Source organism: Manihot esculenta, chromosome 1, assembly GCF_001659605.2.
Source record: "Manihot esculenta cultivar AM560-2 chromosome 1, M.esculenta_v8, whole genome shotgun sequence".
Taxonomy (NCBI): Eukaryota; Viridiplantae; Streptophyta; class Magnoliopsida; order Malpighiales; family Euphorbiaceae; genus Manihot; species Manihot esculenta.
This window is the reverse complement of record NC_035161.2, coordinates 5,599,838-5,671,926: the sequence shown is the minus strand read 5'-3', so window position 1 is coordinate 5,671,926 and position 72,089 is coordinate 5,599,838. Positions and strand designations below refer to the sequence as shown.

General features: G+C 39.4%; 3 protein-coding genes across 4 annotated transcripts; 2 read left to right on the top strand and 1 right to left on the bottom strand.

The window, feature by feature from the left end:
• Window positions 1-24,643: 24,643 nt before the first annotated feature.
• Window positions 24,644-29,001, bottom strand: LOC110626444 (nuclear transport factor 2). Of its 2 annotated transcripts, none has more exons than XM_021772355.2 (9): window positions 28,839-29,001; window positions 27,769-27,950; window positions 26,803-27,103; window positions 26,453-26,724; window positions 26,226-26,373; window positions 26,005-26,126; window positions 25,849-25,914; window positions 25,220-25,271; window positions 24,644-25,043 (listed from the first exon to the last, which is right to left on the bottom strand). In XM_021772355.2, exons 2-9 carry the CDS (start codon window positions 27,946-27,948, stop codon window positions 24,772-24,774), a joined length of 1,413 nt encoding a protein of 470 aa, XP_021628047.1. In that variant the 5' UTR covers window positions 27,949-27,950; window positions 28,839-29,001; the 3' UTR covers window positions 24,644-24,771. The 2 variants fall into 2 exon arrangements, with proteins under 2 accessions (XP_021628047.1, XP_021628053.1); XM_021772361.2 differs by having other exon boundaries at window positions 26,803-27,100.
• A 7,687-nt stretch (window positions 29,002-36,688) lies between these two features.
• LOC110628598 (pre-mRNA-splicing factor ATP-dependent RNA helicase DEAH10) lies at window positions 36,689-46,635 on the top strand. Its single transcript, XM_021775356.2, has 13 exons — window positions 36,689-36,856; window positions 36,937-36,983; window positions 37,070-37,150; window positions 37,508-37,724; window positions 39,753-40,170; window positions 40,562-40,765; window positions 42,383-42,543; window positions 43,043-43,228; window positions 43,746-43,977; window positions 44,873-45,087; window positions 45,264-45,398; window positions 45,583-45,775; window positions 45,961-46,635. The coding sequence occupies exons 1-12, from the start codon at window positions 36,756-36,758 to the stop codon at window positions 45,764-45,766; spliced, it is 2,181 nt and encodes a 726-aa protein (XP_021631048.1). The 5' UTR covers window positions 36,689-36,755; the 3' UTR covers window positions 45,767-45,775; window positions 45,961-46,635.
• Window positions 46,636-49,417: 2,782 nt separating this feature from the next.
• On the top strand, window positions 49,418-52,631 carry LOC110619055 (protein SPIRAL1-like 1). The gene is made up of 3 exons (XM_021762314.2): window positions 49,418-49,568; window positions 50,554-50,847; window positions 52,317-52,631. Exons 2-3 carry the CDS (start codon window positions 50,587-50,589, stop codon window positions 52,398-52,400), a joined length of 345 nt encoding a protein of 114 aa, XP_021618006.1. The 5' UTR covers window positions 49,418-49,568; window positions 50,554-50,586; the 3' UTR covers window positions 52,401-52,631.
• The last annotated feature ends 19,458 nt before the right edge of the window (window positions 52,632-72,089 follow it).

The following is a 72,089-nucleotide window of genomic DNA, read 5'->3' as shown; positions in this document are numbered from 1 at the left end:
TCCTCCTCTAGTCGTTTTCTTGCTTTTTCTTCAAATCCTTCACGTTTTATAAGCTACATGGTTGTTTTGAAGAGTTTTAAAGCTTGGATCAAGGTTTGGAGAGCTTGGAGACTTTAAGAGTTTGGGTTCTCCACATCTCAAGCTTTGGGTCGCACCAACCCTCGATCTTCAAGAGGTAAGTGTAGATCTATGCTTCCTTTATATTTTAAAGAAGTTTTAAGCAAGTTTGAAGATGTTTTGATGGTTGAGTATGGGTAGATATGCATGTTAGGGTTTATGTGGGTTTTATGCCCAATGTATGCTTATGTGATGTGTTTGAGCTGGTTTATGCATGTGGGAGAGTGTATGCATATTTGGGAAAGAGCAAGTGAGATTTGTGGGATGTTTTGGTGGTTTTGGCCTATGTGGGTCAAAAGCTACCTATGTATGCTTTTGATGTTGTTTTTGGAGTTTAATCTAGTTGTTAAGCTCCTTTATGCATGACTAGGGTTTATGCTTGGTTTTGAGAAGTTTAGGCATGTTTTAAGAGGTTGGAGGCTTGTTTTGAGAGGTTGGGAGGCTTGTATGCAGAAGGGCTGAGTTCTGGAAGAACTCAGGTTCGGCCGCCGAAGGTGGTTTCGGCCGCCGAACCTGCCTGAGGATGCATGGTTTGGCCGCCTAACCTTGCCCCCGAAAGTTGAGTTTTGGCTTGAAAGTAGACTTTCGGCCGCCAAAGGTAATGTTCGGCCGCCGAAAGTGCCTGACTTTCGTCTCTGGAGAGAAGGTTCGGCCGCCGAAGGTGCCCCCGAACCTGCATGACTTTCGTCTCTGGAAGGGACCTTCGGCCGCCGAAAGTGCCGCCGAAAGTGCCCTGTCCAGCCTTTTCATGAGTGTTTTCTATGCATGTTTAAGTGACGCTTTAGGGGGGGTTTTTGGATAGTTGTTTATGAGTTGTTTAGAGTATGTTTGGCACCTCACTGGAGTCCACCTGTGTAGGATCGGACCCGAGGAACCGAGGTGTTTAGCAGTGTTAGCTGCTTCAAAGTTAGTCCAGAGCTAGCCAGAGGTGAGTGGAACTAACCCTTATGTTTTAAATCAAATGTTTTCAGCATGTTCAAGCATGTCCATGCATCATGAACACCATGTTATGCAATAGGTTGTTTGCATTAGAATTCACGAATATGATGCATTGCATAATACGATGATGATGATGTGGATGGATACTGGATGATCCTCTAGCCCTCAGTATGTTATGACATGATATGAAATGATATGATATGGCATGTACGATATGATATGAGATGAGAAGCCCAGGCGTGGCCGTATCGCCCCTGGCATAGAGTATGAGAAGTCCAGGCGTGGCCGTATCGCCCTGGCATAGAGTATGTGAAGTCCAGGCGTGGCCGTATCGCCCCTGGCATAGAGCATTTTGACTTGTTATGGTACGAGATTGATATGTAGAGGGCTATTGGTGACAGATTCATCCTTGAAGTGATATATTTGTGATGTGACGCATTCCATGATAGCATACGTTAAAATGAACTATTTTCTTTTGTGGTTTCCGCTCACAGGGCTTTTTAGCTCACCCCTTTCCCCTAACCCCAGGCTTGCAGGGTCAGAGGTAGTTCAGGAAGACGGCAAGATATGGTTATGGTCATGATATGTAATAGAATAGTAGTGGACATGATGTAATGTAAAGTTATGTAAGGATGTAAAAGAGTTATGTTATATGTTCAGAGTTATAGTATTGTGCTTGGCCCGAGTTGGATAATCCCTTTGTACATGAGTTTTATTTTATGTTGTTACATGTGATGGACCGAGTTTGACATAGGGTATGCTGACCCTAGGGGTTCTATGAGTTCAGTCATAGTGCATATACAGGTCAAACTGGTTAAAGGTAAAGTTTTAAATGTTTTATGAAAATGTTTGATCATGTTTGGGATTATACTAACTGTACAGGATGCTCGTTAGGCTTGCTATGGGTCCCGGCGACCTTAAGTCGATCTGGATCCTAGCACCGGTAGCGGTCCGATTCTCGGGTCGTTACATCGGGAGAGCGATGTTGCCCATCGACTTGCAGGAGAAACCTGATTCTCACATAAAACCAAAGTCAACATCCTGAAATGTAACGACCCGAAAACCGGACCGCTACCGGCGCTAGTATCCAGATCGACTTAAGGTCGCCGGGACCCGTAGCAAGCCTAACATACATCCTGTATACCTGTTAAATCCCATACATGATCATACATATACATAAAACTTTAAACTTTTTCATTCATTTACCAAGTTTAACCTGTGCATGCACAAAGTCATAAACATAAAACCCCACACTGGAGCTCTCATCAATTGCTCCAATGGGGTATCATATCATACAATAAGCTTGGTTTACATAAAACATCAATAAAACATTTTACAGATCATGTGCAAAAGGGATTAACCAACATACTAGGGTCAAATACAACTCTAAACCTCAATAAACATCATTACATTACATTACTGTACTATACTTTACATTACATTATTTTCATGTCCACATCTAGCTATTACATAAAACATGACTTCTTTACTCTTGCTGACTTCCTGATCTATTCCGTACCTACAAACTTGGGGGTTAAGGGAATGGGGTGAGCTACTAGAGCCCAGTGAGCAGAATAGTAAAACATTATATTTAAAATTCATGCTTTCATGAAATGCATCACATCACAAACAAAACACCTTAAGGATGAACTTGTCACCAATAGCCCTCTACATATCCAATAGTGCCAGAACGTAGAATGGGTCCTGGTCTTTCTCTTACATAACATATCATAACATTCCAATGTGCCAGGGACGTAGAATGGGTCTTCCTGGACTTCCGTACCGTGTCATCATCATATCATATCATACCATACGAGGGCTAATGGATCACTCAATGTTCATCCACATCAACAACATAATATGCAATGCAACATATTCGTGAATTATAATGCAAACAACCTAATATATCTCATGGCATTCATGATGCGTGAATCATGCTAAAACTTTCATTATTTGCTTTGAAACATAAAGAGTCATTCTACTCACCTCAGGCTAGCTCTGAAAAGACATTGAAGCAGCTAACTCACTGCTGGGGTCCTCGGTTCCTCGGGTCCGAACCTACACAGGTGGACTCAAATGAGGGACCAAACATACATGAACATGACTCTAAACAACTCCCCAAAACCCCCCTAAAACGCCTTAAAACAATCATAGAAAACATGCAAAAGAAGGCTGAACAGGGCACTTTCGGCGGCAGGTTCGGCGGCCGAAAGTCCCTCCAGAGCCGAAACTCACCCACTTTCGGCGGCACCTTCGGCGGCTGAAAGTCCCTTCCAGAGACAAAACTCATGCATGTTCGGCGGCACCTTCGGCGGCCGAAACTCCCCTCCAGAGCCAAAAGTCCAACTTTCGGGGGCAGGGTTCGGCAGCCAAAGGCTTACCTCCACAGGCAGGTTCGACGGCCGAAACTCCTTCGGTTGCCGAACCTGAGTTCTTCCAAAGTGGCAGAACTCAGCCTCCTCATGCACATTTTGCCTCCCAAACCATTCAAACATGCATTTAGCTATTCTACAACATGCATACACACATACATAAGCATATAGGGGTCTCAAACTAACCTAAACTCCAACACAAACACATATAGCAACTCATACAACACACATTATCCATAAACTCAATATTAACCCTAACAAAAATCAACTAACCTAAACATGCATTTCTACCCCATAACCCCTCAAAACTTGTTTAAAACATACAAGAAAGGTAGGATCTAAGCTTACCTCTTGAAGATCGAGAGGAGAGACGATCCTAACTTGGAGATGGGAGAAATCTAGCTCCTTGGATCTCCAAGCTCCAAAACTTGATCTTAGCTTCAAAAATCTTCAAAACCAAGTTAAAACTTGAAAGATTTGAGAAAAATCATCAAAACCAACCATGGGAGAGCATGGACTCACTGTTGACCGAAAATAGGGGAGAAAACTCGCCCATTTTCGACCATGGGGCCTTTTATAGGTGGCTGGCCAGACCACCTTCGGAAGCCAAAGGTGACTCCAAAACTCCACCATGTTCGGCGGCCGAACCTGGATTTTCCTCAATGGTCATTTTCATTTAAAAACTTAATTTCTTTCCTACTTAAAACCATAAAATACATGAAAACATTTTATAAAAATATGATTTTACCCTTCTAGAGGTTTCCGACATCCGAGATTCTACCGGGCGGTAGGAATTCCGATACCGGAGTCTAGCCGGGTATTACATGAAATCTCAGGAAACTCTGAAGAAATGCAGTTCAAACTGGATTAAGCCGAGTTCTTACAAGAAAAGGCTGCAATCAGAATGGTGATTTACAGGAATAAAATTTTTAGAATGTTGAATTGTAGAGTCAAGTCTTGAGCTTTTAATGTGGGGGACTTAGTCCTTGAAAGAATAAATGCAACAGGCGGTAATGTCGGGTCTAGTAAGTTGAGCAAAAACTGGAAAGAACCATTTAAGATCTCAAAAGATATTCGTCTAGGGTCTTATAAGCTGGCCAAGTTAGATGGCTATTAATAACATTTAATGATGTATTTTTTCATGTGTTGTGTTATTCAATGACAAGAGACGATGGAGTTGCTTTCTTCAAAAAGATTAAAGAGCATTCATCAAAAGCCACAAAGCGAGTATTTGCCAGGCTCTATAATTCGAGTGTTAGTCCCGCTAAATAAGGCATCTTATGCTAGGCCACAAGGTGAGTTCCACTAGGCCATAATCTAGGTATTCGTCCTGCTAAATAAGACATCTTATGCCAGGCCACAAGGGGGTTCCGTTAGACTATAATTCGGGTGTTAGTCCCACTAAACAAGATATCTTATGCCAGGCCACAAGGCAGGTTCCGTCAGGCCATAATTCGAGTGTTAGTCCCGTTAAATAAGGCTTCTTATGCTAGGCCACAAGGCGGGTTTCGTCAGGCCATAATCTGAGTATTAGTCTCGCTAAATAAGGTATTTTATGCCAAGCTATAATCTGAGAGTTAGTCTCGCTAAACAAGACATTTTACGCAAGGCCACAAGGCAGGTATCTATCAGGCCACATGACCAGGCGTTAGTCCTGCTTTATAAAAAGTTTAAAAGGCATTTTATGCCCAGGCCATAAGGTGAGTGTTAGCTAGGCCATGCGATTGGGCGTTAGTCCCGTTTCACAAAATTTTTTAAGGCATTTTATGTTCAAGGCATAATGCGAGTGTTAGCCAGACCACATGCCCAAGCCATAAGGCAAGTGTTAGCTAGGCTATAAGGCGGGTATTCGCTAGGCCATGCACCGAGTGTTAGCCCCGCTGCACAAAAGTTAAGGTATTTTATGTCAGGCCACAAGATGGGTATCTGCAAGGCCATGCGATCGGGTGTTAGTTCCACCTTATAAAAAGTTACCAATGCATTTTATGCCAAGATGCAAGGCGGGTATCCGCCAAGCCCTTATGACTAGGTGTTGGCCCCACATTTATGAGAAAATCTATAAGGCATTTCATGCCTAAGTGCGTATCTGCATGGCCACATGCCCGCGTATTGGTCCCATTCTATAAACTTTCTACGTTATTTATTTTATGGCCACGAAGAAGGCACTAGTTAGGCCAATGACAGGGTATTATGTCTTATTAGCGAGCCTAATTTAATCATTTTTTAGCAAAGGCAATATTTACCAAATTCTTTGGTTAGGTGTTAACCCCTTAGCTAGTCTTTTAAAATAATTATTTAAGTTTTGATTGGATGAGAGTCCTGAACAAGGGTCCTAAACGAGTCAGTAAAAATAATGACAAGATATGCAAAAAATATATTTTCATTACAAAAGATTATATAGGAGGAGAGATGTCTTCAGTTTCCTCCTCTCAAGCCTCTGTTACATTTTCATTCTCTACATCTATTACATCATTTGCAGAGACTCGATTGGCGGGACTATCTTCAACTTGTCCTTTCTCTTCTTGCTCATTCTCATCTCCCTCCTCTTCTTGGAAGATGTCGTCTATCCAAGTAAAGTTTTCAGAAGCAAACCATTACTAGCTTCTTCTTGACCAAGTCTTGGCTCTCAATGAACATCTCTCTTGCCCGGGCCACCGTCTCCTAAAGCTCTGCCTCTAGTTCAGCAATTTTGTTGGAGGCGACACAATTCTCCTCAACTTGAGATTGCAGCTCCTAGAATTGGCGTTGAAGCAAGGCTACTTGATTCTCAACTACTTTTCCCCGATTCTCATCGCCTGATCCAGGTCCGCCTAGAGCTTGTCCAGTGTAATACCCGGCTAGACTCCGGTATCGAAATTCCTACCGTCCGGTGGAATCTCGGATGTCGAAAACCTCTAGAAGGGTAAAACCATGTTTTCATAAAATGTTTTAATGTATTTTATGGTTTTTAGCAAGAAAGGAAATGAGTTTTGTATGAAAATAACCTTGTAGGAAGACCCAGGTTCGGCTGCCAAACCTCAAGTTTGGCTGCCGAATATGCATGCACTTCGGGAGTGCTTTAGGCCCCCGAAGGCATAAGTGAGGAAAGTCCAGGTTTGGCCGCCGAACCTTATGTTTGGTCGCCGAACATGGCATGCATGCGGAGGCACGTTAGGCCTCCGAAAGTGGCCTGGCCAGCCACCTATAAAGGGGTCCCATTGTCTGAACGAGTGAGCTTTTTTCCCCGTTTTCGGCCAAGGTGAGTCCTCCGCTGTCCCTCATCGATTTTGAGCTTCTTCCTTCGAATCTTCATGATTTTCTTATGAGTTTTCACTTGGTTTGAAGATATTTGAGCAAAAGAGCAAGTTTTGAATCTTGGAGACCAAAGAGTTGATTTCTCCCTATCTCCAAGCTAGGATCGTCTTTCCTCTCGATCTTCAAGAGGTAAGCTTAGATCCAACCTTCCTTGTATGTTTTAAACAAGTTTTATGAAGATCTATGGGGTAGAAATGTATGTTTAGGTTATTGTTGAGTTTATGGGTTTATGTTATGCTTATGAGCAATGTGGGTTGTTTGATGTGTTTTGGTTGGGGTTTAAGTTAGTTTGAGACCCCTATGTGCATGTTGGCTTGAGTTTGCATGTTGTAGACTAGGTAAATGCATGATGGAATGGATTGGGAGGTTTTTATGCATGAAAGAGGTTGAGTTCTGCCCTTGGGAAGAACTCAGGTTCGGCAGCCGAAGGCTCTTTCGGCCGACGAACCTGCCTGTGGAGGCCAACTTCTGGCTGCCGAACCCTGCCCTCGAAAGTGGACTTTCAGCTCTGGAAGGGAGTTTCAGCCGCCGAAGATGCCGCCGAACATGTATGAGTTTCGTCTCTGGAGGGAACCTTCAGCCGCCGAAAGTGCCGCCGAAGGTGCATGACTTTCGGCTCTGGAGGGACTTTCGGCCGCCGAACCTGCCGCCGAAAGTGCCCTGTTCAGCCTTCCTTTGCATGATTTATGTGATTGTTTTAAGGTGTTTTAGGGGGTTTTTGGGGAGTATTTTAGAGTCATGTTCATGGATGTTTGGTCCCTCATTTGAGTCCACCTGTATAGGTTCGGACCCGAGGAACCGAGGACCCCAGCAGTGAGACAGCTGCTTCAGTGTTTTGTCAGAGCTAACCTGAGGTGAGTAGAATAAACACTTATGATTTAAAGCAAATAAATATAGATTTGAGCATGTTCATGCATCACGAATGCCATGTGATATTCTAGGTTGTTTGCATTAGAATTCACGAATATGTTGCATTGCATAATTTGATGATGATGTGGATGGATGTTGGATGATCCTAAGTCCTCAATATGATATGATGTAATATGATACGGTATGGTATGGTATGAAAGTCTGGTTGACCCATTCTACGTCCCGGCACTATGTAAGAGAAAGACCGGTTGACCCATTCTACGTCCCGGCACGTTGGAATGTTATGATATGTTATGTTTAAGAGAAAGTCCGGTTGACCCATTCTACGTCCCGGCACCTTGGAATGTAGAGGACTATTGGTGACAATATCATCCTTGATGTGATTTTTTTGTGATGTGTTGCATATCATGAAAGCATGAAATTTAAATTGAATGTTTATTTATTCTGCTCACTGGGCTTTATAGCTCACCTCTCTCCCTTAACCCCCAGATTTGCAGGTACAGGGTAGACCAGGAGGTCAGCAAGAGTAGAGTTATGTTTTATGTAATAGATAGATGTGGACATGAATATGATGTAATGTAAAAGTATAGTATAGAAATGTAATGTATTGATGATTATGTAAGTTTAGAGTTGTGCTTGACCATAGTATGTTGTTAATCCCTTTCTAGTGCATGATCTTAAATGTTTAATGATGATTATGTAAACCAAGCTTAATGTATGTTATGATACCCCATTGGAGTATTTGATGAGGACTCCAGTGAGAGGTTTTATGTTGTGATTTGTGCATGCACAGGTTAAGCTTGGTGAAAGAAGGAATGAAAGAATGAATGAAAGAATGAATGAATGATTAAATGAGAAAGTTTTAAATTTTTATGTAATTGTTGATCATGTATGGGACTAAAAAGGTCTACAGGATGAATGTTTGGCTTGCTACGGGTCTCGGCGGCCTTAACCGATCTGGATCCTAGCGCCGGTAGCGGTCCGATTTTCGGGTCGTTACAGATTGGTATCAGAGCCCTAGGTTCATATGGTCGGACCTAGAGAGTGTCGGGCTCATAGAGGTTATAGAAGGTCAAGCATAATAGGAAAATCATGTCCACTAGGATAGGATGTAGAGTCCTGTCTTGAATGATGATGTGAAATGCCATGATTATATGCATGTGCATTAATGATATGCTATGTGTGTGATGTATGTGATGCGGGTTCATGTGTTTGCACATGAACCATTTGATGCTAATGTTTATGTGATGTGTGTTGTTTTTCAGTAAACAGGATGAGAGGAACTCGTCGATCTGCACGATTGACTGGAGTACCACCGGAGGATGAGGGCATGAGTGCCCGTCCCCCTGCATTGCCAAGGGCAATGTCTAGCAGGTCTAGCAGGGAAAGAGCAGTGAGAGACCCTAGAAGGTCTTTGGATATGAACAGAAGTGGATCAGTAAGGGGAACAGTTCAAGGAGGAATGTCAGAGGATGTGGGGGATGATATGGATGTGGATCAGAGGAGGGATGGCAATCTTGGAGTGAGTATGTCGGAAGAGGGCATAGGAGAGTCCCAATGAGGCACTCAGGCCTCAGAATTTGTTCAGCCACCCCAGTACCCACCCTTTTCTCAGAATTTCGGGTATTCGATGGGAGTTACATCGGATTACCCCAGCTTTAGCCCTTACCACTCCCACATGCCATACCCACCATACCCACAGTACCCTATGTACCCACCCCCATCCTTCTACCCAGGTACAGCAAACCCTATCCCAGGGGATGCTGCACCTACTCCACCATCAGCAGCACCTACCGTCCCAGAAACCCAAATACCTAAACCTAGCTCATCTGGAGGGAGCAAGGTCAAGATGACCGACTACATGAAGCTGGGTGCTCCCCAGTATGAAACCGGTGATGACCGGTTTGTGTATCTTGAGAGGGTCAGAATGATTACAGATGAGATAGGAGCTGATGACAGTAGAGCCATTCAGATGGCTGGGTTCACACTAAAATGCAAGAAGGCCCGATAGTGGTTTAAAAACTATGTGAACCCGAGATTGGACAGCCTATCATGGGAGGAGTTTGCAAATGGGTTTGCAGGATGGGCTTTTCCTGACAGTTCAAGGGAGTTGAAGATGATTGAATTTGAGCAGTTGAGGCAGTCAGATGAGATGAATGTGGATGAGTATATAGATAGATTCTTGGAGCTGTTGCCGTTTGCTGGGCAGAATCTGGACACAGATCAGATGAAGTCAAGGAGGTATATCATGAGGCTCCATTCCAGGTATTCCTCCTTGATTCAGTTAGCAGAGAGGGAGAGTTTCCATGCCATAGTGGATATGGCTCGGAGGATGGAGGCTAGTGCAATAATCGAAGGGAAAGTTAAGCAGTCAGTGGCATAGCCTTCTGGTTCCAAGACCCCAGGTGGGGGAAAGTTAGACCCTTCCTCTTTGAGTTCAGACAGTAAGAGGTGGGGCAACACCACCAGGAAGCCAAAGAAGAATAATTTCTGGAGCAAGATCAAGTCAGGTTTGGGATTAGGAGGTGGCTCGAGCTCAGGTGCAGATAATGCAGTATGTAGGAAGTGTGGAAAGCCGCACAAGGGTGTATGTCTAGTTGGGAAGACAGCCTGCTTCAGATGTGGGCAGGAGGGACACATGGCACGGGAGTGTCCTATGGCAGCTTTTGTGGCACAGTGCCAGCAGACAGCCTCGGGTAGTGTGGCGCAGCCAGCAGCTCCAGCCGCAACTCAGGCCAGTGGCAGAGGCAAAGGGAGAGGGGCAGCCTCTTCTTCAGCGGGTTTCAGGGGTGAAGGTCCATTAGCTCCAGCACAGATCTTCACCATGACACAGCAGGAGGCAAATGCATCAAACACCGTGGTGTCAGGTAATCTCATCATTGGTTGTTCAGATGTTTATGCCTTGATGGACTCTGGTGCTTCTCATTCTTTCATTGCTCCGAGGGCCGTCGAGAGATTGGGTTTGATGGTCTCTGGGTTAGAGTGTCCCCTATGGGTCAGTAGACCCAAGTGTGACCCGTCAGTGGCAGAGTCAGTCTGCCAGTGTAGTCCAGTTTTTGTTGAGGGAAGATGCCTTTCAGCCGACCTTGTGGTTCTAGATTTGATAGATTTTGACGTCATTCTAGGGCTGGATTGGCTATCTACCCATGGTGCTACCTTGGATTGCAGAGACAAGGTAGTCAAGTTCAGATGTCAGGATCGGTCAGAGGTTGTCTTCAGAGGAGACAAAGGGAGTACACCTAAAGGTTTGATATTATAATACCCGGCTAGACTCCGGTATCGGGATTCCTACCGTCCGGTGGAATCTTGGATGTCGGAGGCCTCTAGAAGGGTAGGAACCATGTTTTTATAAAATGTTTTAATGTGTTTTATGTTTTAAGCATGAAATAAAATGAGTTTTTGCATGAAAATAGCATTGGAGGAAAACTCAGGTTCGGCCGCCGAACCCCTAGTTCGGCCGCCAAACATGCAAGCACTTCGGGAGTGCTTTAGGCCCCCGAAGGCATAAGTGAGGGAAGTCCAGGTTCGGCCGCCGAACCTCAAGTTCGGCCGCCGAACATGGCATGCATGCGGAGGCACATTCGGCCCCCGAACGTGGCCTGGCCAGCCACTATAAAAGGGTCCCTTAGCCGAAACGGGCGAGCTTTTTCCCCATTTTCGGCCAAGGTGAGCTCTCCGCCGTCCCTCACCAATCTTTGATGTTTTTCCTCTAGATCCTTCAAGATTTTCATTTGTTTTAACTTTGTTTTGAAGATTTGAGCTTTTGAGCAAAGTTTTGGAGCTTGGAGGTTCAAGAACCCAATCTCTCTCAACTCCGAGTTTTAGGTCGTCTCTCTCTCGATCTTCAAGAGGTAAGAGCCGATCTTAAGCTCATTGCATGTTTTAAGTAAGTTTTAAGTAGATCTATGGGTTAGAATGCATGTTTAGGTTATGGTTATGTTTATGGGTATAAAAGTATGTTCATGAACAATGTGGATGCTTGATGTGTTGTAGATGGGGTTTATGATGGTTTGAGGCCCCTAGGAACATGTATGCTTGTGTTTGTGTGTTGTAGAATAGGTTTGATGCATGATTGGAAGGTTTGGAGGCGAAATGTGCAAAAGGAGCCAAGTTTCTGCCCTTTGGCAGAAACCAGGTTCGGCAGCCGAAGGACTTTCGGCCGCCGAACATGGCTGGGGAGGCAAGCCTTTCGGCTGCCGAAGCCTGCCCCCGAAAGGAGACTTTCGTCTCTGTCTGGCAGTTTCGGCCGCCGAAAGTGCCGCCGAACATGCATGAGTTTCGTCTCTGTCTGGGAGTTTCGGCCGCCGAAGGTGCCGCCGAACCTGCCTGACTTTCGGCTCTGGAGGGACTTTCGGCCGCCGAACCTGCCGCCGAAAGTGCCCTGTCCAAGCCTCCTTTGCATGTTTTTCTATGGTTGTTTCATGATGTTTTAGGGGGTTTTTGGGGAGTATTTTATAGTTATGTTCAGGTGTGTTTGGTCCCTCATTTGAGTCCACCTGTGTAGGTTCGGACCCGAGGAACCGAGGACCCCAGCAGTGAGTTCAGCTGCTTCGGTGTTGTCAGAGTCAGCTAGAGGTGAGTGGAACTAAACTTAATCTTTTAAATTGAGAAATTAAATGTTTTATCATGTTTCATGCATCATGATTATGCAATAGGATGATTGCATTAGTTTTCACGAATATGCCGCATTGCATCGATTGTTGTTGATGTGGGTGAATATTGGATGACCCAATTAGTCCATGACAGGAAGACCAGGACCCCATTCTACGGCCTGGCACAGAGTAAGGAAAGACCAGGACCCCATTCTACGGCCTGGCACGGTTATGGGACTCGAAGACCAGGAGCCCAGAGGAGGCCCTAGGGCAATGGTAAGTAATGTATGTTATGACAGGAAGACCAGGACCCCATGCTACGGCCTGGCACAGAGTTAGCTTGGACTAATTGGTGACAAGTTCACCCAACCCTTATGTGAATTGTCTGTGTTATGATGCATTTCATAGAGCATAGTGTTGATATGTTTTGTAGTTCTGCTCACTGGGCTTTTAGCTCACCCCTCACCCTTTACCCCCAGGCTTGCAGGTACAGCATAGAGCAGGAGTCCGGATAGAGTAAAGAAGTCATGGTTATGTAATAGCTAGCAATGGACATGATCAAATTGTAATGTAATGTCTTAACCAGTATAAATATGTAATGAGATGATGTTTATGGATGTTAGAGGTGTGCTTGACCATAGATTGTTGTTATCCCTTTTATTGCATGATCTTAGAGACTTTTATGATGCTTATGTAAACCAACTCAACATATGTTATGTCACCCATTGGGGGCACTGATGAGATCCCACAGAGGGATCAATGTTATGTTAATGTATATGCACAGGTTGAGTTTGGTTGATGTATTTGGAAAGAAAAGTTTTAATTTTTATGTATGTTGTTGATCATGTATGGGATTATACAGGTTTACAGGTTATATGTCAGGCTTGCTACGGGTCCCGGCGGCCTTAAGCCGATCTGGATCCTAGCGCCGGTAGCGGTCCGATTTCCGGGTCGTTACAGATATCAGCCCTTCAGCCTCGTAGGTTGCTCAGGAGGGGTTGTCAGGGTTTTTTGGCTCATGTGAGAGAGCTGAATAGTCATGTTAGAGAGCCCGCCTCAGTGCCCGTGGTCAGTGAGTTCTTAGACGTTTTCCCAGACGATTTGCCAGGTTTACCACCTGTTAGGGAGATAGAGTTCAAAATTGAGTTGATGCCTGGAACCAAACCGATCTCTATCCCTCCCTACAGGATGGCACCAGCAGAATTGAAGGAGCTTAAGGAGCAGTTGCAAGAGTTGGTAGATAGAGGCTTCATCCGACCGAGTACCTCACCTTGGGGTGCTGCAGTGCTATTTGTGAAAAAGAAGGATGGATCCCTCAGACTTTGTATCGACTACAGGTAGTTGAACAAGGTCACTACCAAGAATAAGTACCCGTTGCCAAGGATCGACGATCTATTCGACCAGCTAGCAGGAGCAGGTTGTTTCTCCAAAATAGATCTAAGATCGGGATATCATCAGCTGAGGATAAGAGAAGAGGATGTGCCGAAGACGGCGTTCAGAACCAGATATGGGCACTATGAGTTCCTTGTAATGCCGTTCGGGTTAACCAATGCCCCTGCAGCATTCATGGATCTCATGAACAGAGTATTTAGCCAGTACCTGGATCACTTTGTTATTGTCTTCATAGATGATATCTTAGTGTATTCCAGGAATGCAGAGGAGCATGCCCATCATCTGAGGTTAGTTCTGCAAACCTTGAGGGAACACAGCTTGTATGCCAAGTTCTCCAAAGTGTGAGTTCTGGTTGAGGAGCATTTCATTCTTGGGGCACGTGGTGTCAGAAAATGGAATCGAGGTAGACCCCAAGAAAGTGGAAGCTGTAGCTATCTGGCCTAGACCCACTACAGTGACGGAGATCAAGAGCTTCTTGGGTTTGGCAGGTTACTACAGGAGGTTCGTCCAGGACTTCTCTAAGATTGCAGCTCCTATGACCAGACTTACTAAGAAGAACCAGAGGTTTGTGTGGACCGACCAGTGTGAAGAAAGCTTTGAAGAGCTAAAGAAGAGGTTGACTTCAGCACCGGTGTTAGCTCTGCCAACTAGTAATGAGGACTTCACGGTCTATTGCAATGCGTCCCGTGTGGGACTGGGTTGTGTGCTAATACAGAATGAAAGGGTGATTGCTTATGCTTCTAGGCAGCTGAAGAAGCACGAGTTGAATTACCCTACACATGACCTTGAGATGGCAGCGGTAATCTTTGCACTCAAGATGTGGAGGCACTACCTTTATGGGGTAAAATGTGAGATCTTCACAGATCATAAAAGCCTACAGTACATCCTGAGTCAGAGAGAGCTGAATTTGAGGCAGAGAAGATGGGTAGAACTACTCAGTGACTATGATTGCAAGATTCAGTACCATCTGGGTAAGGCGAATGTTGTGGCAAATGCCTTAAGTCGGAAATCACTTGGCAGTTTGTCCCATATTTCAGCAGAGAGGATGCCAGTAGTGAGGGAGTTCTTCGAGCTCATCAATGAAGGTCTGCAGTTGGAGTTGTCTGGTACAGGTGCTTTGATAGCCCAGATGAGAGTAGCACCCGTGTTTCTGGAGCAGGTGGCTCAGAAACAGCATGAGGACCCAGAGTTAGTAAAGATTGCCAGGACTGTTCAGTCAGGCAAGAATGAAGAATTCAGGTTTGACAGCAAGGAGATCCTCCGCTATCGGAATAGATTGTGTGTACCAGATGATGTGGGACTGAAGGGAGACATTATGAGAGAGGCTCATAATGCCAGATACAGTGTTCACCCTGGAGCCACCAAAATGTATCAAGATCTGAAGAGGGTTTATTGGTGGCCAGCTATGAAGAGAGAAGTGGCACAGTTCGTGTCAGCCTGCGAAGCTGGAACATCAGAAGCCGGCTAGAATGCTTAACCCACTACCTATTCCAGAGTGGAAATGGGAGAATATTGCTATGGACTTCGTGGTGGGGTTACCGGCAGCGTCCAACAGACTAGACTCCATATGGGTGATTGTGGACGGACTGACCAAATCTGCTCACTTCATCCCTGTCAGGAGTGGCTACTCTGTGGACAAGTTGGCGCAGGTGTATGTTGATGAGGTTGTCAGGTTGCATGGGGTTCCTATTTCAATAGTGTCTGATAGAGGGCCCCAGTTCACCTCCAGGTTTTGGCGGAGTCTGTAGAATGCTATGGGTACCAGGTTGGATTTTAGCACTGCTTTCCATCCTCAGACGGACGGACAATCAGAGAGGACCATCCAAACAATAGAGGATATGCTCCGAATGTGTGTGCTGGATTTTGGCGGTTCTTGGAGGCAGCATCTACCTTTGGTGGAGTTTGCCTACAATAACAGCTATCATGCTAGCATTGGGATGGCTCCATATGAAGCTTTATATGGAAGGAAGTGCAGGTCGCCTGTCTGTTGGGAAGAAGTTGGAGAAGAGGCCTTGGCAGGTCCTGAGCTAGTAGAGATCACCAGCAGAGTGGTGCCCATAATCAGAGAAAGGATCAAGACTGCTGTGAGTAGGCAAAAGAGTTATGCAGATGTCCGCAGAAGGCTAGTAGAGTTTCAGAAGGGGGACTTGGTATTGCTCAAGGTGTCTCCAATAAAAGGGGTGATTCGGTTCGGAAAGAAAGGTAAGCTAGCTCCACGGTACATCGAACCCTTTGAGATCTTGCAAAAGATTGGGAATGTATCGTATAAGCTAGATTTACCTGCTTCAATGGAGAGAATCCATCCAGTTTTCCATGTTTCCATGTTAAGAAAGTTTGTGTCAGATCCGGGCAAGATTCTTAGTGAGCCTGATGTGAAGGTCCAAGAGGATCTCACTTATGTTGAACAGGCAGTACGGATTCTTGACACTCAGATCAGAAAGTTGAGAAACAAGGAGATCCCGATGGTGAAAGTCCCTTGGAATCACCACAACATTGAGGAGTGTACCTGGGAGACACGGGAATCCATGCTCCAGCAATATCCTCATCTCTTTTAAAGTAAGTGTTATGTGTTTTATGTAAATGTTTATGTTTTATGCCATGCTATGTTTGTTTGGTGAACATTCGGGGACGAATGTTCTTAAGGGGGGGAGAATGTAATACCCGGCTAGACTCCGGTATCAGAATTCCTACCGTCCGATGGAATCTCGGATGTCGAAAACCTCTAGAAGGGTAAAACCATGTTTTCATAAAATGTTTTAATGTATTTTATGGTTTTTAGCAAGAAAGGAAATGAGTTTTGTATGAAAATAACCTTGGAGGAAGACCCAGGTTCGGCCGCCGACCTCAAGTTCGGCTGCCGAACATGCATGCGCTTCGGGAGTGCTTTAGGCCCCCGAAGGCATAAGTGAGGGAAGTCCAGGTTCGGCCGCCGAACCTTATGTTCGGCCGCCGAACATGGCATACATGCGGAGGCACGTTAGGCCCCCGAAAGTGGCCTAGCCAGCCACCTATAAAGGGGTCCCCATGTCCGAACGGGTGAGCTTTTTTCCCCGTTTTCGGCCAAGATGAGTCCTCCACCATCCCTCATCGATTTTGAGCTTCTTCCTTCGAATCTTCATGATTTTCTTATGAGTTTTCACTTGGTTTGAAGATATTTGAGCAAAAGAGCAAGTTTTGAAGCTTGGAGACCAAAAAGTTGATTTCTCCCTATCTCCAAGCTAGGATCGTCTTTTCTCTCGATCTTCAAGAGGTAATCTTAGATCCAACCTTCTTTGTATGTTTTAAACAAGTTTTATGAAGATCTATGGGGTAGAAATGCATGTTTAGGTTATTGTTGAGTTTATGGGTTTATGTTATGCTTATGAGCAATGTGGGTTGTTTGATGTGTTTTGATTGGGGTTTAAGTTAGTTTGAGACCCCTATGTGCTTATTGGTTTGAGTTTGCATGTTGTAGACTAGGTAAATGCATGATGGAATGGATTGGGAGGTTTTTATGCATGAAAGAGGCTGAGTTCTGCTCTTGGGAAGAACTCAGGTTCGGCAGCCGAAGGCTCTTTCGGCCGCCGAACCTGCCTATGGAGGCCAACTTCTGGCTGCCGAACCCTGCCCTCGAAAGTGGACTTTCGGCTCTGGAAGGGAGTTTCGGCCGCCGAAGGTGCCGCCGAACATGCATGAGTTTCGTCTCTAGAGGGAACCTTCGGCCGCCGAAAGTGCCGCCGAAGGTGCATGACTTTCGGCTCTAGAGGGACTTTCAGCCGCCGAACCTGCCGCCGAAAGTGCCCTGTTCAGCCTTCCTTTACATGATTTATGTGATTGTTTTAAGGTGTTTTAGGGGGTTTTTAGGGAGTATTTTAGAGTCATGTTCATAGATGTTTGGTCTCTCATTTGAGTCCACCTGTATAGGTTCGAACTTGAGGAATCGAGAACCCCAGCAGTGAGACAGCTGCTTCAGTGTTTTGTCAGAGCTAACCTGAGGTGAGTAGAATAAACACTTATGATTTAAAGCAAATAAATATAGATTTGAGCATGTTCATGCATCACGAATGCCATGTGATATTCTAGGTTGTTTGCATTAGAATTCACGAATATGTTGCATTGCATAATTTGATGATGATGTGGATGGATGTTGGATGATCCTTAGTCCTCAATATGATACGATGTAATATGATACGGTATGGTATGGTATGGAAGTCCGGTTGACCCATTCTACGTCCCGGCACTATGTAAGAGAAAGACCGGTTGACCCATTTTACGTCCCGGCACATTGGAATGTTATGATATGTTATGTTTAAGAGAAAGTCCGGTTGACCCATTCTACGTCCCAACATCTTGGAATATAGAGGACTATTGGTGACAATACCATCCTTGATGTGATTTGTTTGTGATGTGTTGCATATCATGAAAGCATGAAATTTAAATTGAATATTTATTTATTCTGCTCACTGGGCTTTATAGCTCACCCCTCTCCCTTAACCCCCAGATTTGCAGGAGTAGAGTTATGTTTTATGTAATAGATAGATGTGGACATGAATATGATGTAATGTAAAAGTATAGTATAGAAATGTAATGTATTGATGATTATGTAAGTTTAGAGTTGTGCTTGACCATAGTATGTTGTTAATCCCTTTCTAGTGCATGATCTTAAATGTTTAATGATGATTATGTAAACCAAGCTTAATGTATGTTATGATACCCCATTGGAGTATTTGATGAGGACTCCAGTGAGAGGTTTTATGTTGTGATTTGTGCATGCACAGGTTAAGCTTGGTAAAAGAAGGAATGAAAGAATGAATGAATGAATGATTAAATGAGAAAGTTTTAAATTTTTATGTAATTGTTGATCATGTATGGGATTAAACAGGTCTACAGGATGAATGTTTGGCTTGCTACGGGTCCCGGCGGCCTTAAGCCGATTTGGATCCTAGCGCTGGTAGCGGTCCGGTTTCCGGGTCGTTACATCCAGAGACTCTAGCATCTCTTTCATGGTCCTCTCCACTTCATCAACCCGAGCCTTCAGCCTCAAGAACTCTTCTTGTAGGATACTTTTGTCCATTTTTTATGCCCCAAACTCTCGCCTTAGAGCCTTGTCTCGCTCCTTAGCCATGTATGCATACAGGGCGCTCTCCATCGCAGACTGGATGATATTATTGTAGAGATTGTCTGTGTTGACAGCATTTAGGTGACGACGATCTCTAGGTTGTAGGGCATTCTTAGTTATCAGGACAAACAACCGGGGTTCCTCGAGAAGAGAGGCTGTCTGAGTCAGTGCCAGCGCCAGGTGCTGGATGCCCCGAGGCCTTAAGACTTCCACTTCAACCTCTCCTTATGAAGTTACAGCTTTAGCAGGAACTGCTTCAGGTTCTCCTCTCGTGGAAGACTCAGGTTAAGTGTAGGTTGGTTCCTTGGCTATAGGGGGAGGAAGGGGGGAAGGAAGAGTGATAATCTCCTTGGCACGATGAGCATGCTTAGGCGGAGGCGCGATTGCTCCAGCAAAAGCCTTACCTTTCCGAGTAGTATAAGCAGCCTCTACGAATTTAGCTTTTGATCTGGCCATAACTGCACAGAATAAAAAGTGAATAAGTAAGGCAGTTTGAAATACAAAAAGGGTTGGAAAGAGAAATACCCTGCTTGTTGGCCAGAGAGGTGCTTTCCCGAAGGCAAGGAAGGCTAGGCAGGTGAGGACCCCGAACTTGGCTCACCTAGAGTTGGCTCTGCCAAGACAAAATAGGATTCCTCACCGCCTTAAGGATGTCTATCTTCTGGGACTTGGCCATCGTCTAGAGGAGGTCCAGAGCCTCTTCCTCATTCCTTCGCGGCTGGACCCTATCCTTTCTCAACTCCATATACACGTTCTAGCTGGTACGAAGGGGACCAAAACCCTCGAACATCTTATGGCGGAAGATAAAAAATTTGTTCTTCCATCGTTTTAGGGAACAAGGTATCCGGTCAAACTGTGTCTGGCGTTTCCTCCCACTGAAAAATCAGAACTCTTTGTTTTTTCGAGTGACCAACTGGTACAGTTGAGAGAAGAGGACCACACTCGGCTCGATACGTTTATTGAAACAAACGAACCGGAAGGCCACCAAAATTCTCCCGTTGTTGGGGTGCAGCCGGACAACTGAAAGCTTATGGAATTGAAAGACCTCAGTGAAAAATGGGTCCATGGGATACTGAAGATCTGCCTTCAGCTGCTCTTCGTAGACTGTGATGGTATCCTCCGCAGGGATCTGGTCATCTACACGAAGACACGAAAGATTTATTGAGAGATGTGGTATGTGTCGTGAAGACGATCTATATCTCTCTTTGTTAGAATGGAAGGGGTGTCGCTGATCATATTGCCTTCGGCTTCATGGATTGCCCTCAGGGGAACGATGGGAGCTGGAGCACGAATGGGAACATCGTAGGAGGAGCTTGAGGCATAACTCCCACCAAAAGCAGAAGAAGAAATATTCTTATTCATTGCTATGAAACTGAAAGTGAATAGGAATTACCTTAAGTGTGCGAATAAGATAAGTGGTCAAGGCTTTTCTAAAGCACAGAAGTCGTTTGTAAGTAAAAGCGATATCTAGAGGAGAAGTAGGGTTTTTATATGACGGTTTCAACTGCAGGTTTTGAATGTGGCTCAAAGAACAAGACAATTATCATTTATGGACAGAGAAGGTACAGCGACGTGAGCAGAGAAAGGCCAAGCTAAATGAGCCACATGCTCCAAATCGTGAAGACAACTATCACCTTCGAATCTGAAGAACCGAAGACCAGCGGGGGGACCTCTGATGTAACACAATAATCGCCCAAAATAAGTTATAAGCTGTCATCATAAGATAGGGTTACATGGCAATAGTCTGATAAGTCGATACACAGTCAAACCAGCGGAAAGGAAGATCTGGATACTCGCTCTCTTCTGAAAAGGACAAGTCTTTGCATAAAGTTACCTTTAGAAGGCACAATTCAATAAATTTCTATTATGCCTATATTCACGGGGTCCTCGATCAATTAGTCGGCACCAGCCGAATTTTTAGAAAATATTATAGTTAATTTCATATTTTTACAGTATAAAAATTAATGATTATAGAGATAAAGGTACGTAATTTTTACACAATTACTCTTGGATTCTAAACAATTCCTTATATTCATTCTTTTTTTCAGTTTACTGATTTAAGGATTAAAGTGGCTGCCGTAGCCACCAACCACCTCACATTCTCTTTCTTACAAATTAACCAATTGCAGCATAGTTTCATTTCTATCACGTCAATACTAATGATTTAACTAAGATTTGCTTATATATATAAATAAATTATTATCCAAAATCAATCTACCATGAATTAATATATATACATATGGATTTTATTTAATTTTTTTACAGATACTACCTGTATATATGTTGGATATTTAATAAATTGAACTTAGATAAGTTTTTCATGTATATACGTGGAATAATATCTCTTACACTTATCCAATTTGAGGTGTAATACCCGGCTAGAATCCGGCATCGGAATTCCTGTCGTCCGGTGGAATCCGGGGTGTCGGACTTTTAGCGGAGGGTAGAATTTATGTTTTACTATATGTGATGCTGTGTGTTAATAGGGTAAAGTCAAATGGATTTAAGTTTTGAGTTGAAATGACCGAAGGCTGATGAGCCAAGTTCGGCCGCCGAAGGTAAGTTCGGCCGCCGAAAGTGCTCAATGTTCGGCTGCCGTTGCATGAGTTTGCATGCGCATCGGCCGCCGAAGCTGCGTTGCTCAGCCAGCTCTTGTGCGATCCTTAGTCAGCATTTTGGACAGGTGTTGGCTCCAAACCCTGTCCAGAGGATTGGCCACGTCTCCCATACTTTATGTGCTGAGTTTGAGCAGCTCATGCAGAGTGTGTTGATCGTTCACAAGGGTTTGAGTGTTTTGAAACAAAAAGCTAAGTTTTGTGAGAGTTTGAGAGTTTGAGGAGAGTTGGTCCGTTTTCCCTTGTTCAGCGTGTTCAGCTTCCTGTGTACAGAGGTAAGGGAAGAGCTGAACCTTGTTATATGTTTTCTGAAGGTTTTATGGGGTTAAAGGAAAGAGATGCATGCTTAGGATAGTAAAGGGAGTTTTGATGATTTATGCATGTATATATATGGTTATGTGTTATGTTTGATTTGTTGTTTGGGGTTATTAGATAGTTTTGGACCCCTGTGACCATATACTTATGTATATGTGTGTTGAGGAGTTTGATTATGCATATTACTTGGTTTGCCGTCGGGCTGAGTTCTGGATGAACTCAGGTTCGGCAGCCGAAAGTTCATTCGGCCGCCGAACCTCTTGCATGGTGGCTTAGGCTGCCACAGCTTGCCCCGAGAGTTTTGCATGTTCGGCTCTGTTTAGGGGGTTCGGCCGCCGAAGGTGCCGCCGAAGGTTAGAGACTTTCGTCTCTGGAGTATGTTTTGGCCCCCGAAACTTGGCCCCGAAAGGGTTCGGCCGCCGAAGCATTAGATTCGGCCGCCGAAGGTACTTGAGTTTCGTCTCTGGAGAGGACTTTCGGCCGCCGAACCTGCCGCCGAAAGTGTTCTGTCCAGCCTTCTTTTGCATGCTTTGCATGAGGTTTAGAGAGAGGTTAAGGGGAGTCTTGGGAAGTTTAATAGAGTTGGTCAGCAGTTAGTTTGGTCCCTCATTTGCATTTATCTGTATCTGTACAGACCAGAGGAACCAGAGAGAGCAGCAGTGAGTACTGCTCCAGAGTGTACAGAACCTGCAGAGTCAGTCCAGAGCCAGAGGTGAGTGGAACTAAACTGATTACTTAATTTAATTCAGACAATAACTGCTTTTAGCATATTTCATGCATCATATTTATACCATAGGGTGATTGCATTAGAATGCACAAAGATGTTGCATTGCATAGCTTTATTATTGGTGTGGGTAAATGCTGAATGATCCAGTAGTGCCAGACAGGAAGACCAGGGCCCCATTCTACGGCCTGGCAGGTAAAGGAAGACCAGGACCCCATTCTACGGTCTGGCGGGTATAGGCAAGTAGTCTATACTGGCAAAGGGTAAGTACAGGTGTTATATACACATATACATATATGGTACAGGAAGCCCAGGACCCCAGTCTACGGCCTGGCACGGTTTACTGGGACTATGTGGTGACAGGTTTACTCTTGATGTGGCTTGTTTGTGTTATGACGCATTTCATGAGATCATGTTTTACTGAGATATTTTACTGTTCTACTCACTGGGCTAGAGAGCTCATCCCACTCCCTTAATCACAGTTTTGCAGGTTCAGTGTACAGTGTACAGGGACAGTCCAGCAGAGTACAGTAAGAGAAAGAGTAAAAGAGCTTGTAATCGTATAGAGTGGACATGTAACTTGTAAAGAGATGTTATAGTTGTGTATAACGTTAGAGTTGTGCTTGACTTAGTGATGTATGTGTTGTACATGATCTGGATATATATCTATGTCTATGTTTTTCTGTATGTTTTATAACCAGGCTTAACAGGTATGAGTTAACCCATCTAGAGCAAGCTCTAGTCAGGGGTACAGAGTACAGAGTACAGAGTACAGAGATAGTGCATGCACAGGTTAAGCCTTGGTTCAGCACAGAGTTGTTATTGTTTTACAGAAAATGTATGATCATGTATGAGTTTTACAGGTACACAGAGAGTATAGCAGGCTTGCTACGGGTTCTGGCGGTCTTAAGCCGACCTGAATCCTAGCGCCGGTGACGGTCCATTTTGGGGTCGTTACATGAGGGGTGAAAATCGGTGGTCACCCACTAGATAGTGATCATCCAACTTCACCAAGTGAATGCATAAAGGGCTCTCTCTATCACCTTCCAAGCCATGTGCATCCCACTCCTTTCTTATTTTCAAGAGGTAAAATACTATTAACAAATTAAATATTGGGAGAAAATTTTACTAATTTATTTTTTTTAAAAAAATATTTAATTAAATTATTTTTGATATTTTTTTAAAATTGAATTTTTTAAATTTTATGTCAAATAAGCTTAATCAATTTATTTTATTTTTTATAAAAAATTAAATAATATAAATATTTAAAATTAACTAAATAATATAAATAGTTTGTGATAACTAAAATAACAATTAAAAAGTGTTATTTTACAAAATAAATAATCATTTTAATTTAGTGATTTTATAATATGAGCGAATTAAATAATTTCATACAAAATTAAAAATTTGATTGCAATTTACCCTTAAATATTTAAATTAAAAGTATGAAAATAAATACACATTAGCCTTTTTCATCAATAGCATATAAGAAGTTAAATTTCAGGCTTCTGATTTTGTATTTGTGAAAAACAAATTATTAATTAAAAAAATACTAATCCAGAATTAGCCTTATAATTAACTAATTAGATTTGTCGACATAGAGAATATATCTTTAAGGTCAGTAGGAATAATGTCTTTAATTGAATTGGCAAAGGTATGATTGAATTGGCAAAGGTATAATGGAATCATACGACTGCATCATATTAAACTCCTCTATTTTTTCTCATTAACTTTTAATTTTTTTATCCCAAAAATTAATTCAAACTGTACATCAAAAATCAAAATGAAATTCATGGATTATTTGCCAGTAAGAATACGTGAGCATTCGATCAATTCGATTCAAAACCGAACCAAACTGAATAAACTAAAAACTAAAATTTTAGTATATAAAAACCAAACCGAACCAATTTTAATCAAAAACCGAATTAAATCAAACCAGTCTGATTCAATACAATTCGATTTAATCAATTTTGATTTTTAATAATTTTTTAATTTTTTACACTTTATTTTTAATATTTTAAAATTTAATTAAAATATTTTAATTTTAATTTCTCTATATTATTTGAAAAAACATATTATTATCACTAATCGGTTCGGTTCATTTTTTTTTATCAAAATCAAACCGAATCAAAATATATAAAAAATCAAATTAAATTTTTAAATCAATTCAGTTTGATCAGTTTTTCGATTTGAACCGAATACTGCTCATAGTAAGACATGTTAGAAATATTATTTATTTCTAAAATTATGCTAGGAGAAAATGCCTGCATGCTCTGTTCTGCTTTTAAATGATATGAAAATAGCTAGAATTGTGCTAGGAGAAAAATAATAATAATAATAATAATAATAAAGGCTCGCAACGTGATTGTCCAAATACTTCCCTATCTGAAAAATTGAGGTAAACAATTTATAATAAACAAAATTTCCAGCAGAAAGCAGCAAACTAGTTCTTCCCACCTGGAGATTGAGCTTGAGCTTGAGCTTGTGCTTGTGATTGAGCCTGACGGGCAACTCTTCCACCTCCATTCTGATAAACTTTCGGGTTACCTTCTGCATTTTGTCTGCCAGTACCACGATACTGACCAGATGATCCACCCTGATTGTCAGACTCATTCCTCCCATAGCCTCGACCTCCGCCAAAGTTTCCTCGGTTCCTAAAACCGTCACTTCGGAAACCACCCTTTCTAGGTGGGAATTTCCCACCTTCATTATTGGCTACAAAGGCAACCAAATAAAGTTAGGCTCATATCATAACCCAAAGGGAGTTCAGTTTAGAGGGGTTTTAGCCATAATTTAACAAGTTTTAGTTGAATTTAGCCTAATAACATACAACTTGAAAAGTGCTTCTAATAAGAAGAAGAAAGAAAAGAAAAGAATGGCATTGGACTTACCTTTTTTTTCCTCGATATGAGCCAGTCTGTCACCAATCTTGATAGAGGACACCTGAAACAAGGAACAATAAAAATTCAGATAAATGCAAGGGAAACTGTCCTTGTCAGAAGGAGTTGTTATAGTTTTGCAACAACATACCAAATTTCAATTTAAAATGAATAACTTTTAACCCTTTAAATAATATCAAATAGCAACTATGAACACAAGTATCTCCAAAAGAGAAATAAAAATTGAGTAAACCTCTATACAGCAGAACACCTGCAACTAGATATCAAAAAGAAGTCTACCACAAATGACCCAGAAAGCAGATTAGTTTTCACCTCATCTCAAAGATTTAATATGGATATTTCAGATTTGAAGAGTGCAAGGAAGGGACAACAAAACAAGAGCTTATGCAACAAGCACACACATCTCAGTTCCTCTCTGAACTAATCACAGAGAATACATGAGATTAGACCTGAATGTATGCACGAGTTAGAAAGACAATAATGCTCACAGCCATATATTACCAGACCATACAAAGGGAGGAGTACAACAAAAACAAACCAAGGTTTTTAATTGTTAAAGAAAAAAAAAACATAAACAAGATTAAGCTTAAAGCAAAGATTAAGGAAGGTATGGACAGTACCTCAAGGGCACTCTGCATAGAATTCACAGATTCAAATTCCACAAAGCCAAAACAATTCTTTTCTTGCTGGAAAAAGGAGTTCCATGCGAATGCGTGAGTCACAAAAAATTTAAACCAATGAAATTGAGATTGCAGAAAAATAAATCTGAAGAATACCTTGTAACTTCTAACTTGAACACCGTTAGGTTTAATAGGCCCAAATTTCTCAAAAGTCTCTATAAGCTGTTCAACAGTTGCATTCATGGGCAAATTGGCAACAAAAATGGAGTAACCCTTAACTGCACAGATGAATTGAAAATATGACATGACTGAAGAAAAAAGCAGTAGTCTCTAAAAGGTTTCAAGGCAAAAACCCAAATTGAAACTAAATAGTCAACCTGAATCAGTATTATTCTTTTCCACAGGTTTATTATTGACTGGTGGTGGGGACACTTCAGGCACAACAGTTGCTCGTAAATGTTCAACAGGTTTGACAGGTAAAATCCTCTGTTGGAATGGTTGCTTTTTATAATTCAATGCATTTGCCTGAGCCAACACAACAAAAGAAATTAATTATGTTTAACTATAAGGATATTTTTTACCTAATCATTGTGTATGAACGCACAACAGAAGCATATGATTTCTTAGGAAGATCCTCCTGGACATTTGAAACAGTTGCCTCAGGAACTGAGAGAGAATCACTTTGAACTGTACTACCCGTAGGGGGGGGGACATCATTCTGAATTTTACCAACTGATGGATCAGAAATAACTTCATCATCAGTAGAAATCTTTCCATTGTCCAGTGGAAGACTGGATTCCTCAGCTTGAACAGTATCCTCCTCAAAATGAGGAGCTTCATGATCCACCACAGAATGATCGGAAACCAGAGTTGGCTCTGAAATATCAAAGGAAACAATAATCTTTCTGACCATTAGAACAACAACAATCAGGTAACAAAAATACCAAAACAAACCAGGATCTGGTGTGACAGGAGCAGCAGGAGCAGTTTCATCAGCATCATTGATTTTAATGGGAACTACTGCTTCTTCATCCACATACCGGAAGATATCATTTAAAACAAAGTAAGCACGACTGTCTTGTGGAGCCAGGAAGAATAACTGTGTAAACTTGCGTCTAATATCATCCTTTCCAGTAAAGAAACCCGTCACTAAAACTATCACCCCATCTCCAAAAGACTCTTGAGCATCAGTGGTCAATATCTCAACCACACAATTCTTATAGTCAAGGGAAAGAATCATCTTGTCAATGCCCTGCTATAAAAAAACGCATGCCCATTTAATCATTAGAACCTGTAAATACTTTGCCCACATTTTTTCTTAAAAAAAGAAGCAGTGCTAGATTATAAGTAATAAAAGCATAAAACATCAATAATTGAATGCAATGAAAATAACAATATCCATTCTCAATACTCTGCAACAAAAATATACACCAGGACAGTAACAACTATCCCAAAAAAGGTACAGACCACACCAAGCAATATGACAAGCTGACACCAAGCAATATGACAAGCTGTATAAACAAACATCAATATTTTTAACTAAGAAAATGCTAGATTTGATGCATGCCTATTTCCATACAATAAGAGATAATTGGAGGGAACTGGCAAAAACAGGTTTTACATAATATATCATTCTTCATAAAAACAAAGAAAAATAAACAGAACCTACATAATAAATAATGCTTCATACAAAAAAGAACAGTGGTTTCTTTGGTGGTAGGGAAGTAATCCATAATAGCAATGCAAGACTTATCTGACACATCAGTGAAGAAGATGATGCACTGCATATGAACAAATATGTTAACACATAGCAAGTGTGATGCATTTTGAGAGATATTGAAATTATTGCTAACTGATGAAGTTGTTTAACACAATCCACAAACATCAGCTTTTAGTTCACTGATCTGCTGCAAAACTTACATCTAGTGTTGTGGCAGATGACACAAGACCATCAAAATCTGGCCGCGTAATCACACTAGAATTCTGGTAAAATTTGTGAACCACCTCTGGTGACTTGGATAGTATATTGTAATACTGCTCCACAAAGGCATTCCCCACAACTTGAGGAGCGGGCGTAGATTCTTCTCCCTGGGTTGCCATCCCTGCCAAAATATATTTATATTATTCTAGTGCCTAACGTAGGATTGAAAACAAAAAAGTATAAAACAATCATGAATTTACAGAAATCACAAACTGAAAATGAGAATCCACATGAAATCAGACACAAACCATAGACAAACATATCATTTGGTTATTCAAAGACAATTTCGTGGTGCATGGAGTCAAGATCTTAAGTGAAGGTTACACATTCGATGAAATATTTGAATATTCCAGTGGACTCGTTAGTGAGCCAGCTTCTTATCAATGTCAGTAAATTAAGAAACAACAGCAATAACGTTATATCACACCCTAAACCCAGGGTAAAAGATAAGTCTTGATGGGAAGGAATCATTCATAACATGTAGCAAAATGAAATAGAATTACTAAAAATATCAAATTATTAGCTCATTAATAAAAATTTCAAGTGCGACAAGAACTAGAAAAACCTTAGTTACAGAAATTTTGAATAGTAATCACGTTGCACTATTGCAGCTTCAAATAAAATCACAAAACGAGTTTTTATGGACAAAAAGACAATCTTTTGATCAACTTAGCAGCAAAAAGGACAAAAAAAACAACATTATTCACTACCCAAAAAGGATCAAGCAGGACAATATCTTTACTCCTAAAAAAAATAAGATAAGCATTGCCTCATGTCAAAAGAAGAGAACTCTATCAATCAAAAACTTAAAAATCAGATCCAAATTACAATACAAGCAAATCAATAAATCAAAAAACAACCCAATCAATGCGAAATCAAAGCAAACTAACTCACAGGATTAAATTCGACCAAAAAAAAGAAAAACAAATATGCTATCAACCCATTTAAACAAGGACGCAATCAATCAAAACCCAATCAAGCAATCCAGAGAAAAAGGAGCTAGGGCTACCTGGTGAAAGTGCAATCAGATTCTCTCTCTGGGCCGAGAGAGAGAGAGAGAGAGAGAGACTTAAGACAAGTATACACAGAGAGGCGGAAAGGAATAACGATCACATAGGACGGTGACTTTTATAGAGAGCTTTGGGGTTTCAGGGATTTTGGCTGCAACTCTTCTCTCCTCCCTTGTGAGTATTTTCAGAAAGTGGGGTCCACACTTCAGTATCACGTGAGAGTATTGTGGGCCCACAAAGTAAGATTTTCGCGGCTGTGATTGATTCTGATGTTCGTCACTGATATTAATCTTGATGTGGATTGACGGCGATGATCTAATTGATTTAGATGAATTCGCAGGGTCTTGAAGGTAGGTGAGAAGTATGTTGTTGCCACGCGCTTTTAAAGGAATGAGGGAGGAGTTTGTAGTGATCTACACGTGCCGTTTGAGAGCGGTGGCTTTTTTTTAATAATTATTATTATTTTGAATAATAGTTTACGAGTTTAGATACGGTGAAAAGGCTGAAATCCAGGCTATCACTAGCGGTGACGACTGACACTTACCATGAGCAAAAAGGAAACCTCAACCGCCAATAGAGAAATTACACGTCGTTAAACCACAAAACACAGAACATTGTAGGATGACTGGAGTGTGTCACTGATGAGCAAGACAGCCGAATCAAATGAAACCACAAAACACATAACATTGTAGGATGACTGGAGTATGTCACTGACGAGCAAGACAGCCGAATCAAATGAACGGTTTCGAGCGAAAAAACTAAAATAAAAAACATAATTAATTAATTAATTAATTATGGGTTGACCTTTGTAGACTTCTATAGAGTGGACACCTCTTGAATTTTCTGAATGTTACTCTAGTTTGAAGTTTGAACCTAATATGAATTTTTTTTTTTATTAAAGCTAAGAGTTCTATATACAACAAAATAAAAAAAATTAAATGTCAAAATAAATAAAATAATTAAATTCAAATCAAACCAAAGGTTAAATTAAATTTATATTTTAAAACAAAATTTTTTTATTTTTTATTTATTCAATTATTTAAATTTATATTAAAAATAATAATTCTTATAAAATGTTACGAGTTTCTATATTTTTAAAAAGTTCATAGAATAGCCTTTAATAATAAAAGTAATAGCTAAATTAAAGTAAAAAATTTTCAAAATACTGTTAAGAATTTTTATTAAATAGTTTGTATACAAAGATTTAATATAAAATTATTCATCTAAGTTGAATTAATTAATTTTACGATGAAAAAATTGTCAATTTTTTAAATTAAATAATTTAAACATTAATGAGTCGGGTCTTTTATCTCTGATGGTGAAATCGGATCCTGAATAAAAATATATACTCAAAATCTAATACACCATTCATAAATAGACCAATTCAACATTACATGTTCTAATTTAGCGATGTAAATTACATACTCTAATTTAGCGATATAAAGCAGGTCGGATTAAACATTGGTACGGATTCATCCGAAAATAATCCAACATAATTCAACCCTATGATGTGTCCAAAAAATTGATTAATGCATTTTAATATGCAGCTAATAGAATTATCCTTACCCAAAGATGTAGAACAACAAAAAAAGAAAGGATATGAGATCTGAAACCCTAAATTTAAAATCTATTCTCCCTAATAACATTTTTCATTAAAAAAAACATTAACTTATAATTTCGTTAAGTTATTCTTTTTTTTTCATCTTTTTATATATTTTTTATTCATTCTTCAATGCTATGTATTGCTTTGTAATTTCTAGTTTAGAAAGGATTTTATGAAAAAAATATATTTAATTTGTAATTTAATTCTATTAATTGCATTGAGTTACTAACCAACATTACATTTATATTCATGTACGTATAACATAGAATTTATGAAACCGCAAAAAAAAAAAAAAAAAAAAACTTTATAACTTGTGAATTTATCTTTTAATTCATTATTAGACATTAATATTTAGTTTTTCATTTAAAATTTGAAAAATATTTGAAATAAATTAATAAAAATAACTTAACTAGGTTTATAAATGGTTTTAATGTTATAATGTATATTAGTTTATTTATAAAATGTTAAAATTCAATTTCAGGTTTAAAATATTATTTTTTGAGGGAAAATACTATAATTGATATTTTATAAAAAAACATTAAATCCTGAAATCTCTTTTTTTTTTTTGTCTTTTCATATAATTACATGCAAAATAATATTAAAAATATTTATTTTTTTCAAATTGACATTTAACATAATACATGTATACAAGATATTAAAAATTAATTGTTATACTGTGTACCCTTTTATTTCATAATTATTATTATTTTAATTTTTTATATATATTAAGAAAGATAATTTTTATTGTTAATTTTTTTAATTTTATTTATTTTAAATACATTAAATTTTATTAAATATTATGAAAAATTTTAAATACTCATTTATAAAATTTAATAAATTAATAAAAACTATTTTGAAATTAAAATAAAATTAAATAAAATTATAATAGTTAGTTTATATATTATTATAATATATAATAAAAAATAGATAATAATTTTAAAATAATAAAAAAGTAATAAAATTATGAAATACAGCGAGTATTTAGCTTAAAAAATTTAAATTTAATTTAAATTTATTTTTATAGTTACTAATAAATATAATTAATATTTTTTTTATCTCATAATTTTTATTCATTTTATTTTTAATATATATTAAAAGAATTTTTTAAATTAATTTTAAATTATATTCATATTAAATATTAAGAGATATTTTAAATATCTAATAATATATAAAATACAATCAGGAATCCAAGGTCAACAACGGAAGAGATCTTAAACCCATCGGTCAAGCTAGGGTGAATATCGCACACTCTGAGGTTCGTTTAATCGTCATGATCCACTATCACTTATGATAATTTAAATAATTTTTTTATATAATAATTTAAATAATTTTTTTTTAAATTGAGATTTAGAAATCAAAGAAATAAAATTTGAAATTTGTTAAATAAAATAATTATATATATATAATAAAAAAATATTTATCTACACCCCATCTATCATGATTCAAGATAATTTTAAAGTACAAATAAATTTATTCCTCCAAAAAAAATGGTGAGACTCATTTTAATACAGTAGCAGTCCACCTAAAAATTTTAAATATATATTTAGCCTCCATTTATTTATAAAAAATAATTTATATTTAAAAAATATTTTTAATTTAGAAAATAAAATTTATATATAAATGCATTAATAAAAATTTTAAGGTGTGAAAAATAATTTATTTTTTGATAGAAAAATATTTTTTATTAACTAAATTTTTTGAATAAAAATATTTAAAAATATGAAAAATATTTTTTCTAAAAAATATTTACTTAGCATAATGCATTGATATTGAGTTGCCAATACTACATAGTATCATCGGTGTACTCAAATTATTCAGTAAATAGCATTCTTTTCCACTATGTTTAATTAGAGGCGAAAGGGAGTTAAGTAATAAGAATGCGTGATATGTATAAATTTATGGAAATAAGTCTAATTAAATTTATATATTTTTATTTAATGATCAATTAAGTTTAATTTAAAATTTTAAATTAATTAAATTTATATATTTTTATTAAGAGCAAATGAGTTTTAATATAATAAAATGTTATTTTTCAAAATAATAAAATTTAATATTTTTAATTAATATAAAAATTTTAAAAAAAATACAAAGGTATAATAAATAATTTTTAAAATTATAAAAAGAAGTTTTATTATAAAAAAATAATATTATATTAGATGAGAGCTTATTTAGTCACTGAATAACAATACAGGGACTTAATTGATCAAAAAATTTGAATTAAACTTATTTTACTCTTGAATAAAAGTACATGTTAATTTGACTTATTTTAACTTTTCCAAAAGCTTTGTATTTGGATGATCAGTACTTTGTGTGTATGCCTATTTTGGATCATGGGTTTCCTATTTTGGTGAGGATAGTGTGCTATTATTATCAAAGGCTTTTTCTGCTAATGAGGTAAAGCAGGCTTTGTTTTCCATTGATCCGAATAAGGCGTCGGGACCGGATGGCTTTCATGCAATGTTCTTTTAACAGTCTTGGGTTGTTGTTGGACCTTCTTTTACTTCAATGGTTTTGAATGTCTTGAATGGTGGTGTGGTATTGTCGGGTGTTGGTGACATTCTCATTTTTCTTATTCCTAAGGTGCTAGTTCCAGAGTTTATATCTCAGTTTCTACCAATCAGCTTATCCATTGTGGGCTTTAAAGTGATATCTAAGGTTCATGTGAATATAATGAAGTGTGTTCTCCCGCAGCTGATTTCTTTGAATCAATGCAGCTTCATTCCTGGTAGGCAAATGCATGATAATGCCATTATCCTTCAAGAGGTCATACATAAGATGCATAAAAAATCTATGAGTCCTGGGTGGATGTTGCTGAAGGTGGATTTGGAGAAGGCCTGTGATAGACTTCAGTGGGGTTTCATCTTGGATTAAGGCAAACTAATTTTCCATCCCAATGGTGTTCTATAGTAGATACTTGTTTACGTTCTGCCCGTATGCGTGTACTATGGAATAATAAGGTGTCTGATAGCTTTTTGCCAACTAGAGAGGTGCGCCAAGGTAACCCGATTTCCACTTATTTATTTGTGCTTGCTATGGAACGATTGGGATATCTAATCTTGAAATTGACCCTCACAAGGGATTGGAAGCCTTTTAGAATTTCTCAGGGTGGACCTCCCTTATCTCATTTGTTCTTTGCGGATGATCTGCTTCCCTTTGGGGAAGCCTCTGTACAACAAATGAGGTATTAAGGAGTGTTTGGAGGTGTTTGAGCTTGCATAAGGTCAACTCAATAAATCCAAGGTGTTGTTCTCTGCAAACATGAATGTAGGGTTGAAGACCCAGACTTGTGATGTTGTGGAAATGGAAGCAGTGGATTCTTTAGATCGGTATCTTGGTATTTCGATGATTTAGGGAAGGATTAACAAATTTCATTTTTCTGAGTTGTTGGAGAAACTGGATACATATATGGCTAAATGGAAGACTTCGGTCTTATCTTTTGCGGGTAGGATCTTGCTAAATTTATCCTTACTGGATTATCAAATCATCTTATGTAGTCAATTTATTTGCCTAAATCAGTAAGTAATGAATTTGACAAGAGAGTGTGATGCTTTATTTGGGGTGATCAACAAGGAGGAACTCGAGTGCACTTAGTTAGCTGGGAGCAGGTCTCCTTACCAGTTCGGCATGAAGGGTTAGGTATACAGAGCTATCGCCTAATGAAATCTTCTTTTATGGCAAAATTAGGGTCGAGAATCTTGCATGAAGAGAATGCTCTTTAGGTAAAGGTGATTAAAAGTAAATATTTTGATAGTTACTTAGGGTTTAAAGCCTTTGTTCCAAAGTTAGGGAGTTCTTTTATTTGGAGGGGATTGTGGATAGCTTTGCCTTCCCTAGGAGTGGCTGCTATAATGTTGTGTGTAATGGTATAACACTGCTTTTTGAAATGATGATTGGATTTGGCATGGTCCTTTACGTAGAAGATTTGATGGTGTCTCAATTGTGGCATGGAGGGGGTGGAATGGGATTTGATTACTCCGTTTCTTTCGGAGGAAGGATGTAGGTGGATTGAGAGTGTATCTTTTGTTCAAGATATTAATGCGATGGATCTACTTGCATGCAGAGCTTTTTCTTCTAGTATGTTTTTTAAAAGTTTTCATTTGGGTCTTATTGAAAAAGAAAATTATAACAAATATGGAACGATGTAGGAGGGGATTTACCCAATATATGAATTGGGCAACTTGTGGGGCCCTTGTTGAAGATGAGCTCCATTTGTTTTACAATTGTTGTATTGTATCAGAAGTTTAATTTGTGGTATAGGCACCTAGATGTTGTAGAAATTTCATGCGAATGTCCATTGCAGATTGTTTTAAGGATAGTTAGGTATTTGATTGTCTTCTATGCAAAGACTCTAATCCTTTGCAGGCAGTGTGTATCACGCTTTGGCGGCTTTGGCGTTGAAGAAATGAGTGGGTCTTTCATGGTACACGGATGTCATTAGAATAGGAGAGGAGAATGCTATCTCATCAGGTACATTTTAATCTATCGGCTTGGTAGAAAGTTTGTCCCGACACGGCATGAGAGATAGTCGTGTTGGGGTTAATATTTCGTGGCAAGCTCCCAAGTAGGGATGGGTCAAGTTACTTCCAAAGGGAATCCGGAGTGGAGTGGTGGAGGTGGTGTATTGCGAGATTGTAGAGGTTTGTGGATTAGTGGGTTCTTAGTTCGTTTTGGGTTTTGTTCTTCAATGAAAGCAGAGTTGTTGTGTTTCACGGTCTTCATTTGGCATGGGAGTTGCGTTTTTGACATTTAATTGTGGAACTGGCTCCCAAACTATTTTGAATATTCTCTATGTTGATGGGACTATAATATTAAGTTTGCTAATGAGTTAGCTCAACGTCAGGAGCTTATTCGGCAACCATGGCTTATACAGTTTTGTTATGTCAACGGGGAAGCAAATAGTGTTGCAGACAAATTAACAATGATGTGAACTCGTCAGTGGTATTCCAATAATTTTCTTATTATTTATGGATCTCTTCTCTTTTGTATCAAAAGAAAAAAAAAAGGTGTAAATAAAGTGTTGAATATCATTTTTTTTTAGATATAAAAGGGAAAAATGATATAATTTCTTAAAATTTGATTTATATTACTATCGTTTATCTTTTCATTAATTTATTTCTTTTCATATATGATTTTTTTATTGTAATTCTCTCCACCTTTCACATTTTCATCTTTTCTTACTTTTTTCTTAATTATATTTCCCATTAGGAGTGAGCATTCGGTCGGTTCAGTTCAAAATCGAACTAAATCGAATAAACTGAAAACTGAAATTTTAGTTTTTATAAAAACCAAACCGAACTGATTTTGGTCAGAAACCGAATCAAACCGAATCGGTCTGATTCAATTCGATTCGGTTTGGTTTAATCGGTTTTGATTTTTAATAATTTTTTAATTTTTTTACATTTTATTTTTAATATTTTAAAATTTAATTAAAATATTTTAATCTTAATATGATTTAATTTCTCTATATTATTGAAAAAATATATTATTATCATTAATCGGTTCGGTTCGGTTTTTTCAGTTTTTTTCTAATCAAAACTGAACCGAACTGAAATAACCGAAATTTCTGAAATTAAAAACTGAACCGAATCGAAATGTATAAAAAATCGAACTAAATTTTTAAATCAATTCGATTTAATCAATTTTTTCGATTTGAATCGAATACTGCTCACCTCTACTTCTCACACCTTATTATCGATCAACTGCTACAACATTTTAATTATTTTATTGTAAAATATTTTTATTGAAAAATCTTTTACATTTAAATATTTTTTTTAAATAAATAAAGGCTTAGCGTATTGTTTTTATCTCGTAAATTTGTAAGATTAATTTATAAATTCTAAAAATAAATTGACATATTTGGAATCAAGAATTTATAAATAGATTTATTTATAATTAATTTGTGAGAATAAATTGTATAAAATCATAAATTTAGTTACAATAAATTAATAGTGATATTTAAACTAATGAAAAGAATTTTCTTTTAAAGGTAATTTTCTGCAAAATAATTTAAATTAGTTTAATTGATAAAATATATATATATATATATATGATTGTTTTATGATTCTTAGTGAATCCTAAATTAATTTAAAAAAAAAAATTAAGAGCATGAGGTGGATTGGGATAGAAAAATTCCACATTAGAAGAAGTCAGGGATAGAAAAAAGCCCAAGGGCCGAACCAGAAGAAGGAGTAGACTGAACAAAACTGTGCGTTTTGTATTTGATTGAGCAGGAAAAAGGGTTTAACCGTTTTCAAGAGGGTTTCTTTCTCCCCTCTCCTCTAGGCCTCTGATCCTCGTCTCACAGAGAAGAGTAATGCCTTCAATGGCGCAGAACGGACCCAGAAGCAATCTTCAAAACCAAAAGAAGCAGTCCAACTTCCCCAATAAGTCTCGCAATTCTGATTCTTTGGCCAGGTCAACTTCTTCCCTATTTTAGGATTTTCTTTTTCAATTTTTTTTTTTGTAGAATTAACGCGAGTTTGATTCAAATGCAGGAGAGAGAGGATTAAGAGTCAGAGGTTGTCTCTACCTATAGCTTCAGGTATCGTTCTACACCTGTTTGGTTCGTAAGCTCTTGTATTTCATTCTGAATTTGTACTGATTTTTGTTCATTCACTGTTCTTTTAGTTAAGGAACGACTTATTGAGGAGGTTAAAACCCATGATATATTGATCATTGTTGGTGAAACTGGAAGTGGAAAAACAACTCGTAAGATTGTTCTTTTTTGATTTTTTGCTATTTATTTTATAATTTGGGAGAATTTTTTTTTTCCATAGAGCATATTTTGCAAGATATTTCCATTGTTTGGTAGCAATGTCATAAAAATGAATGAGATAAATTTATGTATAGAAAGTTTAGTAGCATTGGTAAGTTTTTCAAAGAAAGGAAAATGACTTATTCTAGAGGAATTCAATTTTCTAAAAGGACTTAAATTTTTTCCTTCGGTTTGGAAATTTTTTTCAATTAATTTCATGAAAATGCAAAAATATTTTTCATGAAAAATATTTTCCGCGACATCAAATGATGCCTATTAAGATTTTTTTTTTCTGCTAATTTTCTCTGTAGAATTACCTCAGTTTCTGTTCAACGCTGGGTTTTGTCGAGATGGAAAAGCTATTGGGATAACGCAACCTAGGCGTGTTGCGGCGGTCACTGTGGCAAAACGGGTGGCAGAGGAATGCGGCGTTGAGCTGGGACAAAAGGTTGGATATTCCATCAGGTTTGATGACAAAACCTCTAGCTCTACAAGGATTAAGTACATGACTGATGGATTGCTACTCAGGTAATAATCCATATCTATTGCCTCTAATATTGTCTTTTTATGTTGAAATTTGAGTGTTATTTTTTATTATTAGAGCTTTGTAAAGTAAAGATGTTTTGTTCTTTGATAAAATATATGTGAATTATTGTGATTAAGCATGTTTCTTGGGTGATTTACTGCACCGTCCTTGAATATTATCATTGTTAACAAATTGATTCCTATATTTTGAAAACTCATTAAAATGTCCCTAATTTTGGTTCATCATTTCATCTTTGTTCCAAGTATAGTCCAACATATTCCTCTAGTCAAATTTCAAATAAGTGGCTATTTAGTCTTTGAATTGTGCTACTATTAACACTTGTTCCATCTATTTTTAGAAATAATATTGGAACATCTCTTTTCTACAAGGATATTTGGACCTCTCCTTAAGCATTAACAACTATATGTATAAAAGGATGAAAATATTTAGAAGTAATGTGGGATTTTGATCCCACATTGTTAAGAAATGGAAAGTGAAAAGCGTTTATTAATAGCTAGCTCAAACTATTAAATAACTTGAGTTAACCATCTTAGACCAAGTAGAAAGTGAGTTCAAAAGTTATTTGGGTCGAGTTATTACAATTGGTACAAGAACACCTCGAGTTAGAAAAATTATGTAAAGCTAGTAGGTCTGTGGGACCAGGTAGAACTATTCGAGGTACTAGCGAACCACAATATCTAAAGGTCTAAAGGTGATCTAGCTTAGCGATATTGCAACATGGACATCGCAAAATTGAGTGGGAAAGTAATGTGAGATTCTGATCCCACATCATTAAGAAATAGAAAGTGAAAAGGGTTTATTAATAGCTAGCTCGAATTATTAAGTTATCGAATTAGTAAATAACTTAGGTTAACCATTTTAGGCTAAGTGGGATGTAAGTCCAAAAATTATTTGGGTTGGGCCGTTACAAGTTAGGAGCATGGGTTTTAAATAACTGCCGTTATGCCGTTAAACGGGTTTTGGGGGGTCTGTTACTCGTTAGCCTGTTATACAACGGCCCCCCTTGATTTGCAGGTGTAACGGCCGTTACGTAATGGTAACGACAGTTATCAGTAGTTAAAATTTTTTTATATCCTTCCTTTTTTGCTCTCTATTCTCATTTTTATTAGTTTCTATACTTTTTAGCAGCTTCAAAGGCTATATTTTTTATAGTTTTTTCTTCTCTTTTTCTTTCAAATTTCAATCTTCCCTGCATATTTCTCATATAAATTTAAATTCATCATAAACTACTCTATTTCCAAGCTTATTTCTTCGAAAAAGTTAGTTAAATTTTATCTATTTTAGTTTTTAGTCGTTGTTTTTTTCCTTTTTATTTTACTTTTTATAGATTAAAGTGTTAGTTTTGAGTTAAAGTAGTTTACTCATTTATAAAGATTATGTTGATTTTTCTTATTTTAAACTATATGATGTTTAACTTAAATTAAATAATCTATATTTTATGTATTTATGTTTATTATGCATTTGTATACATTGTTTTGAATTAAATCTAATCAATATCATTTCATTTATGAGCTTTGTAAATTTTTTTGAAAAATTTGCGTAGTACCAGGTCGTTACCGTTACGTTATGGCAATTATAAGCCTGTTTTCGTTACCCGCGACCGCGGCCGCAGTTTAAAAACCATGGTTAGGAGTGTTATAATGAATTTTTGAAAATACATGGATCAACTTATTAATAACTACATTGCCTTGGGGCATATTTGTAATTCATCCTTGATTCTTTTATATGCTGGAATTTATAATTGTAACTTGAATTATGTAGATTGATAACCCTATTCAGGAATGGAATTGGAAGTAAAAGGAACTTTTTAACCTGGAAATCTCATCTAATTTCATTTTGATGTTTATTTTATAGACATTTTCATGTGAGGTAAAGATTAATTTTTTGGTCAGATGAGTCAAATGATTCACATTATTTAGGTGCTGCATATTTATAGTATTTTTTAAAAAATTATCTAGGCTTTGACATGAATCTTTATTCAATATGAATTGATGCAAGTCTTGGTACAGGGAAGCATTACTGGATCCTTACCTCTCTAGATATTCAGTCATCATTGTTGATGAAGCTCATGAGAGAACTGTCCACACTGATGTTCTGCTGGGATTGCTAAAAAATGTACAAAATGTTAGGTCAAACTCTATGAAGGACCATGTCAATACGGATGACAAGAAGTCAAAGAACAGGACAGTGCAGGAGAAAGGAACTGGTGCTCAATGTACTAGTTTTCTCAAGCAAGGCCATGGCAGGAAATTCCCTCCACTGAAGTTAATCATAATGTCTGCCAGCTTGGATGCTCGTGTTTTTTCTGAGTATTTTGGTGGTGCCAGAGCTGTTCATATTGAAGGGCGCCAACATCATGTTGATATACTGTATGCTCTTCATCCTGTGCAAGATTATCTTGATGCGACCTTGGTTACTATATTCCAGGTTATTATGGTGTGCTCTTCTCAGGTTCTATATTGCAACTGTGCTTAATCAAGCAATCAACTATCTTCTTCCTTTACCAAAGTTTAGGTGTTTTCCCCCTGTTTGCGTTTCCTCACTTTTATTTTTTGAAACATTGTGTTTCCTCACTTGGTTGTTCATGTTCTTTGTTGTAATTCACATCACTAAATTTAGTTTCTCACTTCTATCCCAAAATAGGCTTAATGGAATTGACACAAATTAATCTTTTCTTATTATTTTTCCTCAGTTCATGTTTTCCCAAGATATTCCTCAAGAGCTTTAATTAGTGCTTATTCTCGTAAACTTTGTTTTAAATTTTATCAAATTTATCATATGGCTTCTCATGCTTCTTTTTTTGTGCAATTCTTGTTAGATTCATTTGGAGGAGGCCCCTGGTGACATACTTGTATTTCTAACTGGCCAAGAAGAGATTGAGTCCATTGAAGGACTTGTGCAGGAACAACTTCATAAATTACCTGAAGCCAATAGAAAGTTGTCAACTGTTCCTATATTTTCATCTCTTCCATCGGAGCAGCAGATGCGGGTCTTCATGCCAGCTTCACCTGGGCATCGTAAGGTAGCTTAATGATGCATGTGAGTTAGTCTCTATCAAGTGTATCAAATGGGTGGCACTTGAATTTGTTTGTGTTCTTTTGGACCTAATATCTAGATCAGGATCAAGGCTTAGATGGGTAGTTGTGTTGATCTCTGGCAGTCCCTTTCTTTTCATTCTTCAAGAATTAGAATTCTTTTTCAAGTTTGAATCTGTTCTTTGGAATATGGACTCTTCTGCTTCATTTTTGTTTATCTTTTATTATTTCCCCCTTATCTTTATTTGTTTTTTTAAAATATTTTATATTCCCGTTGTTATTCCTTAAGTCCCATACATTTAATATTGTAGAATCAATGCAATACATATTTCATGTCGCACACTGATTTTTGTTGAGGATTCTGGCGATTGTATGTCAATTTCCCCTCTAGTTCAAAATTTTTTATGTTAGGTTGTGCTGCTTTCATGGTTTTAAATTGCGGTCGCGGCCGCGGTCGTGGTTGCAGGTAATGGGAATAGACCTGTAACGGCCGTAACGTAACGGTCTGGCACTACGCAAATTTTTTAAAAAAATTTGCAAAGTTCATAAATAAAATGAGATTGATTAAATTTAATTCAGAACAATGTATACAAATGCATAATAAACATAAATATATAAAATATAGATTATTTAACTTAAGTTAAATATTATATAGTTTAAAATAAGAAAAATCAACATAATCTTTATAGATCGATTAAACTAATAATTCAAAGTATAATTTTAACTCAAAACTAACACTTTAATCCACAAAAACTTACAAAAAAAAGAAAAAAAAAAACAACAATTAAAAACTAAAATAGATAAAATTTAACTAACTTTTTAGAAGAAATAAGCTTGGAAATAGAGTAGTTTATAATAGATCTAAGTTTATACGAGAAATATGGAGGGAAGATTGAAATTTGAAAGAGAAAGGGAAGAGAAAACTTAAAAAATATAGTCTTTAAAGCCGTTGAAATGTGTAGAAACTAAAGAAAATGAGAATAGAGAGTAAAAGATAAAGGATATAAAAAAATTTTAATTATTGGTAACGGCCGTTACTGTTACGCCTGCAAATCAGGAGGGGCTGTTGTATAACGGGATAACGGGTAACAACTCCCCTAAAACCCGTTACATAACGGCCGTTACGTTACGTAATGGCCATTATTTAAAACCATGGCTGCTTTAGGCCATCAAATCATAAGTCTTGCCTTTTGGTGCTATACCTAGGGTTGGATCCACATTTTCTGCAGTGTTTCATCAGTGATTTGGATACTATAATTGGTTATGCATATATTTGCATATTTGCCCTCCCATGATGGTAGTGTTAATTTTTCACTTGTATACTGCTGATTACAATCCCTGGAGAAGAAAAATGAAGTGCAAGAATTTCTGTAATCATTATTTGAACATAATTACTGCATAAACTACATATCGATATATCCATCTCATCTATCTTAGATGCACATGGAGACAAAATACATGGATAACACACTGTGTGGATTGTTATACTTAATCTGTAATACAGTTCTTCTAGATGATTCTGGTTGTCCATAATACTTATATGTGGTACACGCTCTAGAGCTTTAATTTATTTAATATCATTCAACCATTCAATGTTCTGATAGGTAATATTGGCAACAAATATTGCTGAGACATCTGTGACAATACCTGGAATCAAATATGTTATAGACCCAGGATTTGTGAAAGCACGTTCTTATGATCCAGTCAAAGGGATGGAATCATTGATAATTATTCCAACTTCAAAAGCTCAGGCACTTCAAAGGAGGTATTTCTACTGGACTATGCCTTGAGAATACAGGGAAAATTTTCCATACATGAAGAAGTGAATCAACTAGGTTGCACAATTTTTTATGCTAGCAGATTACATGTAGTGTCGTATGTGAGTCAGTTAATAAATGAACTCATCCCTAATTGAACTCTCAGAGACAGGATTGGTTGTAGAGAAGGTGTGATTTACTGTCATCATTGTTTTGTCAACGGACTGTTTTAACTTTCTTCTCTGGTTTTTGGATTTTGTGTGATTGGATGCTTTTATGTCTTCATTCTATTTAATTAAGGTTGATTATCTAATAAGAAATAAGCTTGTTTTGCTTTGAATCATTAAGCTGAATTGTAAAAAAGAAAAACGTGTTATCTTGTTGCTGGTTATTCTCTTTTTATATCTTTATATTATTATGTTCAAAAAGATTCTGCTTGATAATTCTTGAATCTAAAGTATGCTTATGAACAAATAATTGAGAATGACTGTTAATTTCTTACTGCAGTGGACGTGCAGGTCGCGAAGGACCTGGAAAGTGCTTTCGTCTGTATCCAGAGCATGAATTTGAGAAACTTGAGGATTCGACGAAGCCAGAGATCAAGCGGTGCAACCTCTCAAATGTCATCTTGCAGCTGAAGGCTCTGGGTGTCGACGATATCATTGGGTTTGATTTCATGGAAAAGCCATCTAGGTAATTTTATATGCTTTTTCATAGTCTTTCTTGATTTTGTGTGTGACATTCTATCTTGCATTTTTATATGCATATAGATACCATCTTTTAACATTAGCATAAGTACCTTAATGATTCTTGATTGATTAAATGTTTGCTCACTAAGGTCATGCCTTTTGCCCTTGGATATGGTTCATCCATTTTTACATCACTTCAATGTTCTCTTAGTCTTCTCATTGTCCTTGTGATGTCTCCAATTATCTTTTCCTTGAATCATTTTTTCTGTTGTAGCCCGAGATCAAGTTACCTATTCATTTATGTTAAACAAAAAATGTTTAAAATATCATTTCTATTTGGTTTGTGTCTGTGGTAATTTGCCTGGCTTGTAAATTTTGCAGTTCTAGCATTTTTGTGCTGCTTAAGGAACGTTAACAATTATTAAGACGGAAAGTTAGTTTTATTGTTACCGACTGTATCCTCTATTATGTTTATGTCTGAGAAATATGTTAGTTCCTGAGTTCATTATGCACTTGAACAGGGCAGCTATCATCAAATCATTGGAGCATCTGTTTTTGCTTGGTGCTTTGACAGATGACTGTAAGTTGTCAGAACCTGTTGGGCATCAAATGGCTCGGCTTCCTTTAGATCCTATTTATTCCAAAGCTCTCATCTTAGCTAGTCAGTTCAACTGCTTGGAAGAAATGCTGATAACTGTTGCGATGCTCTCAGTGGAATCTATTTTTTATACCCCTCGTGAGAAATTGGATGAGGTATGCATGGACTGATTTTCCTATTATATTCTTGGGATGACAAAAGGATCATATGGTTGTCTAGATTAGTACAAATGAAATTATACTACTGAAACATCTTTGCCATCACTTTCTCAGTGGCTCCATTTTGCTGGACATTTAGATTTGAGATGTATATGCAAAAATGGCCAGTAACTGGTAATATCACTTGGATGGATTTATGAAAAGACTGAGAGTTTATTCTGTGATGGAATCATGGTTCTGCGTAGTTTTAAACACTAGGAAGGAAGCTTGGATTTTTAATGGCCTGTTCGGGAAGGGGGGAAATTTTGGGAAATGGAAGTGGGGTGGAAAATTATGTTCCGTTGTTTGGGTTACTAAGAAATAGGAGAGGATGGGTTTTTGAATAGTGACTTTTTCACCTGGGCCAACAAAATTCTCTCCAATGCGGGGGGAAAGGAGGATAGGTTTTTTTAAATTGTTATAGATAATCTTGGAAGTGACAAATTTAACCACAAATATATCTTCATAACTTTTTCCCAAGCAAGGATATGATATGATTTTCTTTTGTTTTATTCCCCTAGGTTATCTTTATCCCATTTCCTTGCTTTCCAAACAACATAGAGAAAGGTTATTCTCTATGCGTTTCTCTCTTTTCCCCCTTCCTTTCCTAGCTGCACTTTTGTCCCAGACATTGTGTAAATGACAACGTAGATATTTGTTAGTTTTCAATTCTGTTTGGTGTATAATTGTTTATAATTAGAGGTCTGTTGCAGCCTCAAAAACTTCCTTACCTACCATTATTTTTGTGATGCATCTGGATTATATCTTCCAATGGTTATGCTATCGCCATCAGCTTACCCAACTTGATAATACTTGCAGTTAAGCATCACAATTTTGTATTCCTGTTTACCAGGCGAGAACTGCAGCGAAGTGCTTTTCAAGTCCAGATGGAGACCATCTTACTTTGGTTAATGTGTATCGGGCAGTAGATGGACTTTTGGAAAAGAGAAAGATGGAATTTGGTAATGAAAAAAGTCTCAAAGGAAAAAATGAAAAATTTCTGAGAAAATGGTGCAAGGAAAATTTCATTAATGGCCGTTCACTGAGGCATGCTCGTGACATTCACAGGTCAGCTATTTACTCTATTTCTTCTCTTTCTTTTCCTCGTAGATTATACTTCTTTACTTGGTAGGTTCACATGGTAAAAACGTGGCATCTGCGGTCAAAAGGATTCTCCAAAGTTGAACTTTTGTAATTCCTATACTTGGTGTTTCTTGAATTTACATGGTTCTTTTCATTTGCAGTCAAATTCGAGGACATGTTGAACAAATGGGTCTTCGTATTTCTTCATGTGGAGATGATGTGCTTCAATTTCGAAGATGCCTTGCTGCTTCCTTTTTCCTTAATGCAGCTTTGAAGCAGCCTGAGGGGACGTACAGGTATTGAATTTACATTGATATGACGTCTGAAACTCATCTGGCTGCTCCTTCAATGTTATTACCTGCTCATTCCTATTAGAAGACCTGTAACTAGTCAGTCACTATATCCAACCATCCATTGCTATCCCCTATTTTCCTTGCTCACCATTATGAAATCTCTCACAGTTGCTGAACTAAATGGCAGGGCCTTGGCAAGTGGACAGGTAGTGCAGATACACCCTTCTTCTGTGTTATTCCAGTCAAAGGCAGAATGCGTAATTTTCAATGAACTGGTCCAAACCACTAAGAAGTACATCCGCAACGTAACTAGGATCGATTATTTATGGTTAACTGAGCTTGCTCCTCACTACTATGCCTCACAGAGTTAAATTTTTCCGGTACTAATTCGCACAGCTAGTATATTAATATGATTGTTTCATTTAATATGGAACGTTTTTTTTTTTTTTTAACTTATTTATCCTTGGTTAAAATTCTCTTCTTCTGGATCTTTTGAATCAGATATGGTGAATCGTTAATCTGGTAGCTTTTTTTGGCTTATATGCTTGATCTTTTTACCCTGCAGCTGGAAATAACAGAAGGATGATCTCTGTTTCTTACCATTGAGGGTGACAATCAGTAATACATCCAAACATGTTCTTATCCATCCCTTTTTATACTGGTAGATGAGGGGAGTTGCAGAATTTTGGGATTCTCATTCGCAACCCTATCTGTTGGTGCTTTGTGGCTATTTGCCATCTGGAGCATCCTCAAGAGAGAATTGTCAATTCCATCCAGAATTGATTCCAATACAAGGAAGCATGCTGATGGTGTTTCAGTTTTCCCTTCATTTTGAATTTCTATGAGTGAGCCAGGTTGTTGAAAATCAGCAACTTAAGAGACTCTGATTTGTAAGCCGTTATTATATTGAGTGCAGGATGGCTGCATTTTGAATTTTGACGGGGTGGAAGAGCACAGGACTGTTTCCCAGTTCATCATTTGGTTTTAGTGGTTCTAGAATCTTTAACCCTGTAAATCCCCTTCCTCCCCAGCAGCGCCCCCCCCCCCCCCCCTTTTCTTTTCTATCTCTGTGATTAACTCCATTTTTATGTGGGCTTGAGAAATGATGCTTTGTTACCATTCTAAATTAAAGCCTCTTACTTTTAGAAGTCAGATTCCCTATCCATGGATTTTAAGTTGCTCTCCATAATGTAAAATTGATGTAGCCAACATTGATGATATTTATGGATGGTTCAGTATATGCCTTGGTCTTGCATTGATTAGAAATTGGAAATTTTCATTCTTTATGTTAAGGTAAAAAGTCTATTGATCTTCCACTTTCTTTTATTATGAAACATCCCAGCAGCCAGTCTTCTTGTAGGATTTGTTTGAAATAAATCATATGAAAAAAGAAATGAATTCAATTATCACACAATCATGAAGAAACAAGTTTTACCTCTTTTTCTGTATGGCTCATACATGACTTTGCTTTAATTTATCGCTAAATTTAATTTCAATTTACAATCCCTATGTTTGAAATTAAAATTTTTATAATAATTTTATTTAATTAATTTCTTTTCTAATAATTTTTTTTATTTATAATAAAAAATTTAATTCCTTTTAATTTTAAAGTTTTTATTTTAATAAAAATTAAAATTATACTTGTGAAAATTTATTTAAAATTTTTTTATAATACTAAATAGAGAATATATAATATTTTTTTATTTTATAATTTGGTTACAGTTACTTGTAAATTTAAAAGTTGAGTACATAGAATAAAATTTTAAAAAATTTGAATATAATTACAGATTAACAGAAAGATTTTTCCGGACAATAGTTTTTTTTTCTTAATTCACAATTTAGGTTGGAAAACCCTAAATAAAAAATTGAGAACACAAACATGAGAAATTGAATTGCATAGTCCACCAAATGAAAAGGTTATGGAACCTAACAATAACATCACTTGAAAACACTTCTCACCTTATTAACTAAAGGGTATGTTGGTAGTACTCTTTTGGTGATTTCTGTTTTAATCTTGATATGTCAAAAGCTCTAAAAAAACAAGCAAACAAAAACTTAGCATTTAAGTCTCATTAACTATTACTAATTTTGGATTAGCTATTATTTTGATGTTGTATTTTAGTGGAGTGTAATGTAATATAATATAATTATTTTTTTATTAAATTTTAATAAAAAAATTAATTATAAGTCTGATAACCGCCAGGTTTCCCTGATCAGGAAACGAGACCAGACCCTGGAGAAAGTTATGGGTCCAAAACCTATTAAGTCCACGCAGGTAAATCGATCCAACGTCATGAGACCAGCCCCTGCAATGAGAGGTGGACTAGAGTGATTACACGCTCGGGCCTACTCATGAAAAGTTCAGCCCATGTGACATAAGATAAGGGAAATAAGTACGATCACTTCGCAGTCCTGACAGCATAGGTGTCAAGGAGAATTAAATGGCTGTATGGCGTGGAGAGGTGTTCTGACGCATCCATACATATAGTTTTGAGTAACAGAGATAGATAACACTATAGCAAAAAGGCTGTTAGATGTTAGATGTTACTAGCAGATAAAAAAAAGGATAAAAGAGAGAGTCTTTTTCTCTAGTCAAGCTTAGACACCCAATATAAATCCTATTTTTTAGGTTTCAGAATATCACCGTCTATTAAATACAAATTAAAACCTAATTTGAATTAGACGACATACCAATATAGTAGCTCATTTGTTATATCAAGTTATTACTTATTATGCTAATTTCACTGTTTGAACATAGTTTTTTAACTCCATTATTAATTTTATATTTTTAAAAAAATTTTCACTTATAGGAGGTGTGCTTGCTAAATTTAGTTAAACTTAATTTGTCAAGTTCTTTCTAAATACAAATTTTAATAAAATTAAGTTTAAATAAAGAATATGTATCAATCTTTATTTATTTAGGCAGACAATAAGTTAGAATTATAAGGGAGTCTCTCCTAAAAGGAGTGGCATGCTTTATGATTAGTGGTATTTAAACATTATTGAGTGCACACCTCATGTGTTTTGGATAACCCCTTTGCAAGTAAAGAATAGAATAATTTCATTTTCTTGCTTCAATTTTAGACCTATGTGATTTGCTTAAAGTTCAAGTTAAAAAAAGAAAAAAAAAACTCAAATTTATTTCTTTTTTTATAAAAAAATAAAATAAAAGAGAAATCCCATTATTATAAAATAAAAAAATATTTATGTTTTTTAAAAAATAAAAGAGAATCCAAAAGTGTATAGTAATCATAGTTCATGGTGACAAATTAATAACATGACATTGAAAATGTTGCAATATTATATAAAAATATAACTTACTAGAGTTATTCATGCAAAATTAATATTAAATAAGTGTATTTAATGAGTTTTAATATTAAATAAGTGTATTAAATTAATTAAGGTTAATGGTTCAAATCGAAAAAATCGATCGAACTGAATTAATTTAAAAATTCAGTTCGACTTTTTATTCATTTCGGTTTGATTTTTAATTTTAAAAATTTCAGTTATTTCGATTTGATTTAGTTTTGATAAGAAAAAATTAAAAAAATTAAATCAAATCGATTAATGATAATAGTATATTATTTTTAATAATATAAAGGATTAGATTATATTAAAATTAAAATATTTTAATTAAATTTTAAAATATTAAAAATAAAGTAAAAAATAAAAAATTTATTAAAAATTCAAATCGATTAAATCGAATTGAATCATATCGATTTGGTTCGATTTAATTTCTGGTAAAAATCAATTCGATTCGATTTTCATAAATATCAAAATTTTAGTATATTTATTAAATAAAAAATAATTAAATAAACTAATTAAATAAATATCATAAAATATTTATTTTGTTTGAGTTTTGGGTTTGAGGTTTTGTAATAGTTTTCAGTAACCCTTAAGTTCAACTCTGAGCCTTATAAAATGTAATTTATTAAACATGTGCTAAAAAAATAAAATATCAATATATATATTTTTCAAAAAAAAAATAAGGAGGGAATTATCAATATTAATTTATTTCATTTGAATTTATCTATTTGCCTATTTAACGAACACAATTTGCTTTTGCCTTCGCTTTCGCCTTCCATCACTTGTGAGCTCACTTGCTGCGCTGCTCTCTCTCTATCTCTTCTCGTTAGCTTCCACTCTCCAGATCTGATCCTAAAAATCGTTAAGGTACGTTTTCAAACCCTTATTAATCTCTTCTTCTACCTTGGATTTTGAGAGCTGTGCTAATTTTTTTTCACTACTTGAAGTGGTAGCTGTAAGTTCAAAACGCAATTTCTTTTGTTAGATCTGTCGCTTCTCTGTAATTTTGGATTCATAAACATGTCCTCTTTGAGGACTTTTTCTTGTTTAAATTTTTTATACAATGTATTGGAACTGAAATGAGATAGATCGATGCTGCTATTTTGCTGTGGTTATGGTTATATGGTTAGTTTATTGAGGAATAGAAAATTTGGGATATGGTACAATTTGTCCTTTATCTTTGGGCTTCATATTATGCTAGTTTTGATTTTTGGTTTTAAGCCTATGCTTTTGCTTTTTTGTTTTAGCATTCCTGTTTTGCAATTTACTCATGAATTGCATAGCCTACTGGCAACCTCTTGTCTTTGTAATATGATGTCTATAAGCTACCAGGTCTTGATATAATTGGCTGCAAGTCATGCGGCGCAGTTAAATGTTGAATGCAGTCCTAGATTATGCCTTATATTTAAGATTTGAAGTGCTTTTAAGAATTTCACTTGGTGGTGATATTGGATCGGACGCGTAAATGCTTTTTTAATAACAGCAAATTGTGTCCTTCACACATGACTGCTATGTTAGTTAGAATTTTTTAAGTAGCTTGGGTACTCTTGGATGGGATCAAGTTGCAGATGCAGATTTAAATTGTCTATTTGAATCCTGATTCTTATTAATTTGGAAATTGGGAGTGATTATGCTGAGTAAAGAATCTTTTATGATGTATTGGGATGGAATATAGTGATGTAGATTGTTATGAAGCTTCATGGGCTTTACTTGTTTGCCTTTTTGTGTGATACTTGCAGTGAGTGGTATACTTTTCTTTCCTAGGAAAATATTTTACCTAAACTTCTGTTCATGTTTTCATGGTTCATACTTTGTTTAGATCATTTGTGATCTTTTTGTTTGTGGAAGACAGGTTTAAGATTTCCTTTTCTACAAAGTCCAGAGCATGGGTCGTGGAGTTAGCAGTGGTGGGGGCCAGAGTTCATTGGGCTATCTATTTGGGAGTGGAGAAGGTCCAAAGCCTTCCACAAAAAGTGCCCAACCTGCTTCAAATGATGTCCAGCCAGTGAATAATGCACCTTCCTGCAAACCTGCTGTTGCTCCTCAGCCAGTAGATGCCAGCAAGCAGATTCCTGCTGGTATTAATAGTACTTCTGTAAACAACTATATGCGGGCAGATGGCCAAAATACTGGAAACTTCCTTACGGTATGATTCCTAATGATTTTGCTATGGTTATTTTGCAGAGTGCAAGTGGTTTACCATTTACATTTGCATTTGTTGTCTATACAGTGTTTTAGGTGTTACAAATTTCGTTCACCTTCATTATGTCTCATGAATCCTTTTTTAAGATGACACAACATACTTGATTTGATTGAATTCTGACTTTCTGTAAGGTTTCATTTGTTTTCTTGGAATGAAGTGGAACTACCTGGCTGACTGTCATGCATAAAAACATGCAGAAGCATTGTCCTTTAAATTTGTTATGACTATTTGTTTGTCTAGGAGGGCCTTTGTTGTTTGAAAATTTCTGGGATTTGTGTGGCACAGACTTCTGAACTTTTGTTAGGAGAAAATTCTTTGCAATATTTCCACTAAGTGTAGACATTTTCTTGACTCTTGAGTGTTTTCACCAACACTTGGCCATTGCAACATCCCAATGTATTGTCATTTTTTGAAGTCAAAATCCTGCTCCAGTGTTTTATGATGGATTTCTTAGCTTAGATTTATTATATTGAGGCCAATAAACCTTTCTCATAGTCTCTTGCTAAAATGATTATGGTGGTAGTATTTGTATGTTCTAACTGGATGCTTAACCTGAGTACTCACTCTGAAAAGGGAAAAAGATTTCAAAAAAAGCATCTAGATGAGAAACGGATAGAAGAGGGTCTGGGTGTGGGTGTATGTGTGTTCCTCTTGAACATAGTTTATCATCAATTGATTTGTGAAATTAAATTAATATTCATCACTACCTACATGACCTTCGTTGTTTCTTTAGTTACTGTCTACTCTATCTTCAGTGTGGTATGCATATGTGTTTTTCTTTTGTAAAGGCTTGTGATGTGTCCTACATGGTTAGAAAGGATAGTACTGGGTGTTACATATATGGGTTTGCAACCTTGAGAGGTTCAGTAGGTTTATGTCATTTAGTATCAGAGCCTCATCTTATCTGGTCTATGGGCTATGAATCCTGGTTCTCTGCTGAGGATATGCAGTTTAAAAGGGTGGGGAAAGATGCGTCTCACATCAGTTAGAAGGGTGGTCTTGAGTGTTATATATATGATTTGTAACATTCTCCAGATATGCTAGCTTTTTAGGAGTTAGGCAGGTTCATATCAGCTTATCTTGAGAATAATCATTGGCATGATATTAGCATCCAAAAAGTGATGTTTACTGCAGAATTGAATGGAACTATTATGTTAGTCATGCTATTGATAGTTCCATACTTTAAATACCTTCCAACTTCCTAATGGTGTTAGGCCTATGCATCCTGCTGTCTTCCTTTTTGAGCAAAGGTTGATGGGTACGCTACCAAGCTTGTCTATGGTGCTTTGAGAACCTTTCTTGATAGTTCCTTTTAAACATGAAAATAAGGATTAATTGTGTTTCCTTGTATGGAAAGTAATTATTTCTCAAGTTGTCATTCAGTAGCCTAACAATTTTCTTTCTTGGTTCAGGATCGACCTTCAACCAAAGTCCATGCTGCACCTGGTGGTGGATCTTCTCTGGGGTACCTATTTGGTGGTGGTGGTAACCAGTAACTGAGATATAATACCATAATGCAATACTGTTGGAATTCGCATTTGTCAATTCTTGTGGAAATCTTTGGATGAGCAATGCTTTCATCTATAATATAATTAGTGCAAACTTGCTAGCTCTTGTGATGTAATATATAGGTGGTGTTGATGTTTGGTTTATTGAATCAAAGAACATTTTGTATGCATGGACATCATTACAGAAGTTCAGTTGATATTTTGATATGTTCTCAGCAATATTTTACTTTGCATAATGATCTTATGCTCCTTGAAATAGATTCTCTCTCTCTCTATTTATGTGTGCATATCCAAAGGCTGTTTACGACGGGTTAATGTAATTTGAACTAATACGAGATACTTTATATTGGAGGTGGGGCGCATGCATCAATACTAAGGGAGTATGTGCTCCAAGAGTGCTGTGTAATCTCCCCAGATTTGTGGGCATAGCTGTTGTACTTGCAAACCAATATTTTGTGGTTCTTTGTCAATTCTATTTAAGACAAATGACTTCATTCAATATAAATGCAGCATCATGCACTTATCGAGCTCTCATGGCTACATATGCTAGTTCATCTGTGTTCGTAAACTACACAGGAGGGCAATCATTTGGGAAAAGTTTCGTGGTTTTATTATACAGAAAGCATAGACTCAAAAATAGGAGAAATTTTATAATACAACTGTTGTATGTACAATAATTTTATTATATATATCGATCATAAGAGTCTCATGCGGATTCTAATATAAAATAATAAATTAACAGTATAGTGACCTTTCGAATTACTAGCACGATAGATAAATCAGCTATTGTTGGTACTTTATTCAGATGTTTGTTTATATTCATATAATTTTCCAATTTTCCATCTCTCTTGCCAAAAGAAAATGGAGATTTGAGTTCATTTGTCAGAGGATTATACCGGTATATCAATGCATCTTGTTTTATTATAAGTTCAAAAAATCTAGAATCAGTTTCTCTAATACCAGATGTTAATGCCATGGATGGGGTTGCTTGGAGTTGAACTTCGTCGGATATTTTTCAATCAGGTTAGCTGTTTTACTCGCTGATTCTTTGTGAAAATGCATATGGAAAGTTAAGGTCTTTAACATATTTGCCTTTTTTATTTGATTGCTCTTGCAACTAATGTTAATGACTAATTAATGATCTGGATGTGTTTGTTGAAGGAGCTCAATGGAGTTTCAAAGAATGAGTGTTGTGGATTGGTTTAGTGATAGCTGCATGTTAACTTGATGTGAGGACTTCCATTCTTCTTCCTTTCAAATGCTTTATGTGATGCTTTGTGGTATTTCTTCATGACCTTTTATTTGGATTGAGGGAAATGGAGAGAAGAGAAAAAGACATTTCATTTCCTTATTTCTCTTGTCTAGATATTAAATAAGAGAGAAAAAAAAAACAAGAGGGAGGAGAAAGGATGAAAAGTTATATATCTCAACAAATTACATTTCATTCAAAAATATTTCTCTCCATAATAGTATGGAATGGAAAGAAATATATGCTATTTGTATTAAACATTTTCAATTAAATCTTTCATAATTATGAGAGTATAATGGAAACTTGTATTCTTCTTGATAACGGTATAAAAGATTGGACCTGTTAAAATCATGACACGTGTATACGAAATTTAGAAAGGTCGTGCGAACCTTTTCAATTGGTCCGACTGGAGCAGTAGAACGCCTGACCTGTAAGCTACAATGATCAGACCATCAATACTCATGACTTTTTCAATACCCAAAACGGATAGATTGACTACTTCAAAGCACGTACTATAAGTGTGAATTAATTATAGAGACCACCGACCTCTACAAAGATCGAGTAGGGAGAGTATGGTCTAATATAATTTGGGTATAAATATAAATTTTCAGTAAAGATGGTCAACACCCCTAACCCTGCCAAAATCTGGAGCGGACTGACAAACCTCTTCAAAGCTCATACTACGAGGCATTGAATGCAGGCGCGACTAATCACAGTGACTAGAAGAAACTCACCTATATAGGTCAGGTGAGCTGGGCATGGCCTAATAAAAGCAGGGTAAGGTGCTGACCTCCAACACGATGGTCGATCCTTCTAGCTCCCTCCGAATTCTTAAATGCACGTGCAGTAAAACAGACTAATGTGACATACATAATAAATAGGGTATTGGCTAAACCTACTCCACATTTATGAGCCGCTTGACACACCTGCTACAGGATATCCCCATCTAATCTGACGGGACATAAGTTAGAGAACACCAGGATGATCGGAATATAAATACCTATGAACCAACCATACTGTAAAGGAGAAAAACTCCAACTAAATAGCTCCCTGGCCCGGGGCTCTCTCTTTCCCGCTCTCTCTCACACACTCACAGAAGAACTCTCGAACGCCTCCTCTCATAAGCGTCCTCAGGAAGTTTTCTCTTCCCTTTTCCTCTCTATTTTATTTCTCTTTATACTATTAAAAAGTCTCAGATCTAACTTGAACGTCGGAGGGTCTCCACTGGGGGTATTCCCGGTAGACCTCTGACCGTGCTCTCATATTTTGCAAGTCCCATTCCTCAAGATCGAATATGGAAGGACCTATACGAAATCTCTAAAGCATCCACCTCTCATCAAACTAATCACGGATCAATGATTAACCCATCGAATCGAGCCACTGTCCAAGTGTATGCATTTGGCCACCATGCCGGATTTCAAATCATCAATTGACGCCATCTGTGGGAAACAAAGGAGACCATTCTATCATCGGAGTTTCCAATCAAAACCTATTGAGATCCACATGACAAGCCAAGAAAGGCTAATAACTAACAACAAGAAAGATCAGAGGGAAGAGAGATGGTGAAAAGACCCGAGAATCACCAACTATATCTAAAAGCCACACGGCGAAAGTCAGAGAGAGGAAGATGCTGATATGAGAAGAAAGTACAATACAAGAGCAATCCATCAATCATGAGAGAAAAATGATGCGCGTGATTTAACTAAGCTGTACAGATTCTTCTCTAGATCAAGACGTTTTGTTATCATGACTATTTATGTAGTTAAATTTTAGATGAAATTCATGATTACATAACTACGAGCATTATAGTGTTTTAGCTTAGCACAAAATTTTTATTTTTAATGGAAATCAGTATGAACACTCTTCAGAAAAAGGGAGTTATATATTTAAATCAAACCGTATTATGAGTTGAAATTTTTTGAAGAAGTTCATGCGTGCAGTATATTATTATTAGACTCCAAGGGTCAAATATTATTAGTCAAGTTTAATGTTTATATTCATTTGAAAAGTGAAGCTAAATGCCATGTGCGACATGTTGATTATGGATGGACACTGTCAAATTCACAGCACGTATTCACATACGTATGTATTGTGCGAGTTTTTATTTTACAGATAAGTTCTTAAGCAAAATGAAGGCCAATGTGCCTGAGCATAAAGCAAGGCTAAACGCCTGGAATCGCCAGTAAGACCATAAGTCTGAATCTTGAAATCATCAATAAGACCACGAGTCTGAATTCTGGAATTGCTAATAAGGCCACGAGCCTGAATTCCGGAATTGCCAGTAAGGCCACGAGCTTGAATCCCTAAAATCGCCAATAAAGTCACGAGGCTGAATCTCAGAATCGCTAGTAAGGCTATGAGCCTGAATTCCTGAAATCGCCAGTAAGGCTATAAGCCTGAATTCCTAAAATCACCAGTAAGGCCACGAGCATCAATTCTCAGAAAAAGAATCAGAGTTAAGAGCCCAGAAGCCGATCAGAAAGCTAAAGAGATCAAACGAAAAATCAAATGAAAAATCAAAGCGGAGAGCCCGAAAGACGCATAGTGTAACGACCCGGAAACTGAACCGCTACCGGCGCTAGGATCCAGCTCGGCATAAGGCCGCCGGGACCCGTAGCAAGCCTAACATGCATCCTGCATACCTGTTAAATTCCATACATGATCATACATATACATAAAAATTTTTAACTTTTCTCTTACCAAGCTTAACCTGTGCATGCACAACCTCAATATCATAAAACCCCACACTGGAGCCCTCATCAAATGCTCCAGTTGGGTCAACATATCATACATTAAGCTTGGTTTACATAATCATCATCATATAAACATTAACATACTATCATGTATCAAAGGGATTAACCATACATGACTAGGGCAAAGCACAACTCTAACTATGACATGCCATTACATATCCTTACATTACAATACATACTTTTACATCATTACATCATGTCCACTACAATTCTATCACATAAACACGACCATAGTCATAACCTGCTGACTCCCTGAACTATCTCTGTCCCTACAAACCTGGGGTTAGGGGAGAGGGGTGAGCTATAAAGCCCAGTGAGCAGAATTATATAAAGAAAACATTTAAACATATGCCATCGTGAAATGCATCACATCACAAACAATACACATCAAGGATGAACTTGTCACCAAATAGCCCTCCACATATCTTATATCATAACACGTCCAACTACGCCAGGGGCGATACGGCCTCACCTGGTCTTCTCTTACATAGCTCATATCATAACATGTCCGACTACGCCAGGGGCGATACGGCCTCACCTGGTCTTCTCTTACATATAACATATTGCCAAGGGCAATACGGCCACGTCTGGCCTTTCTATCTCATGTCATATCATATCATATCGTACCGTACAGAGGGCTAGAGGATCATTCAATATTCATCCACATCATCATCATAGTATTATGCAATGCATCATATTCGTGAATTCTAATGCAAACAACCTATTATATAACATGGTATTCATGATGCATGAATATGCTTTAAACATTTTATTTATATTTTTAAACATAAAGTTCAGTTCTACTCACCTCTGGCTGATGCTTACTAACTCTGGAGCAGCTAACTCACTGCTGAACACCTCGGTTCCTCAGGTCCGATCCTACACAGGTGGACTCAAATGAGGGACCAAACATACTCTAATAGGACTCTAAACATCTCCCCAAAAACCCCCTAAAACATCGTAAAACAATCATGGAAATCATGCAAAAGAAGGCTGAACAGGGCACTTTCGGCGGCAGGTTTGGCGGCCGAAAGTCCCTCCAGAGCCGAAACTCAGCCACGTTCAGCGGCATCTTCGGCGGCCGAAAGTGGTTCCAGAGCCGAAGCTCGTGCATGTTCGGCGGCCGAAACTCCCCTCCAGATCCGAAAGTCCAACTTTCGGGGGCAGGGTTCGGCAGCCAAAACAAGCCACCACAGGCAGGTTCGGCGGCCGAAAGTCCCTTCGACGGCCGAACCTGAGTTCTTCCTGAAGGGCAGAACTCAGCCTCCTCATGCACAAACAGCCTCCAAGCCTTCCAAAACAACCCAAAACCTCACATGCTCTCTCCCAAACATGCATACACACTCCCTCATGCATATAGGGCATAACTAGCTTAAATCACCCAACAAAACATCATAAAAATATACATTGAGCATAAAACCCACATAAACCTAAATATGCACATCTACCCTCACACAAGCATCAAAACTTCTTAAAACTTACTTAAAACAAAGAAAAGGGTGTTGATCTACACTTACCTCTTGAAGATCGAGGGTTGGTGTGATTCCTAACTTGGAGATAGGAGGAAACAACTCCTTGGGCCTCCAAGCTCCCAAAACTTGATCTTAGGCTCACAACTTCAAAACCCAAGCTAAAACTTGTTAAAACTTGAAAGATTTGAAGAAAGAACATGAAATCGACCAAAGGAGGACATGAACTCACCTTAACTCGAGAATGGGGAGAAAACTCGCCCATTTTCGGTCTGAGGGGCCTTTTATAGGTGGCCGGTCAACCACCTTCGGCGGCCTAAGTTGCTTCCACAACTTCACCACCTTCGGCAGCCTAACGTGCCCCCTAAACTATCCCATGTTCGGCGGCCGAACCTGGTTTCTACCCTCAAAGCCTTCGGAGGCCTAAAGCACTCCCAAAACAGCCCCATGTTCGGCGGCCGAACTTGAGGTTCGGCGGCCGAACCTGGGTCCTTCCTCCTTGGCCTATTCTTTTCAAAACTCATTTATTTTTCATTTAAAACCATAAAATCATGTGAAAACATTTTAAAAACACACTTTACCCTTCTAGAAGACTCTGGCATCTTCAGAATTCCAGATTCCAACGGAGATTCTGCTGGAAGGTAGGGATTCCGATGCCGGAATCTAGCCGGGTATTGCATTCTTTCCCCCTTTAAGAACATTCGTCCCCGAATGTTCAAATAAGAAACAAACAAGCAAGCAAGCAAGCAAGCCTAAAAACCTCTCCTAAAAGAGACACAGGTACTGCTGGAGTATAAACTCCCGGGCCTCATAGACACTTTTCTATTGGGTGGTGATTCCGAAGGGTTACCACCATCGGGATTCCTTGTTCCTCAGCTTCCTGACTTGTGTGTCTATGATCCGCACTGGTTGCTCAACATAGATGAGACCCCCTGAGATCTCTACCTCTGGTTCTTTAAGAACCTCACTTGGATCTGACACGAACTTCCATAACACAGAAACATGAAAATCTGAATGGATTTTCTCCATCGAAGTAGGTAAATCTAGCTTATAAGATACATCCCCAATCCTTTGCAAGACTTCAAAGGGTCCGACATATCTTGGAGCCACTTTACCCTTCGACCCATAACGAACCACCTCTTTATTGGAGACACCTTAGCAATACCCCAACCTTCTCCTGAACTCTACAAACTTCTTCTGCGCACTCTGATAAACTCTTCTCCCTTCTGGAACTCTACACAACTCTTCTGCTGACTCACAGCAGTTCTACTTCTTCCTCTAAACACAGGCCTTCTCTCTACTGTAGTATGGGATAAACTGCCAAGTGATCTCCGGCTGAGGACATCTAACATAACACTTGCCTCACCCGGATGATATTGTGTCTTGCAATCATAGTCACAATGCAGTTCTACCCATCTTCCCTGCCTTAGGTTCAACTCTCACTGACTCAAGATGTACTGCAAACTTTTATGATCTGAAAAGATCTCACATTTTACCCCATGAAGGTAATGCCTCCACATCTTGAGCGTAAAGATTACAACTGCCATCTCTAGATCATGTGTAGGATAATTCAACTCATGCTTCTTCAGCTGCCAAGAAACATAAGCAATTACCCTGTCACTTGCAATGACACACAATCTAGCCCCACACGGGACGCATCACAGGACACTGTGAAATCTTCATTACTGGTAGGCAGAGCTACCACCGATGCCGACGTCAACCTTTTCTTCAGCTCTTCGAAGCCTCCCTTACACTATTCTGACCAAACGATCTTCTGATTCGTTTTGGTCAGCCTGGTCATAGGAGCTGCAATTCTAGAGAAGTCCTGAACGAACCTCCTGTAGTTAACCTGCCCAACCCAAAAAGCTCTTGATCTTTGTCACTATAACGGGCCTGGGCTATTCAGCTACAGTTTCAACTTTCTCGGGGTCTACCTCACATCCCTTTTTTCGACATCTCATGACCCAAGAAAGATATGCTCCTTAACCAGAACTCACATTTGGAGAACTGGGCTTACAAGCCATGTTCTCTCAGGGTCTGCAACCCTGTCCTCAGATAATGGGCACACTCTTCTGTATTTCTGGAACTCACCAAGGTACTGTCAATGAAGACAATAACCAAGCGATCCAGAATTTAGCTACAACCTCTGCTTATGAGATCCACGAATGCTGTAGGGGCATTTATTAGCCCGAACGACATTACTAGGAACTCATAGTGCCCACATCTGATTCTGAACACCTTCTTCGGTACATCTCCTTCCTTGACCTTAACTAATGGTACCTGGATTTCAGATCTATCTTGGAAAGACAACCAGCTCCTGCTAGCTGGTTTAGAATAGATCGTCGACCCGAGGTAACAAATACTTATTCTGGGTAGTGACTTTGTTCAACTGCTTGTGGTCGATACAAAGTCCTAGGGATCCATCCTTCAATTTCATAACCAACACTAGAGTATCGCAGGGCGAGGTACTCAGTCGGATGAAACCCTTGTCTACCAACTCTCACAACCGCTCTTCCTGCTCCTTTGACTTCGCAGGTGCCACCCTGTAGGGAGGAGTAGGGACGGGTCTGGTCCCCATTATCACCTTAATTTAGAACTCTATCTCCCTAACAGATGGTACACCCGGCGGCTTGCCTGGGAAAACATCTAAGAACTTCTCTGACTACGGGCACTGAGGTGGGCTCCCTAACCTGACTGCTATACTCTCTCACATAAGCTAGGAACCCCTAACAACCTCTCCTAAGTAACCTACGAGCCTATAGGGCTGATAACAAACCTCTAGGTATCCCTACTATGTCCCCTCTAAGGACTACCTCTTATCCATACTGAACTCTGAACCTGACTACCTCGTCTCTGCTATCCAAGGTAACACCACGAGCAGAAAGCCAATCCATCCCTAGAATGACGTCAGAATCAGTCAAATCTAGAACCACTAGGTCGACTGGAAGGCATGTACTCACAACATACTCTGAACTATACCGGCAGACTGACTCTGCCACTGATGGATCACACTTGGGTGCACTGACCCCAAGGGGACACTCTATCCCAGAAGCCATCAACCCACTCTATCTACGGCTCTCGAAGCAACAAGGAAAGAGAAACATCAGGGTTCATTACAGCATACACATCAGAACATACAAAAGTGAGATTACTTGTCACTGCCATGTCCGATGTGTCAGCCTCCTGCTGGGTCATGGAGAAAATCCGAGCTGGAGCTGATGGACCTTCTCCGCGGGAACCTACTGAAGAAGGAGCTGCCTCCCTTCCTCTGCCTAGACCACTGCCCTGAAACATGGCTGGAGCTACTGGTTGAGCCACTCCACCTGAAGCTGTCCGCTGGGACTATATCACCAAGGTCGCAGTGGGACACTCACGTGCCATGCGCCCCTCCTGTCTGCACCTGAAACATGCCGTTGTCCCCACCAGATAGACTCCCTTGTGCGGCCTACCGCACCTCGTACATCTGGAGCTATCCAAACCAGAGCTCGAACCATCACCTATTCCCATACCAGACTTTAACCGGTTCCAGAACTTGTTCTTCTTCGACCTTCTGAGGCCTCTGTCACCCTTTTTACTCTTCATGGTAGCATCGTTCAGAGAGGAGAGATTAACATCACTCGTCCCCGGGATTTTGGAACCCGAAGACTGTGCCATAGACTGCTTCACTGTCCCCTGAATGATGGCACTAGCCTCCATCTTCCGAGCCATATCCACTATAGCATGAAAACTCTCCCTTTCTACTGATTGGATTAAAGAGGAATACCTGGAGTGGAGTCTCATGATATACCTCCTTGCTTTCTTCTGATCCGTATCATAGGCTTGCCCCACATAAGGCAACAACTCCAAAAACTTGTCGGTGAATTCATCTACACTCATCTCTTCTGTCTGCCTCAGCTGCTCAAACTCCAATATCCTCAGCTCTCTGGAACTATCTGGAAAAGCCCATCCTGCAAACTTATTGGCAAACTGCTCCCAGGATAAGCTCTCCAACCGTGGGTCCACATAGTTTTTGAACCATTCCCTTGTCTTCTTGCATTTCAATGTGAACCCTGCCATCCGAATGGCTCTACTGCCACTTGCTCCCAACTCATCAGTTATCATCTTTACCATTCTAAGATACTCAAAAGGGTCATCACCTGTTTCAAACTTGGGGGCATCCAACTTTAGGTAATCCGTCATCTTTACTTTACCCCCAACTGATGAGCTAGGTTTGGGTATCTGGACATCAGGACCTATTGGTTCCGCTGACGGTGTAGGAGGTACAACATTCCCTGGGTTAGGGTTTGCTGGACCTGGGTAGAAGGATGAGGGTGGAAACCTAGGGTACTGTGGGTACGGTGGGTAAAAGGGAGGATAGGGCATGAAGGTGGGATATGGATTATAGCTAAAGAAATCCGATGCACCTCCCATCGGATACCCTAGCCCTTGAGGGTAGGGTGGATACTGTGGTGGAACAAAACCCGAGGCCTAAGTGCCTCCTTGGGACTCTCCCATTGTAATACCCGGCTAGAGTCCGGCATCAGAATTCCTATCGTCCGGTGGAATCCAGGATGTCGGACTTCTCTAGAAGGGTAAGATTTATGTTTTTCTAAAGTAATGTCGTATGTTTTACTGGTTTTAGGCTAAAATGAAAAGAGTTTTTGCAAGAAAAGAACCAAGGCAGAAAAGCCAGGTTCGGCCGCCGAAGGTGACATTCGGCCGCCGAACATGCATGGCTTTCGGTTTCACGTGTGGCCGCCGAAGGTGGTCTGGCCAGCCACCTATAAAAGGCCCTCAATCGGTTGAAAGGATAAGTATTGCCGTTTTCTTTCACTTTATGAGGTGAGACCCTGACCTTCTTACGTTTTCTTCCTGTTTTCATCAAATCATGCAAAGGTTTGTTTGATTTTTATGGTCTTGTGAAGGTTTTGAGCTAAAAACACAAAGTGGTGAAGTTTGGAGAGTTTGAAGGAGAGTTGCTCCAAAACTCCACGTTAGGATCGTTCATCTTCTTGGTTTCAAGAGGTAAGTGAAGATCCTGAGCTTGTTTTCATGATTTATAAAGGTTTTATGAGGTTTTGGGAGAGAGTTGCATGATTAGGGTAAAAGAGAGGTTTTTGATATTTTTGTAAGAAAAGCTTGTATATGTGTTATATGTTTTGTGTTGTTGGGGTTTTAAGGTAGTTTCTGACCCCTTTGAGCATATACTTGGGTATATGCATGTTGAGGAGTTGAGGTGTTTGAGTTGGAGGAAGATTGGTGCTTTTTGGCGTGAGGCAGAGCAAGGTTCTGCCTTGTTGATGAACCCAGCTTCGGCCGCCGAAGAATGGTTCGACCGCCGAAGGTGCTGAGGAGGTGGCTTCGGTTGCCTAAGCTTGCCCCCAAGCCTTTAGAATTTCGGCTCTGGAGGGGAGTTTCGACCGCCGAAGATGCCCCCGAAGGTTAGAGACTTTCGTCTCTGGAGTGCCTTTCAGCCCTCGAAACTTGCCCCCGAAAGGGTTCGGCTGCCGAAAGTTGAGATTCGACTGCCGAAGGTGCATGAGTTTCGGCTCTGGAGAGGACTTTCGGCCGTCGAACCTGCCGCCGAAAGTGTCCTGTCCAGCCTTCCTTTGCATGCTTTGCATGAATGTTTGAGTGAGTTTAAGGGGATTCTTGGGGAGTTTCATAGAGTTGTTCATAAGCTAGTTTGGTCCCTCATTTGAGTCCATCTATGTAGGCACAGACCAGAGGAACCAGAGAGAGCAGCAGTGAGTACTGCTCCAGCGTTTACAGAGCCTGCAGAGTCAGTCCAGATAGCCAGAGGTGAGTGGAACTAACCTTAATACTCGTTTTAATTGAGACATTGAATGCTTTTAGCATATTTCATGCACCATGATTATGCAATAGGGTGATTGCATTAGAATTCACAAAGATGTTGCATTGCATACTTACTTGTTAATGTGGGTGAATGCTGAATGATCCAATAGTTCCAGACAGGAAGTCCAGGACCCCATTCTACGGCCTGGCAAGTATAGTAAAGTCCAGGACCCCATTCTACGGCCTGGCAGGTATAGTCAAGACCAGGTGCCCAATCTACGCCTTGGCAAATGGTAAGTACAGGTGTTATATACACGTATACATATACAATACAGGAAGACCAGAACCCCAGTCTACGGCTTGGCACGGAACAGTTACTGGGACTATATGGTGACAGGTTTACCCTTGATGTGGCTTGTCTGTGATATGATGCATTCCATAAGATCATGTGTTAATGACTTGTTTTACTGTTCTACTCACTGGGCTATAAAGCTCATCCCACTCCCTTAACCCCAATCTTGCAGGTTCAGTGTACAGTATACAGGGGAAGTCCAGCAGAGTATAGGAAGAGAGAAGAGTTGTGTAATAGAATATTGTGGACATGTAAACTTGAAGAGATGTACCAGTTGTGTATAAAGTTAGCATTGTGCTTGACTTAGTTCTTTTTGTGTTGTAAAGCTTTTGTATACATGGTCTGTTTATATAACTATTTGACAGAGTATGTGAAACCAGGCTTAACAAGTATGAATTAACCCATCTAGAGCAAGCTCTAGTCAGGGGTACAGAGTACAGAGATAGTGCATGCACAGGTTAAGTCTTGGTCCAGAGAACAGTTTTTATTTATGTATGACCATGTATGAGATTTTACAGGTATTCAGAGAGTATAGCAAGCTTGCTACGGGTTCTGGCGGCCTTAAGCCGATCTGAAGCCTTAAGCCGGTGACGATCCTTTTTGCGGTCGTTACAGATTGGTATCAGAGCCCAAGGTTCAAATGATCGGACCTATAGAGAGAATGTCGGGCTCATAGCGGTTAGAGGTGGTCGAGCACAATAGGAAATCATGTCCACTAGGATAGGATATTGCGTCCTGTCTATTTGATGCTATGGTTTATGCATGTGCTTTATTGTTATATGAGTTAGTTATGTGTTGTGATATGTGTTGTTTTTCAGAGGTAAGATGAGAGGAACTCGTCGATCAGCTCGACTGACTGGAGTCCCACCAGATAGTGAGAGAACAGCTGCTCGTCCTCCTGCATTGCCAAGGGCAAGGTCTCAAAGATCTAGCAGGGAAGGTACGTCAATAGACCCTAGAATGTCTGTAGACGAGAGTAGAAGAGGAACAGCTAGAGGAGGGAGATCAGAGGAAGGAGATCAGAGGAAGTGAGGGAGGCTATAGAGGTTGATCAGTCAGTAGATGAAAGCATGGGTGTAGGCAGATCTGACGAAGGTATGGGAGAGTCTCAGGGAGGCGCTCAGGCCTCGGGGTTTGGTTATCCAGCCTTTCCTCAAGACCCAGGGTATCCGATGGGAGGTATGTCGGAGTACTCTAGTTTTGTCCCATATTCTACTTACATGCCATATATGCCTTATCCTCATTATTACCCACCATATCCTATGTATCCATCTTCCCCTACCCATCCAAATGCAGCACATCCAGAGTTAAATGAACCAGTACCTCCACCACCACAACCAGAACCAGTAGCTCCTGTTGCCCAAAGACATCAACCTAGCTCATCTGGAGGTAAGGTGCAAATGACAGAGTACTTGAAATTGGATGCGCCCAAATACAACACGGGAGATGATCCATTTGAATACCTCAAATCAGTTAGGATGATAACCAGTGAATTGGGAGCTGATGATAGTAGAGCCATTGAGATGGCGGGGTTCACACTGAAATGTAAGAAAGCCAGAGAATGGTTCAAGAACTATATGGAGCCCAGGTTGGACAGTATGTCATGGGGAGAGTTTGCCAATGAGTTTGCAGGGTGGGCTTTTCCTGATAGCTCCAGGGAGATGAAAATCATAGAATTTGAACAGTTGCGACAAACGGATGAGATGAGTGTTGATGAATTCACAGATAAATTCCTGGATTTGCTTCAGTACGTGGGTCAGGCCTATGATACTGATCAGAAGAAGGCAAGGAGATATACTATGAGATTGCATCCCAGGTATTCTTCCTTGATTCTTCCAGCAGAGAAGGAGAGTTTCCACTCTATAGTGGATGCAGCCAGGAAAATGGAAGCAAATGCCAATATTCAGAGACAGTCAACGGCACAGGCTTCGGGTTCTAAGGCCCCTAATGTAGGAACTTCAGGCAGCAAAAGATGGGAAAAGGCAAAAGGAACAAAGAATAAGTTCTGGAGTAAAGTCAAGTCTGGTCTGGGAATGGGTAGTGGCTCAAGCTCTGGCGCAAGCAGTCCAGTATGTAGGAGATGTGGGAGACCACATAAGGGAGCTTGTCAGTTGGGATCTTCAGCTTCTTATAAATGTGGACAGGAAGGGCATTTTGCTCGGGAATGTCCGCAGGTGACTTTTGCACCATCCCAGTAGATGAGTTCAGGCAGTGTAGTACAGCCAGCAGCTCCAGCCGTGCCTCAAAGTAGTGGCAGAGGTAGAGGGAGAGGGTCAGCCTCTACTTCAGCAGCAGGTTCCTGAGGTGGAAATCCGGTAGCCCCAGCACGGATTTTCACTGTGACACAGGAGGAGGCGAACACATCGAACACAGTGGTGTCAGGTAATCTCATCATTGGGTGTTCAGATGTGTATGCTTTGATGGACCCCGGTGCTTCTCATTCCTTTATTGCGTCGAGAGCCATAGAGAGATTGGGTTTGATCATTTCTGAGTTAGAGTATCCTCTCTGGGTCAGTGGACCCAAGTGTGACCCATCAGTGGTAGCGTCAGTCTGTTGTTTCAGTCCAGTGTTCATAGAGTGTAGATGCCTTCCAGCTAACCTTGTGGTTCTAGACTTGATAGATTTTGATGTCATTCTAGGGATGGATTGGCTATCTGCATATAGTGCTACCTTGGACTGTAGAGAGAAGGTAGTGAGTTTCAGAGACCAGGATGGGTCAGAGTGTGTCTTCAGGGGAGACAGGAGAGGTACATCCAGAGGTTTGATTTCAGCCCTTCAAGCTCGTCGTTTGCTTAGGAGGGGTTGTCAGGGGTTTCTAGCTCATGTGAGAGAGCTAGACAGACAGGTTAGGGAACCAGCTTCGATACCAGTAGTCCGAGAGTTTCTAGATGTTTTCCTAGACGAACTTCCAGGACTACCGCCTGGTAGGGAGATAGAGTTTGGAATAGAATTGTTGCCTAATACCAGACCTATCTCTATTCCTTCCTACAGGATGGCACCAGCAGAGTTAAAGGAGTTGAAAGAACAGTTGCAGGAATTGGTAGATAAGGGTTTCATCCGCCCTAGTACCTCACCTTGGGGTACTCCAGTACTGTTTGTCAGAAAGAAGGATGGATCCCTCAGACTTTGTATCGACTACAGAAGTTGAACAAGGTCACTACCAAGAACAGGTATCCTCTACCTAGGATTGATGATCTGTTCGACCAGCTAGCTGGAGCAGGTTGTTTCTGTAATACCCGGCTAGATTCTGGTATCGGAATCCCTACCGTCCTGTGGGACCTCGGTTGTCGGAAACCTCTAGAAGGGTAAAACTATGATTTTATGAAATGTTTTCATGTATTTCATGTTTTTAAGTAAGAATTAAATGAGTTTTTGCATGAACAATCTTCGGAGGAAAACCCAGGTTCGCCCGCCGAACATGCATGCTTTCGGAGGGACTTTAGGCGCCCGAAAATTTTGAGTGAGGGAAATGCAGGTTCGGCCGCCGAACCTTGCATGCATGCGGAGGCACTTTTCGGCCCCCGAACGTGGCCTGGCCAGCCACCTATAAAAGGGGCACTTAGCCGAAATGGGAGAGTTTTCTCCCATTTTCGGCCACAGCGAGCTTCCGACCTCCCTCTCCCAAATCTTGTGTTTTTCCTTCAATCCCCACCATTTTCTTTGAGTTTTAAAGTTCCACAAAAGTTTTTGAGTGTTTTTAAGCAAGTTTGGAGCTTGGAAGTCTTGGAGCTAAATCCCTCCATTTTCCGAGCTAGGGTCGTTCTTCCTCTCGATCTTCAAGAGGTAAGCTTCGATCTATGCTTCTTTTATGTTTTATGAAGGTTTTATGCAAGTTGATGGGGTAGAATGCATGTTTAGGCTTGTTGTTAGGTTTATGGGTTTATGTTGTGATTTGAACAATGTATGTTGGAAATGTGTTGTTTGAAGTGTTGTAGTTGGGGTATATTGTAGTTTGAGACCCCTAGGTGTGATGTATGATGTGTATGCATGTGTAGAAACAAGTTTATGCATGTTTTGAGGCGTTTTGGAGGCTGTGGACACAAGGGAGCCAAGTTTCTGCCCTTCGGCAGAAACTCAGGTTTGGCCGCCGAAGTGACTTTCGGCCGCCGAACCCCCTTGTGGAGGCAGTTTCGGCTGCCGAAGCCTGCCCCCGAAACTCAAGTTTCGTCTCTGTCTGGGAGGTTCGGCCGCCGAAAGTGCCGCCGAACCTGCATGACTTTCGGCTGCAGAGGGACTTTCGGCTGCAGAGGGACTTTCGGCCACCGAACCTGCCGCCGAAAGTGCCCTGTTCAGCCATTTCTTGCATGTTTTCATGTGATGTTTTCAGGATGTTTTAGGGGGTTTTTGAGGAGTATTTTAGAGTCATATTCATGTATGTTTGGTCCCTCATTTGAGTCCACCTGTGTAGGTTCGGACCCGAGGAACCGAGACCCCCAGCAGTGAGCCAGCTGCTTCAGAGTCTCTTCAGAGCTAGCCAGAGGTGAGTGGAATAAACTTTAAGTTTTAAAGCAAATTAATGAAATGTTTTAGCATGATTCACGCATCATGAATGCCATGAGATATATTAGGTTGTTTGCATTAGAATTCACGAATATGTTGCATTGCATACTTTGTTGTTGATGTGGATGAATGTTGAATGATCCATTAGCCCTTGTATGTCATGATAGCCTATGTGAGTCCAGGTGTGCCTGCTACGGCTCTACGCCCCTGGCATTATGATAGATTATGGAAGTCCGGGTGTGCCTGCTACGGCTCTACGCCCCCGGCATGTATAAGTAAGAAAGGTAGGGGCTAAATGGTGACAAGTTCATCCTTGTTGTGAAATGTTTGTGTTATGGCGCATACATGAAAGCATGATTTAAATTGATGTTTTATTATTCTGCTCACTGGGCTCTAGTAGCTCACCCCACTCCCTTTATCCCCAGAGTTGCAGGTACAGGATAGATCAGGAAGTCGGCTAGAGTGAAGTTAAGTCATGTATGTTGTAATAGATAGTAGTGGACATGAACATGATGTAATGAGTATTTATGACCATGTAATGTAATGAATGATTTGATGATGTATTGAGGATTATAGTAGTGCTTGACCTAGAGGTGTGTGAGTCCCCATTATGTACAGAATATTTAACGAGTAATGATGTTAATGACCATGATTATCCAAGCTGATATGTATGATGATGATACCCCATTGGAGTATTTGATGAGGACTCCAGTGTGGGGTTTATGTATGATTTTGTGCATGCACAGGTTTTGCTTGGATAAGAGAAAAAAAAGAAAATTTTTACAGATCATGTATATGTTGTTATGTATGGGATTCCACAGGTTTACAGGAGGTATGTAGGCTTGCTACGGGTCCCGGCGGCCTTAAGCCGATCTGGATCCTAGCGCCGGTAACGGGTTGGATTTCCGGGTCGTTACAGAGTGGTATCAGAGCCCTAGGTTCATATGGTCGGACCTAGAGTGTCGGGCTCATAGATGTTCTAGAAGGTCAAGCACACTAGGAAAATCATGTCCACTAGGATAGGATGTAGAGTCCTGTCTATATGATGATATGATATGCCATGATGATATGCATGTGCATAAATGCTATGATGTGATGTTATGTATGTGATGAGGGTTCATGTGTTTCCACATGAACCATATGATGCTAATAATTGCTTGTACTATGTGCTGTTTTTTCAGAAGATAGAATGAGAGGAACTCGTCGATCTGCACGATTGACTGGAGTGCCACCTCAGGACGAGGGCACTGATGCCCGTCCTCCAGCATTGCCTAGGGCAATGTCCAGTAGGTCCAACAGAGACAGAGTAGCTAGAGACCCTAGAAGGTCTTTGGATCTGGGTAGAAGCAGATCAGTAAGGGGAACAGTGCAGGGAGGAATGTCCGAGGATATGGAAGTAGATCAGAGGAGGGATGGCAGTCTCGGTGTGAGCATGCCGGAAGAGGGCATGGGAGAATCAGAAGGAGGCACTCAGGCCTCGAGTTATGTCCAGCCACATCACTACCCACCCTATTCACACCATCCAGGGTATTCGATGGGAGATACATCGGATTACCCCAGTTTTAGCCCTTATCCTCCACATATGCCATACCCACCATACTCTCAGTACCCCATGTACCCACCTCCACCTCCCTATCAAGGTACAGCAAACCCTATCCCAGGGGATGTTGCACCTCCACCACCACCAGTACCTACTGTCCCGGAAATACAAGTACCCAAACCTACCTCATCTGGAGGGAGCAAGGTCAAGATGACCGATTACATGAAGTTGGGTGCTCCCCAGTACAGAGCAGGTGATGACCCATTTGAGTATCTGAGCAGGGTCAAGACTATTACAGATGAGATAGGGGCTGATGACAGTAGAGCCATTCAGATGGCTGGGTTCACACTAGAGTGCAAGAAGGCACGTGGTTGGTTTAAGAACTATGTGAACCCGAGAGCGGATAGTATGTCCTGGGAGGAGTTCGCAAATGAGTTTGCAGGATGGGCTTTCCCTGAGAGCTCTAGAGAGCAGAAGATGATAGAATTCGAGCAGTTGAGGCAGACTGATCAGATGAGTGTGGAGGAGTACACAGACCGGTTCCTGGAGTTGTTACCATATGCTGGGCAGAATTTGGACACAGATCAAAAGAAGTCAAGGAGATATATTATGAGGCTGCACTCCAGGTATTCCTCTTTGATACAGTCAGCAGAGAGGGAGAGTTTCCATGCCATAGTGGATATGGCTAGGAGAATGGAGGCTAGTGCTGTCGTTGAGGGGAAGGTAAAACAGTCAGTGGCACAGTCTTCTGGATCCAAGACCCCAGGTGGGGAAAGGTTAGACTCTTCTTCTCTGAGTGCAGCAGTTGCAGGCAGTAAGAAGTGGGACAGAGGCCACAGAAAATCTAAGAAGAATAAGTTCTGGAACAAGATCAAGTCAGGTCTGGGTTTAGGCAGTGGCTCAAGCTCTGGCGCAGAGGTTACAGCATGTATGAGATGTGGGAGACCACACAAGGGAGTATGTCTGGCAGGGACAAACACATGTTTCAGATGCGGACATGCGGGTCATTTGGCTCGAGATTGTCCTAGAGCAGCCTTTGCAGCACCGTCTCAGCAGACAGCCTCCGGCAGTGTGGTGCAGCCAGTAGCTCCAGCCGCAACACAGGCCAGTGACAGAGGCAGAGGGAGAGGGTCAGCCTCTTCATCAGCAGGATACAGAGGTGAAGGTCCATCAGCTCCGGCACGGATCTTCACTATGACTCAGCAGGAGGCCAACACATCCAACACCGTGGTGGCAGGTAATCTCATCATTGGTTGTTCCGATGTGTATGCCTTAATGGACCCGGGTGCATCTCATTCTTTTATTGCTCCGAGAGTCGTGGAGAGGGTAGGATTGATGGTCTCTGGGTTAGAGTGTCCCCTATGGGTCAGTGGACCCAAGTGTGACCCGTCAGTGGCAGAGGCAGTCTGCCAATGTAGTCCAGTTTTCATAGAGGGAAGATGCCTTTCCGCCGACCTCGTGGTTCTAGATTTGACAGATTTTGACGTCATTCTAGGGATGGATTGGTTATCGACCCATGGTGCTACCTTGGACTGTAGAGACAAGGTAGTCAGATTCAGAGATCAGGATGGGTCAGAAGTCGTCTTCAGAGGAGACAAGAGGGGTACACCTAGAGGCCTGATCTCAGCTCTTCAGGCTCGTAGGTTGCTTAGGAGGGGATGTCAGGGGTTTCTAGCTCATGTGAGGGAGTTAGATAGTCATGTCAGAGAGCCCGCCTCAGTGCCTGTGGTGAGTGAGTTCTTAGATGTTTTCCCAGATGAGCTACCAGGGTTACCACCTGCTAGGGAGATAGAGTTCGAGATTGAGTTAATGCCTGGTACCAGACCGATCTCTATTCCTCCCTACAGGATGGCACCAGCTGAATTGAAAGAACTGAAGGAACAGTTGCAAGAGCTGGTAGATAAGGGTTTCATCCGACCGAGTACTTCACCTTGGGGTGCTCCGGTTTTGTTTGTGAGGAAGAAGGATGGATCCCTCAGACTTTGTATCGACTACAGACAGTTGAACAAGGTCACTACCAAGAACAAGTACCCTTTGC

Coding starts and splice junctions, on each gene's coding strand:
- LOC110628598 (XM_021775356.2), top strand. CDS start 36,756: ATGCCTTCAATGGCGCAGAACGGACCCAGAAGCAATCTTCAAAACCAA. Junction 36,857..36,936: donor AATTCTGATTCTTTGGCCAG/GTCAACTTCTTC, acceptor ATTCAAATGCAG/GAGAGAGAGGATTAAGAGTC. Junction 45,088..45,263: donor CATGCTCGTGACATTCACAG/GTCAGCTATTTA, acceptor TTTCATTTGCAG/TCAAATTCGAGGACATGTTG.
- LOC110619055 (XM_021762314.2), top strand. CDS start 50,587: ATGGGTCGTGGAGTTAGCAGTGGTGGGGGCCAGAGTTCATTGGGCTAT. Junction 50,848..52,316: donor ATACTGGAAACTTCCTTACG/GTATGATTCCTA, acceptor TTCTTGGTTCAG/GATCGACCTTCAACCAAAGT.
- LOC110626444 (XM_021772355.2), bottom strand. CDS start 27,948: ATGGCAACCCAGGGAGAAGAATCTACGCCCGCTCCTCAAGTTGTGGGG. Junction 27,104..27,768: donor CATCTGCCACAACACTAGAT/GTAAGTTTTGCA, acceptor GTTTTTTTATAG/CAGGGCATTGACAAGATGAT. Junction 25,044..25,219: donor TCATATCGAGGAAAAAAAAG/GTAAGTCCAATG, acceptor TTGCCTTTGTAG/CCAATAATGAAGGTGGGAAA.